Source organism: Thermobia domestica, chromosome 12 (genome assembly GCF_964235325.1).
Source record: "Thermobia domestica chromosome 12, izTheDome1.hap1.1, whole genome shotgun sequence".
NCBI lineage: Eukaryota > Metazoa > Arthropoda > Insecta > Zygentoma > Lepismatidae > Thermobia > Thermobia domestica.
Window position 1 is genome coordinate 103,464,318 of NC_137465.1, and position 72,089 is coordinate 103,536,406.

A 72,089-nucleotide genomic window follows, 5' to 3' on the forward strand; every position below is an offset into this window, starting at 1 on the left:
GCGCTTCAGCATGGAGTAGAGACATCCAGACTCGCCGTCGCCGAAAACTTTAAGACCCAAGCGTCCACAGGCAAAGTAATGCTGACGGTAATCTGGAACAAAGACGGGGTGATATGCACTGATTTCCTGGCACGAGAGGCCACAATCAATGCGGCCTACTACAGCAACTTCCTCCGGACCCAAGTCAAAGAGATTTTGAAAAGAAACTGGCTACATAAGGAGAAGAATTGTGTCATCATCCTACATGACAACACGCGCTCACATACGGCTACGACAACTGTTTCAGCTATCACCAACCTTGATTGGGAGATTCAAGACCATCCCACAGTATAGCCCCAATCTGTCGCCTTGCGACTTCCATCTTTTTGGCTCCCTCAAGGAGCACTTCGGAGAACAAAAATTCCACACCGGTGTGCACTGAAATGGCTGAAAGATCTTTGCCACAGGGATACAGGCACTACCACACCAATGAAACAAGTGTGTGCGTGTACCTGGAAAAAGAACAGTAATTGATTTGCATGTTGTCTTCTCTATGTAACAGAAAAAAGAAAAGAAATGAAATATTCCAGTTTTACGTCCCACGGTTATGCCGGTTAGGCTGAAGGAGACGGTGATGATGAGAAATGAATGAAATAGTGGGATGAATAAAGTGGGAGGAAACGGGAGAACCCCGAGAAAACCCACACACACGGTGTTTGTCCACCACAAAGTCCACTTAACGCGAGCTGGTATCGAAGGATGGAAAACTACAAAGGAAATGTAACAGTTTAGGTATTGTTAATGAGGCCTGGAGGAGATAGAAAGCTGAGTGCACAGATATCTTAGATAGGCGAGTGAAAAAGAAATCTAATTTAGATATATTGCCAAGTAACAAGATGCATCGAGGTGTTTAGTGCTGCACCTAAAAGGCAGACTCTGTCGGATAATATAAGTTAAATTCCAGATGTTGAAAAGGGTGTTAGCCTATTCGTTTGAGACTACCAGGAAACTGACTTCACACTTGCAGAAATTGTGGTCTAATCCAATCTCACGAGATTGAATACTAATCTTTGTTAAAGCTTCGATTACATCGTCCTTGTCTCCAGCTATATTCTCATCGTCGAGATACCAAATGTTTAACTCAATATTGATATTGCTGACAATAGATTGAAGTGTTAATGCAAATAAAGCAGGTCCTAGGGGGTCGCCTTGTTGAACACCTCGCTGAGAAAGGATGATGTCTTCATTAAAAAATGGGTGACTAGGCTGTGAATAGCACTGATGGATGAAGGCGTATATATAAGGGAAGTGCGTTTTGACAGCTGTAAGCATAGAATTTCTGTTAATTTCGTTGAATGCATTCCGGAAATCAAGTTTCAAGAAAATTTCCTCTTGGATATGAGGATGAGAATAATATAGTCGGGAGACATGAGCTGCAACCTCTGAGCCATGTGGAATGAACACTCCCAAATGATGTGGTCACAAGAAGGTAAATAATGGTTCCCCAATTCTTTGACATATTATTTTAGTTGATAGCCGTCCCCAAACGTCACCGACAGCGATGGGGCGTCTATCACCATATTTCTTCCTCGGTGTTATAAGCGACGCCCCAAAAAATATTGGCCCGATTTCTGTACGTTTCCAGTGAGGATTATGTGAAAAAAATTACTGATAGTGCTCAAAAGACTATCTCTAGAATCAATGTCCTGGCATAGTAAAAAATACTTGAGATGGAAAGGCGTAAACTGTCCATACCTCCTGCGGAAGGAAAGAATCAGAGAGATCTTTGTACTTCTTCGGCAGAAAATCTAGGGACAGCTGGAGCGTTTTCAATGAGTACAGATGTGAAAGTGTGACTGTGTGTAGGGTGTTTGTTGCATAAAGCATCTAGCACTCTACCATTCGGAGACGCCAAAGGTCATCAGATATGAGGAATCTGACTGCTCCATGGACATCACCGTCGAAAAGTTTGTTCTCAATAAACTTGAAGTTAAAGGTGATTGGATCTCTCGCTCGGCGAGATTGATAGGGTCGTTGGTGGCGATAAAGGACATCGCAGCAACAATTAGTCAAACTTAAAATTCACCCAAGGAAACTCTAAATGTCATGGCCTTGCCAGGAAGAGAAATTGGAATATTTAAAATGTAAGAATAATGCTGATGTTTCATTATGTTTAAATAACCCTTACATATTTTTAATTAATAGTTTCTGATAACTGAAAGAAAGTAGGATTCTTACAAGAAGTTAATTCCTTATCAGAAATTCAGTAGCTTATATTTAGGTATATTTACGTCAATCCGCACTTAATAAATACCCGGCTTGGTCCGGTGAAACTAAATAAGAAATTTTGTACGTTTCCTTCTCGTTCTTATGCTTTTTAGACCAATATTCAGCTAAATTTCTCAATCGCATGCGTGTTTAACTTAACAACTATCTTCATTTGCTAAATTGTCGCAGCCTGACGTATCTACATTACATTTTCTTTATAATCCAGTGCATAATCCTACATGAATGCAAAGTATAATTTCGAACCCTAAGCTCATCCGAGCTTAACATTTTAAAATTTTTCATAAATTATAAAACTTTATTCTACTATGAAATTATTTTAAACACGATAGTGCAGTATTACAAAAACGCTATCATAACATGGATTTGTATACATATAAAGTAAACCTTTAAAAAACATGACTTCACTCTGGTCTTTTGCATGAATTAGCAAGGAAGGAAAAAGCAAAGTGATAAAAAAAAATGGTTAGCTGTAAAATACAATTATAAAACCCAGGATCAATGGTTCGAACTTCCCCAACAACCAATGAGTTTTTTTTATTTTCTTTTTACTTTTTTAAAGAAAAAGTATGGTAAAGGAACAGGGTTCTAAAGGTTGATGGTATGTCAGAAAAAATAAAAATGTTTCACAATACCCTAATCTACATCAAGAAACATATGCTATATGTAAAAAAGGCAAGAAACTTTACTATCTACAGCAGTACAACTTTATCTACAGCAGGAACAAACTATTTTGACTACTTTCTAAGTTTCATCGTTCAAAGTTGTAATGAGCGAAGCGATAGCAAGGTGCTGTAGATAGAGTCATTAACTGACGAATGAGAAAACACGCTAAATCTCAAAGAATGTCTGCAAAAGATGAAGAAAAACTTCTTTCTTGTTTATGACTACTTTCTATTGTGAAACGTTGTAGCTATTTTGCTTCATGAAGTTACATTTTTAAATATTTTATTTATCTGAAAGTGTATTATATGAAACTTACGCGTAGAAAATATATTTAAATAAAAACTTATCATTCTACTAAAAGTAATAATGGAAAAGAATGATATTTTAAACGATTGATACATATTTGGGTTTGACTTATATATATATATATATATATATATATATATAGAGAGAGAGAGAGAGAGAGAGAGAGAGAGAGGATAAATGACAATTTTAACAAGCACTTGTGTCCCTAAAGCTTTATAATGAAACTAGCTAAAATGATCATTCTTTGCACGGGGAGAATGAATTTATGGAAAATATTTGAACTCATTTTCCCATTGAGATACACATTTCAATGAAACTGTAATTGTAAAAGTCTAGAAGATTCTCTATTTTTGGTGTATATTTCGAGCACCATTGGGATACTTCCTTAATCAATGTGACATGAGAAAAATCTTGAAGCAGGAGTTCATAATCCAAGATTCACTCCAAAGGATAAACCGTTTATCGTGATGCGCTCACAAACAAAAAACAATGTATGTCAATGTGGAGAAAAATATAGAAATTGCATCTTTTACTTAATCGGAATTTAGGGAAATGCTGGTTCGAGTGTCCGCTTAGTTGAAATGAAGAATACATATACATATTTCATCTTTCTCACTTGAGAAGCTCATGATATACTCCATTTACCTCATTAATTTTGAAACTCATACCCCTTTCAGATAGCCCTTTAATCAAAGTAATGATTGAAACCTAGCTCGAGGTGGATACTAAGTATGTTAAAAAAATATTTTGAAAGTTTTCAGCCGTTTTAAAATTAATTTCAGTTTTCCCGTGATGCGACCAGAAATAACAGACAACATTGCTTTCAGTAGGGAAGGGAAAATAATAGAAACTTTATCTTTCCTCTTAAAAAGGAATTTTAACAAATACGCTGGGGCCAGGCGTCCGCTTATTTTTAATGATGAGATTTAAGGCGAGTTTCATCTTCTTATCTTCATTGATTTATGTTATACTCTATTTTGAGTAAAACACTCGAATGTTCTTTCCACCTCTATCTCTCTTAGTATATACATTTAAAAATTACTTGCTTATTTATTGATCTCGTAATAAAATTAGTTTTTTGTCCAAGTATCACGTTTTTACTTATACTAGGAGGAAGCGTTTTTCGGTGATTATTCCTCGATGGTACATCGGATTTTTGATTTCGACCTATGTTGTCACTCAGCACGACATACTCTATCAGCGTGCTAAGTTTGGTTGAGATCGGCCAAACGGTCTAGGAGGAGTTTGCGGACAACCAAACGGCTAACCCGAGTATAAGAGCTTCGCTTCGCTCAGCTCAACTAGGAATGCAATGGATGTACCCGATTGCAATGAAATGAGCTGAGCGAGCTTAAACTACGTAATCATTCCTGGCCATTATGCAATAATAAATGCCATTTTTAATTGTTGACAAAAAAATCGCGTGAAAACTTTTCCCCCATGTTAAGTCTATGCAAGCGTTTTTCGGTGATTATTCCTCGATGGTACATCGGATTTTTGATTTCGACCTATGTTGTCACTCAGCATGACATACTCTATCAGCGTGCTAAGTTTTCTTGAGATCGGCCAAACGGTCTAGGAGGAAGCGTTCTTCGGTGATTATTCCTCGATGGTACATCGGATTTTTGATTTCGACCTATGTTGTCACTCAACACGACATACTCTATCAGCGTGCTAAGTTTGGCTGAGATCGGCCAAACGGTCTAGGAGGAAGCGTTTTTCGGTCATTATTCCTCGATGGTACATCGGATTTTTGATTTCGACCTATGTTGTCACTCAGCACGACATACTCTATCAGCGTGCTAAGTTTGGTTGAGATCGGCCAAACGGTCTAGGAGGAGTTCGCGGACAACCAAACGGCTAACCCGAGTATAAGAGCTTCGCTTCGCTCAGCTCAATTAACATGACCTGAATTTTCACTGAATCACTTTCATTCTTCCATATAATCGTACATCCCTTATCCTTTCAATAAGCGGAATTTTCGAAAATGTTGAAATAATTGCGTGTTCCTTTTAGTTTTACTTAAGAGTTTATATAATGAATTTCACACCTCCAACTTAAGTAAACGAATTCTTGCATTAAGCATTTTCTGAATAAATAATGGGAAATCTTAGTATTATAGAAATGGGGGCAATTGCTACAATATCTTAGTTTCCCATTTAGTAGTCATCAAACAGCCAAAGCGATTAAACATTTTAATTAAGTGTATAAAGTTAATTTTAAGCATAACACTTGAATTGGTTTAAGCTTTCATCACTTTGGTCTGATTGAAACGCGTATCCTATTCGGTTAAGGGGCTTGTATATTGCACAAATAATATTTCCAAAACTTGCGTCTTCTCTTCGGAAGAACTTCAACTAGTTTGTGTCTGGCTTTTAAAGATTTAATCAGTCAATATTTAAAAAAAAAATGTTTATCCTATTTCATAATTTTTAGAATATATTGAAGGATGTTTCGACTTTTTATTACGAACCAACATGCACAATTTTTGGAAACGAAATATCCGAAGTTTAATAATGGATCACGATGGTTTAGCGAGAGGTCACCTTTTATACTCAGATTTGTCACTTTGATCTATTTTTAGACTTGGTTTTTAGATTAATTGCAACAGTTCACGTCTCTTTCCTCAATCTTACGTGCTCTAAGACAGATGGGTTGATTAGTTAAGAGTTTAGCATCTCCTTCAGCACCGGCACTATATGAGACATAAAGGTACAGCTAAAGTGGGATTCCGAACCAAATGAGCTCCCACCGCGAATCGAACCCAGGTCTTCCCAAAACAGCTCTAAGACTGGGAGTATACATCGATATTTCCTACATAATCGTGGTAACAATTATTTTTTTAAGTTCATTATAAATTTGTCGTTGTCTTCCTTAACACAAATCCGTAACGCATGAAATGTTACTTTCCTTTTGAATCTTATACGAGTGTTTCCGAATGGAATATACATTTCCAAGATACATATTGTCTTTCCACTTGGTAACAATGCTTGATTATTGATCGTAATCTGATTAAATAGTGGACAGAGTATAACTAATATTTCCCTTCCTCTTCTATTTATGGTTTCACACACGGACCAGTATTCCATTGGAATAATGCGTATCATAATTTCCTTTAAACAAATATCTTCACTTCACAGTTAAAACAAAGATAAAACACACATTTCAAAGAACGCCTGAGGCAATATTATTATTCTCTCGCCCTATAGTGTTCAGTGAAGATTCACTGAATAAGTGATAAAGGAGAGGTCATTGAGTCAACAGTTTCACACCTAAATAAGATACACACTTTTCATATTTTTAAGAAAGAAAGAAAATATGATTGAAATTATATTTAGAGATGTATGTAAGCTAGCTGACTTGTAGTGAAGAACGAAACTCACTATAGGAAATATTTATGTGCTATATTCCTGCGATAAAATTTAAACATTCATGTGATTTTTGGCTGTGTGTTTTGGCTGTTTTGGAACTGGTTCATGGTTGCTAACCAATGATAACGGTGCCCTGGAGCTTCGTACAGGATTCACTTCTCATTACTTGTCAACAAGGCCTGGCATATCTTCTGTCAAATTGCAGTTGCATTTGGGTCTAGTTTCAACTCGTACAGCATACACGTTCTTATGACGCTCTGTAGAGGTACCATGTTCATTCTATCCTTACGCAAGTTCGCGGAAAATTAAACTGCCACAACCAGATAGTATGATGGATATACCCATACCAACAGCTGACCTTCGCCTTATCCATTTGCATTCAACTCACGGTGAGGACCAATTGAACACAGACCTCCATGAAAAGGGACAGAACTTGTTGGTTACCTTTATATAACAGTTTTATGCTTATTTTGCTTCTTACACTACTGTATTATGTGTTCCGTAGACTAATTTGTGAAAGTATATATACTATTTTGTTTTCTCGTCAAGATTTATATCACTAAAATTTTCATAAAAACAATCAAGTGCTTACGTGAACTGATTTTCCATACTTTCCATTACTACAAGAGGCAAAATATATTATCCTGCAAACAAACCTAAGGATTATTAAAATTCCTGTCCTAAGGAAGAGAAGGGCAAAATACAGTGTCTCATGAGTTCCTCGTGTTAGGAAGATATAACTTGGTATATAAAGTTCTTTAATTGAGTCAAGATATATTTTGAAAACATCTCTTTCCTAAATTAGTCAACCGGGTTTCTAGAGCATCCGACCTGGGTTCAATGGAAAACCTATTGGCAGAAGTTACTAGAACTCTACAGGAAACTGGCCTGACAATCCACCAAGAAGACTTGAGAGCTATGTGAGCTAATTCTTAATGTGTGCGAAGAAGTGGCACAGGACATCGACATGTCGCCAGCTCAGTTAACTCCGTAACAAGGCGAATAAGAGCCGTAATAGAATCTAATGAGAAATACACAAGATACCAATTTTGAATAAAGTAACGACTAACACATAAAGCATTGTCTCAAGTCTCTTTATAGAGTTGCCTAATTACATCCACTTCTGCTGTAACTTGACTTCAATATGAGACTTATAATTTCCCAGCGTAGTTCCACTTCATAGAGTAAATGTGCCAGTAGTCGGCCATTTAAGGAGATTCTCAACTTTGTTAAAGTATAAAAAATTCATTTTTTTCTAATAACTTTTACTGTACATGCTATTACAAGGAGCAGAGTTTAAATTTTACGTTTGTGTAGCTCACATAAGAAATCTTTTATAAATAAATACACAGGTAAAAGAAAATACCAGAAACTCTAAAATAACCAGTAGTCAGCCTATGAAAACCAAATTTCAGCCATTACTTTAACCAGTGCTTAGCCACACTATAGAATTGACTTTTTTTTTAATGGAATTTAAGAGACCGATTCCCCAGTTACCAAATTAAGGGACAATTATGTTGCACTTAGAGTTCCTACAGAGAAAAACTACGTGGAAAATGTACTGCGATATAGAAAAAAAAAGACTTCTTGTACTTACCATAAACTAAGAAAAATGTGCCTCGGCCTAGACTGGCCTATTTAAAACTAATATATAGGCCTATTTTTATTTACATTGATATTTATATTTAGCTATGACATTAATCCTTTAATATGAAGTTCATTAAGCACATTCAGGACACACAAACAGTTATTTAGTAGCTTCTCCGTACGACAATTCAGCCATCACCAAGTGCATTTCAAGTGGCACCAGTGATCACAAAAATCACACCCAATATATTTAAGTGTGTCGCCCTCAATGTCACTTATGAATTCTTCTTAGGACTTACACTTTACACGACTTTCAACAACTTCTTGCATCTCGTCTTCCGAACTACTACTGCTATTTGGCTTTGTCAGTGTTTTTTTTCCTGTTTGACTTTTGCAGATTTTCCTTTCTTTTTTATTCTCTTCCTTTTTTGTTTTAGACGTTCCTGTTCTAGTTTTCTTTTCATTCTTTAACATCTGATAATTTCTCCACTCTTGGGGGGCACATTTTTGATAGTTTTGCTTTTGATTGGAGCTGGCCAGAAAAGATACTGATCGAAGACAGATGGTATGGAAATGTTTGACGAAGGTTCTCTTTGAATTTCTTCTGAGATCATATGAAGTTATTTATGGCACTACCGATTGTAGAAACTGAAGCAGACCTTTCACCTTGCGTCGTTTCAGCATAAGATGCCACAACGGATGTGTTGGTTTCCTGGTTTGAAAATCTTTGAGTTTTACGTCCCACGGTTATGCCGGTTAGGCTAAAAGGGACGGTGATTATGAGAAATGAATGAAATGGTGGAATGAAGAAAGTAGGAGGAAACGGGGGAACCCCGAGAAAACCCACGCACACGGTGTTTGTCCACCACAAAGTTCACTTGGCGGGAGCAGGGTTTAGTTTCCTGGTTTGAGTCAGACGTAACATCTATTTCTGATATCGCAGATGTATTTGTAGGGTCTGGAATCCAATTGCGAAAATCTGGTATGTTCTAGGACTAATATTATCGAACATCTTCCTAGCAAGTATTGATGTAGCAGATCGATCCTCTTCGGACAGAAGAGTAGTCCTATCTGTGTTCATTAGTGTAGAACAATGAGACTCTTTGGACACAGTATTCTCAACGCACCTGGTTGCAAAATCATTTGACACTGAGTCTATTCCAGTAGATGTCTGGACTGGTTGAAAGAAACGCTGAATCACGCGTTCATAAAGTGTTAGACATATTTTCCTCACGGTCAGCAATCCTTTTAATTTCTTGAAGAAGACTTTCAACATTATTTGCTTTTCCATGAAGATTCGATTTCAAATATTCAATAACTTTCACAGCTGCCAGGTAGTCCTCTTTGGTTAAAATGCTTGAAATGACTCTCTATGACTCTTTGGTTTCCGTTGTCTCTCTTCAAGATAGACTAACACGCATCTGTGCGTGAATTTACTTATAAAAAGATAAACCGCGTTTTTAATTAGGTTTTGGTAGACAGCAAGTGGGTTACTATGAGAAAGTGTAGCTAGGCTATGAGGTACTGAATGAGAAGCATGAGTTAGAATATAAATATTTATGATTACTCTGTATTGTTTTTGCAATTAGGCAACTCTAGGAACGGAACAGATAATAATAATAATAATAATAATAATAATAATAATAATAATAATAATAATAATAATAATAATAATAATAATAATAATAATAATAATAATAATAGTTAAAGAACAGTTGCAACCTTGGAATTAAAAACATGCAGAAACGTGACATTGTACGGAGTAATTTAAATTATCAAATCAACCAGATATTGATATCCCTGATTTCCTCATAGTTACCTTAGATTAAAAGACTAACCTAGGCCTATGATCAAGGTTAAAAAAAATACTCATTACCTGTCCTTTAAATTTTAGAGAGAGAATTCAGACCAGCCATAAATTCGTAATCTTTTTTCCCTAGTTCCAGGAAAATATAAGAATTGAAATGGCTGGTATTATAACTGTATTATGTTTGCATGATGCAATTAGTGACTTCATAATAGCTACTTTTTTCATTAAATCGTTAGGAAAGTCTTCTACGCATTAGTTAAGTGTCTCAGTTGTAGAAATGTGCATTTAAATTGAATGAATGATAGGTGGCTGACTACTGGAATGTATGTATCTAGTAGTCGTCCGTTGAAAGTAATGGGGGCTGACCAGTGGAAAATTAAGTCAAGGGTCATTTCCAGTAGGCAGCCCCTAATGACTGATTATCGGGAAACGTTATCAAAAATGCAATCTGTAGTCAGCCCCCCTTGTTTCTACGATAGCTTACGACACTTCATATTGTGAAAACGAAAACCATAAAATGTAACCAATAAAATGTTATTTCCTATTTCAAGGAAAGCAAACTTATTTTTTTGCCTTCAGTCCACTACCTCTTGCATGTCTTTCGCGGGGTATTACTATCACTACTTTTCATTACACAATGAAGCTGACACTTTTTGTCAGAAATAAAACAATTATAAGTTCAGAAAATTGTTATAGGAACAACTAAAAACACCTTTCCTATAGTACATCATAGAACATATACAAGGTGATTCTTTTAAAACTCATGGATTTCATTTGGTTCTAGAATTTCTAACTGAAGTCCTATTTTCATGCGGTTTGTGGCAAATGATCAAGGAACGTTGGGAGATTTATGGAACTATGCTTACTGGTTTAAATTCGTTTGGGGTATTATCGGACACACCTCTAGAAAAACAGCAAATATTAGCCACTGTACCGAATTGGAATTAGGTGAGGTGAGGTGCGGTATGGAGATTTGAGTTTCTTCGTTAGATAGCAACCTCGCGACGGTCAATAAGAAACAGGAAACTGGGCCGTTGTATTGAGAATTATGCTGTGCTACTGTATCAATATGACCAGGACACAGTTACAATAATGTATTCTTTGGAGCAACGTGATTTTATCGTTAAAAAGTTTTTGGAGAACGGGATCTGTTGTTGCTACGCAAAGGGCATTTACACGCAACTTTGCCTCACGTTCTGCCCCAGACAGGAACATAATATGGTCCTTAGTGAATAAATTGCAGGAAACAGAATCGCTTCTGAATAAGACAGGAAAGGATCGGACCCCGCTGGCGGATGTTGTGAGAGATGTCAGTTACCGACTCTAAGTCACCCAAGATATCTCTATTCAACATGTGATTTATGTGTGCTACCACTAACACTTAATTTGTATTCTCACTAACTTAATTTGTATTCTTCAATTTCGCTTCAAATATCCAATATCTCATTTGAACTGTAACGTACAATGGCGAATATTTGCTGTTTTTCTTGCGGCCTGCTCGATATTACCCCGGATGAATTTAAACCAGTAAACATAGTCCCATAAATATCCCACTCTTCCTTGATGATTTGCAACAAACCTCATGAAAATCGGGCTTGAGTTAGAAATTCTAGAGCCAAATGAAATCCGTGAGTTTTGAAAGAATCACTCTGTATATACATATGTAAGATGCAAAAATATATTGATCAAAAAAGTCTTAGTGGAAAGAGCAATATAAAGCAGGATGGTTTTATCAGATAATAGTTGTACAAATAGTTGACTTCTCCTCCAAGCAGACACTTTAGTTTGTTTGCCTTAAGTTAAGGTAAACAAGTACTGCAACCCTATTGTCTCCTTATTGACTTCTCCTCCAATCAGGCGTAGATACTTTAGTTGAGACATTTACTTTTACACCTTTGAGTAACAAATAAACTGTCATTTTTCAAGAATTTAGATTTAAATATTTATTTATAAAATGCGCATAAAATCGTCAGAACATTTTTGAAAAACCTACAATTTTCAAATTTACCCGTTGTTAAGGGCATCACTCTGGATAATCCCCATGTAAAGGGTTCTCTCATGTTCAGAGCTGGATGGTCGTCGTTAAGTAGTTACTTAAAGTCATCACAAGGAAAATACTCTCAAATTTCCAGCACATGAGAGATGGGTGGAGGACATTCTGAGACTTGTAATACATTTATCTAATGCGATTAAAATATTAACAAGGTTATAATTAGGATTTATACGAATAGAAACTATGCAATTAAGCCAAAATGATTTATGAAAATTAATCAAACTTTTTTTTTTTTTTTTTTAGAAATTAATATCCTCCTCCCACGTGAGTTCAAAGTTTATAGTCGCCTTGCCCCTTGGACGACTTTCTCTGGTATGGCCATTATAACACTTCCTCCTGCCATCTTGTTGCCAGACAATCTTTACCATCAGATAAAATTTTAAATGAGGACTGGGAAAGAGTGTTCACAGCCTCTTCTGGACCCGGCCAAGCGGCACACCTGAAAGAGATCAGCAAACATGCAAATGTACTCACCTCTGCCTCCAGGATGGTTGCAAGCATCTAAAAGATCATAGCTCCAAGATCGGATTATCACATGACAGATTTATTTCACTACTTCACTAGCACTATACACTTTTTGTACACAGACACAATTAATATAAAACTATATATATATATAGAATCGATCGATTCAATGTAGGGAATTTAAATTTTCGGTAAAGTCCATTCTTTCTCTTTTTGTTTATTTAGGGGAATATCTCTATAAGATTTGTCCTTTTTTTTCACTCCTCACTATGAGTATTCCTCTTCCTTTTCTTTTTTCTCCAAATCTTATCCTTTCCAATTCTGGGATAGTCTTCTCATATCTTCTTCTGCTTCCGTTAGTGTTCCGACCGCTCTCCAGTCGATGGGTGGTGAATATGTTCTGTTCCTCCACAACAAGGCTTCTGACAAAGTCCTTCTTGCCTTGATTTAGGAATTTGGGATTCTGGAACTTGGTCACCGAGATAGGCTTTATGACAGAAGTAAAGAACTTTTGTGATCCATACGTTGTCTACTTTACACTGTCTCTCAAGGAAAAATTTTTCTGATGCAGGTCAATTGGGCATTAGTTTTTTTTTTACGATTCCACATTTTCTTTATTAGCGTAGCTAATAACTTCTAACATTATTTATTTATTTATTCATTTATAGATAATTATGTACGCATAGTTTTCACTGAACACACACGACTTTGTTCGGTAGCACAGTTACTCGCACTATCACTCAACACAAATCCAAAATTATTTTATACTTTTTTTTTTAAACTTCCACAAGTAATATCTCTTTGTTCAATTTCAACGAGCCTTCACAACTATCTCAATTAATCTCTGGACCAGGGTCCATTAATTGTCCATGCCTGCATCACAACTTAACAATAAACTGATCACCGTTTCCGAAAGAAGAAAACTCTATTGAAGTTGACGAACTTGCGGTTAACCACGAACTAACTGTCCTCTCCCTATGGTTCTCTATTTTTCTTCCGCCGGTTGCCTCTCAATAGTTGTAGACTCCCTCTACCTTCATTGTTTTTGGGGTTGTTGACCTGATCCCCTTTGTGATGTGCCACCCGCGTTGAGCCGGCGACATTTTGACAAATTTTGTAAATAATTAAAAATTTACTTATTGTCACTCTACTTTCTGTATCTATACGTACACTGAGAGTTTATCCACACACTCCCAGTATGTCTTTTATACCAAACATTATTCTAATTACTTCGAATCATAGTTTTTTTTCAACTTGTTTATTTTTTATTATAGGGCGTGGATACAGTTAGGACAAGTAGGAGCAAAAACCTTTTGCCTCTGATGGGTGACGCCTCTGGTGGCCGAATTCAAAAACTGCGCTCAGGTGGCGGGTTGAGAAAGAATTCGTCTGCACTATTGTTTACATTATCAAAATATGAATAAATTGAGATTAAACCTTTATATAGGACAAACAATAACCCTAAATACAACATGATACATAATTGTTTTACATATTTTTAAAAATTTGTGGAGCTGTCATCCTTTCAGATGCTAGATAAAAAAAAATCCGTCTTGGTGGTGAGTTGTCTGCTAGCTCCCCCCTCCAGACATACCACTCGACACCCTCCAGGAGTGGCTGAGAAAAATCTTTTTGAGTGAATTGGAAGCATGTGGGAAACAAAATACGATGCAGGGTCGCGTAAAACATTGTTCTTAACTGGTATCGGAATTTCCAAGAACATTTTAATATTAAATATTACATATTAATAATATACGCTTTAAATCTGGTACTCCTGACATAAATACTATGTTTTCTTTCTTTTTTTCGGTCAGACTCGCTTACTAGTCTAACGGTTTTCCTCAGAGGTGTGAAAATACAGGTCAAATTGGATTTTTCACACTTATTGTCACAAAAATTTAGCATTAAAGTGTGTACCCGCAAACAATAGAGTTGAGTTTGGAAGTAACAATAGTTGCTAGTCAATGCTTCTAACTTCATTTTATTTCTCTGATTTCTGTTCCTTATAGAATATACTTTATAAACCTGCTTCTTTTTGGACATGCCCCTTACTTTAGGTTAGCAACTATGTTAGCTCAAAGGTTATTGAACTCTTAGCTTCTCGAATTTTCCTGTTGTGTGATGCTAAAGTTGAAATTTTGTGAAGCTGAGTGCTTTTTAGACAGATATTTTTTTTTTAGTAGTACGTTTAAACTATAATATGAATATCATTTTGTATATAAATACTTCCATTTATACCTATTTATATCTGAATTAATCCTAATATGATTAAAATTACTACTTAATCTGGCTTTCAAATTAAATTAAATTATATATGTAAATTACTATATTTACATTTTGATATGTAAAACAGTTGGTGGGGCTGGCAGGTTACAATCCCCCCTTTACGGAATTTTAGGATTTTTTGTAGATAATATTCTATAATTCCGTACCTAGTCAATTTATTTTCTCTTTTGATACTATAATATACATATATGTATGTACCTATATCTACGATTCCTTTTTTTTTTAAATGCTCTTACATGCACTTTAATATCACCTAAAAAAACAACATGCAAATGTAGAAAAATTGCAAGGAAATGTCTTTATATAGTTCATTACCATCCTATAGATATTACTACACTTAACTAGAAAGGCGGTCCTAATTTAATATGCTCAATAACTTCTTTGCAAACTTTACTCGAAATTTACTCATGCAATAGAAATACTACCAAGTTGAAATTACAAAAAGAATAAAATAAGAGTTTTATACATGTGAGGATCTATATGCGATAATATTACATTTTGCATAATTAACTTGCTATATTTACACTTTCTCCTGAGTAGTTTCCTGCCCTTCTACTCCCTTCTCTCCTTCGTCTGATTCTCGAAGATGATATTTCTTCAAGTGGAATGCATTTCTTTTTATGACTTCTTTTCCTGTGTTCAAATCTTTTAATGTGTAGACGTTCGTGTTGGTCTTGTTGCATACCTGCCAGGGACCAGAATAGAGAACCATGAGTTTTTTGGACACCCCTGAGAGTGCATCTGATTTGGGAAAGACGCGCACTAGTACGAGGTCTCCAATTTCGTACTGTACAGTGTGGTGGTGTTTGTCGTAATATTCTTTCCTGGCTTTGGCTTTCTTTTCCAAATTTTTTTAAGCTATGTCTATGTAATATTGTATACTAGCTGATTTTTCAACTTCCGGTACTTCGAAAAGTTTGGCGACATCTCTCGTCTGTGACACACCCAAATGTACTTCATACGGTGATAAGTTAGTAGTTAGGTGTTTGGCCGTGTTCAAACAGCGTTAAACTTTGCTTAAATGTTCTGGCCATGTTCTTTGGTTGTCATGGCAGAGTTTTCGTAAGACACGAACAGTGCTTTTGACAGCAGTCTCGGCCATTTCACCTTGTGGGTAATAGGCCGTACTCATGACGTGTTTAAGGCCTAATTTCTTCATCTCTTCTTCCCAGAGGCCCGATTTGAACTGTGACCCACGGTCCGTAAGTACTATCTCTGCATTCGGACAGAGTTTTAAGAAGTCTTTTAACTTTTGTATGGCGATCTGTGTGGTGGCCCGCTTACAAGGATACAATCCTACAAGCTTAGAAAAAACATCCAGGAATACTAAAATATATTGAAAACCACCCTTTCCTCTTACGAGGGGCCCACAGAAGTCCACACAAATGAAGGTCCCACTTTGGTGTGGTATGACTGGGTTTAGTGGCCCACTTAAGTAGCAGTTTGGTGGATTGATGACTTGACATAAATGACATGACCCACAATATTTTCTAATGTTTTGCCTCATTTTCGGCCAGAAATAGCATTCTGACAACTGTGGCACTAATTTGCTTGCTGACATATGACCATTTTGCTTATGATAGTAACTCAAGAGGGGTTTTACCATCACGGCAGGTACACAGATTCTCACTCCCATGCTGTCTCTTTTGCAAAGTCGGCCATTCAATATTTCATATTTATGGTTCTTTCCAGAGATTTTTGGAGAGTTTTCATGGTTCTCAATCTTTTTCTTTAGTGGTCCAAAGAAATAATCTGAGGTTTGGAGTTCAGGCAACATAGTTATGAGGCTTCGTAATTCGCATGGTATTTCTTCTAAGATTCCCATAAGAGATTCTTTCAGTGTGGGTTTCGCGTCGATTTCGAAATTGGAATTTTCGCCGGGTGGGTACCTCGAATGAAAATCAGCCATATTTTCTTTTGATGGGACGTATTCAAACGTGAAATTCAGGTTTGCCAACGATAATGCCCACCGAACCAATCTCTGACTCGTGAGTCGGCATAACAATATGAATTTCAGACTTTGGTGGTCCGAGCGAATTCGGAACTTTCTTCCTACCAAATATTGTTTGAACTTGGTTACGCCCTCTATTAGTGCAGCCATTTCCTTTTCGGTCGTGGTGTAGTTCTTCTGAGGACCTGAGAAAACTCGAGAGGACATTCCAATGATCCGTTTGTCCCCCTGGTCATCTATTTGATACACTAAACTTGAACACGCTCGGTCACTGGCATCGACTTCCAGAATTACTTCTTTATCCGGAAGTGGTTTCTTAAGAACTACTTCCTCCTGGAAAATTTCCTTAATTTTATCTAGCGCTACTTGGTGTTCACTTGTCCATTTAAATTTCACATTTTTCTTCATTAACTGAAAAAGTGGGAACAGGACATCTGAGTACTTGTTGCTGAAACACCGGTAGTAACTTAAGTATCCAATTAAACTCCTTACTTCCTTAACATTCCGGGGTGCTCGAAATTCCATTACTTTTTGAAATTTTTCTTTGTCTTTTCCTATTCCTTCCTGTGAAAGTTCGTACCCAAGAATTTTAATTTTAGCTCTTGCGAATTCACATTTTCGCAAACTCAGTGTTACTCCTCCTTCCTTTAATAATGTTAAGACCTTGTCTAAATGGTTTATATGCTCCTCAAAACTAGGGCTAGATATTACCAGGTCGTCGACATAACTATTACAGAAGGGTCTCACTTGATCCCCCAGAATATTATCAAGCGCTCTTATGCAGGATGACAAACTAGTTTTTGTGCCGAAAGGCAATTTCTTAAAACAATACGAAATACCCTCATATACAAAGCCTAAGAACTTTTGATCTTCTTCTCTCACGTTCACATGAATGAAAAATTCCACTATGTCTAGTTTTGTATAATATTTCATGCCACTTAACGTCTTTAACAGGTCTATGGGTGGGATCGGTTGATCGGTCTCTCCCCGAATCACTGTGTTCAGTTTTCTAGCGTCCAAACAAAGCCGGACTTTACCGTTCGGTTTTAATACAGCTATATTCAGATTTCTTTTTAGTAATCACATCAAACGCGATCCATCGGTTGAGTTCATTTTTAATGAGATTTTGAAATTTGGTGGGAAAAGCATACATTTTCGATCTAAAAGGGCTGTAGTCGGTGACCTCTATTGTATGTTCATAATTCTTAATAGTACCAGGCCTTTCGTCAAACATATCTCGATGTTTCATTAATAAGTTTACTAACTCATTCTTCTGCCTAATGTCCAATTCTTCATACTGATTAACATGTTCCTTTATCTCGCTGGCTGTGGCTTTAGTTTCTACTTGAAGCCAGTCTGCAGGGGATAGAACTACATTCTCTAATTCGGTAGGGGTGGGGTACTTCCTCTTATCCATCCTATGCAAGGGATTTTTTCCCTAAACTCACACAATTCTACCTGACGAAAAGTGATGGACACTTCCGGTCCACACCTACTTTCACCGTAACTTTTACTTAAATCCCCGCAATGAAGCATTTCTTCTAAGCTTCTCAACACTAAGTCTGTCTCATTAATCTCGGTGTCTCGAAAATTAATTTGTACTTCGTGTGGCTTCTGAAGAATTAGCAGACTCTTTGAATAATCTAAAATTGCGCCAGTTTCAGAAAAGAACTGAGAACCTAAAATTAAATCACGATTCAGCCCGCGTACTATAATACCCACTGTATTAAAGGTTTTCCCACTAATGACAATTTGTAACATCGTCTGCCCCTGGACTTCTGCAACCCGTTTTCCAAATGCAGAGGTAACCTTCATATTACTTACTCTTAAAAAAGCTGGTGTGGGGTGAGATGATTTCACCGTTTCCCACAATTCTAAGCTCAAAGCAGAAATGGAACTGCCAGAATCGAGTAACGCATTTATAGGACGTGCAAAAATACTTACTTGAATTTCTGGTAAGGTGATAATATTATTTTTCACTACAGGATCATCTTTTGTTTCTAATAATTGATCAAAAATTGCATTAGCTTGTTGAAATTTTAGTTTGTCTAGAGGGACCCTTTTTCCATTCTTTAACATTAATGTGAGTGTATCTGTATCTGGAAGGGTGTTGAAATGTTTTGTTTTTACAATATTTTCACAAATATTACAATTTTCTATTTCCCTCTTTTCACGATATTCTACTACTTTGACCTGGGTTTCTTTCTCTTCTTCTTCTGCAGAATTACTATTACTACTATTATTACAAATTAGCACACACTGGGTAGAATTTGTCAGTGGAATACAAGATGCGGTACTCAAGATATTTGTATCAGAACTTCCCTCAGTGTGTGCAACAAATCCTCATGGCACATGTGAGGTACGTTCTCTTGTATTTGTATTGTTTGCCTGAGTGTTACTATTTCTCTCCGCGGGTGAGGGGTCATTCAACTCTAGAACTTGAATCTGCTCATTGTCGTTGTAATCGTGGTGGTTGTTATTCCTTCTAAAACGATTCCCCCCTTGACCTACATAAGCACCTCGCTGTGGCCTTGTACTCTGCCGCCTGTAGGTGTTGTTTTCATTATTGTTTTGGGGTGAATCACCGTTCCTGTTTCGTGAACGGTTCCCAGGGCCACTTCCCATATTTGTATTTGAGTTGCGTCTCGCATTCCTTCTATTGTTCCGAAGATATGGGTCTTGTGTGTTATTTCCCGTTCTTCCTCCCCGTCTCACTGCATTTGAATGTCTTTGCTCATTTGAGACTTCCATCACATTGATGCTTCTTCTTTGCGGGAAATTTTCTGGTACTCGGTTCGTGGCCTGAATTTCTTTTACAATCTCCAATAGATTAGCTATCGACTGCGGTTTAGAGGCGATAATTATTCGATAGGCCCATAACGGAAGCTGGCGTGGGATCACCTTAAGCAAAGTTTCTTCATCTAATGGGGGTGAAAGAATCGAGTTTTGGTGTAAAATTTCTAGTAAATATTCACACATGCTCTTGTGTAATTTTACATCATACCGACTGGTAAGGATATTAGCACGCAGGGTTGCCAGTCGCTCTCGGCTCAAGTAATTGGACCTAAATGCCTCAACAAACTCCGAGTAGGAAGAAATTTTTGGTTTCATTACCTTATACCAATGACTAGCGGACCCCTTCAATGTTCTGGGAATGAAAGATAAGCGTGATTCGTTACATACACCAGTCACTTCAAAATAATTATCTAGGTCAGTCAAAAAGTTGAAAGTTTGTGTCTCATCTTCCATTCCATTGTAAACTGGTAAATTCAGATCACGGTGAATGAAAGAATTCATAGCAGAGGTTAACTGAGCCATTTGGCTATCAGTCCGTGTGATCTGTGAAGCGGGTTGCGGACTCACAGGCGGAGGAAAAGCGTCATGAGGAGCAGTGGGTGTACACGAAGAAATTTCATGAATTACTGGTAATTGTAATTCTCCGGTCTGTCTACTCTCTTGATTGTTTACTACGCCGATTTTTGTATTTATCATTTCTTCTGTTTCTTTTCTTAATGTTTCCTTTAAACGCTTCATGGAATCATCTAATTCATGAATTTCTCTCCTAACTTCCTCTCTTCATCCAGCCTGTTCTACAACTACTTCCTGTATTCTTTCTGCTACTTCTACCCTTGTTTGGTCTACCTGACCCTGTATATTTTCTTGTTTCTCTTCTAAACTTACTAATTTGACACTAAGATCTGTTCTAGTCTGTTCGATTGAATCTTCGGTCGCCTCTAACTTTTGGTTCATATCTCCTAACGATTGGTTCAATTGTCTGACGGTGGTTTCTAAATTTTCTTGGAATTCTTGTTTTGAATTTTCTAATGCCTCACCTAGTCTATTTTCAAGAGCTCTCTGCGCATTCTCTAAATCTTTACGCGTGTTTTGAATTTCTAAATTTGTTTTATCAATTTTACTAGACAATAATTCTTGAGATTTTAGCATCCGCGACTCAAATTCTTTACACAAGAAATTCTGCATTTCTGTCTGTGATTTTTGTAATTCTAAGTGCGCGTTTACCATACGAGATTCAAATTCCTTTTGAGAGTTCTGCATTTCTTTCAAGAATGCTAACACCTGACTGTACCCTCCATTTTGTTCATCTCCCGGTTTGGAAGTGGGATTACTCGTGTTACTCTCAATCTCTTCATTATTACCTCCCTTACTAACATTATTTTCTTGGTTATCCTCCCTATCTCCTAAACTTCCTTCTAATTCTGGACTTCGCGGTTGCGCGTGTTGAAAATGTAGCAGATTCTGATCCATTTTCCGTAATTGGCTACGTGTGATAACCATAAATTTGCTAATATCTCTAAAATTGAAATTATCTCTAAATATTATAAATTCTCTAAATTTAAAATTCTAAAATTTAATGCCCCCCTTGAACTCTATTTAAGACACAAATTGAAAACACAAATTAAACACATATGTAACAATAAGATTTCGTTTTAACACACACCATTTTGAACTTTTCAAAAGGATACTAAAATGTTCTTGGAAATTTTGGGGAACACAAAATATTTCATATATCCGCGAAATTTTACAAGATAACTTTTTATCTGATGATAAATTTCCCAGCAGCCTAAAGCTAGTATGGGAATAGCCCCACGCTGGGCGCCAAATTGTTAAGGGCATCACTCTGGATAATCCCCATGTAAAGGGCTCTCTCATGTTCAGAGCTGGATGGTCGTCGTTAAGTAGTTACTTAAAGTCATCACAAGGAAAATACTCCCAAATTTCCAGCACATGAGAGATGGGTGGAGGACATTCTGAGACTTGTAATACATTTATCTAATGCGATTAAAATATTAACAAGGTTATAATTAGGATTTATACGAATAGAAACTATGCAATTAAGCCAAAATGATTTATGAAAATTAATCAAACTTTTTTTTTTTTTTTTAGAAATTAATATCCTCCTCCCACGTGAGTTCAAAGTTTATAGTCGCCTTGCCCCTTGGACGACTTTCTCTGGTATGGCCATTATAACACTTCCTCCTGCCATCTTGTTGCCAGAGAATCTTTACCATCAGATAAAATTTTAAATGAGGACTGGGAAAGAGTGTTCACAGCCTCTTCTAGACCCGGCCAAGCGGCACACCTGAAAGAGATCAGCAAACATGCAAATGTACTCACCTCTGCCTCCAGGATGGTTGCAAGCATCTAAAAGATCATAGCTCCAAGATCGGATTATCACATGACAGATTTATTTCACTACTTCACTAGCACTATACACTTTTTGTACACAGACACAATTAATATAAAACTATATATATATATAGAATCGATCGATTCAATGTAGGGAATTTAAATTTTCGGTAAAGTCCATTCTTTCTCTTTTTGTTTATTTAGGGGAATATCTCTATAAGATTTGTCCTTTTTTTTTCACTCCTCACTATGAGTATTCCTCTTCCTTTTCTTTTTTCTCCAAATCTTATCCTTTCCAATTCTGGGATAGTCTTCTCATATCTTCTTCTGCTTCCGTTAGTGTTCCGACCGCTCTCCAGTCGATGGGTGGTGAATATGTTCTGTTCCTCCACAACAAGGCTTCTGACAAAGTCCTTCTTGCCTTGATTTAGGAATTTGGGATTCTGGAACTTGGTCACCGAGATAGGCTTTATGACAGAAGTAAAGAACTTTTGTGATCCATACGTTGTCTACTTTACACTGTCTCTCAAGGAAAAATTTTTCTGATGCAGGTCAATTGGGCATTAGTTTTTTTTTTACGATTCCACATTTTCTTTATTAGCGTAGCTAATAACTTTTAACATTATTTATTTATTTATTCATTTATAGATAATTATGTACGCATAGTTTTCACTGAACACACACGACTTTGTTCGGTAGCACAGTTACTCGCACTATCACTCAACACAAATCCAAAATTATTTTATACTTTTTTTTTTAAACTTCCACAAGTAATATCTCTTTGTTCAATTTCAACGAGCCTTCACAACTATCTCAATTAATCTCTGGACCAGGGTCCATTAATTGTCCATGCCTGCATCACAACTTAACAATAAACTGATCACCGTTTCCGAAAGAAGAAAACTCTATTGAAGTTGACGAACTTGCGGTTAACCACGAACTAACTGTCCTCTCCCTATGGTTCTCTATTTTTCTTCCGCCGGTTGCCTCTCAATAGTTGTAGACTCCCTCTACCTTCATTGTTTTTGGGGTTGTTGACCTGATCCCCTTTGTGATGTGCCACCCGCGTTGAGCCGGCGACATTTTGACAAATTTTGTAAATAATTAAAAATTTACTTATTGTCACTCTACTTTCTGTATCTATACGTACACTGAGAGTTTATCCACACACTCCCAGTATGTCTTTTATACCAAACATTATTCTAATTACTTCGAATCATAGTTTTTTTTCAACTTGTTTATTTTTTATTATAGGGCGTGGATACAGTTAGGACAAGTAGGAGCAAAAACCTTTTGCCTCTGATGGGTGACGCCTCTGGTGGCCGAATTCAAAAACTGCGCTCAGGTGGCGGGTTGAGAAAGAATTCGTCTGCACTATTGTTTACATTATCAAAATATGAATAAATTGAGATTAAACCTTTATATAGGACAAACAATAACCCTAAATACAACATGATACATAATTGTTTTACATATTTTTAAAAATTTGTGGAGCTGTCATCCTTTCAGATGCTAGATAAAAAAAAAATCCGTCTTGGTGGTGAGTTGTCTGCTAGCTCCCCCCTCCAGACATACCACTCGACACCCTCCAGGAGTGGCTGAGAAAAATCTTTTTGAGTGAATTGGAAGCATGTGGGAAACAAAATACGATGCAGGGTCGCGTAAAACATTGTTCTTAACTGGTATCGGAATTTCCAAGAACATTTTAATATTAAATATTACATATTAATAATATACGCTTTAAATCTGGTACTCCTGACATAAATACTATGTTTTCTTTCTTTTTTTCGGTCAGACTCGCTTACTAGTCTAACGGTTTTCCTCAGAGGTGTGAAAATACAGGTCAAATTGGATTTTTCACACTTATTGTCACAAAAATTTAGCATTAAAGTGTGTACCCGCAAACAATAGAGTTGAGTTTGGAAGTAACAATAGTTGCTAGTCAATGCTTCTAACTTCATTTTATTTCTCTGATTTCTGTTCCTTATAGAATATACTTTATAAACCTGCTTCTTTTTGGACATGCCCCTTACTTTAGGTTAGCAACTATGTTAGCTCAAAGGTTATTGAACTCTTAGCTTCTCGAATTTTCCTGTTGTGTGATGCTAAAGTTGAAATTTTGTGAAGCTGAGTGCTTTTTAGACAGATATATTTTTTTTTTAGTAGTACGTTTAAACTATAATATGAATATCATTTTGTATATAAATACTTCCATTTATACCTATTTATATCTGAATTAATTCTAATATGATTAAAATTACTACTTAATCTGGCTTTCAAATTAAATTAAATTATATATGTAAATTACTATATTTACATTTTGATATGTAAAACAGTTGGTGGGGCTGGCAGGTTACACCGTCCAGTAACCTACATTTTTTTTGGGGGGGGAAGTAGAAAATTCTAGGAGACATCCTCCAACGAATCTTTCTTTACACCTAACATTCCCCACACCGAGTTTTCCGTACACCGAATTTTCTGTACACCGAATTTTCCTACACCGAGTTTTCTTACACCGAAATTTCCTACACCGAATTTTCCTGCTCCCAATAGCCAGTACTTTCTTTCTTTCTTTCTTTCTTTCTTCTTTTCTTTCTTTCTTTTTTTTTTTTTTTTTTTTACAATAATATAGTTTTAATTTAACTTCGAAGTAAAGATTCTTCCTTTTTTTATTATTATTAACAAAATGCTCACTTTGCTCACTTGCATCACCAGACCTCAAATGATCATTTTTCTTTTCTGCTACGAGAAGTAGAGGCCAGAACAAATTAGGTTGACTACTGAAGCTCTGATTTAGGTTTTAGTTGACTATTTGTTTGATAACAGGTTACCGCATGCTTATTTAATTGCTTGTTACTGAAAAATGGCTGACTACTAGAGACGGCTGAATTTAGAAACACTCACCATATAATGATTATTTGCTAGTACTAGGTTCAATGTTTCTCGTAGGCAAGTGGTTAGAGTTCTGCTTTTAAAGCAATAAATTTAGGTTCGATCCGTGATGGGGTGCTTTTTTGGTTTTAGTAACGAGTAACATTTGTTCCAAAATCATTCACTTATTGTGTGGAATATTTGAAGTTACGAGTCAATGTTGCTTAGACGAAATATCCTCTTCAGACCCAAGCTCATAGTGTTTGATCAAATCACATGATATTACATATATTTGAAAATTTGGGTCTCTTGAAGTGAGAAAATGTTCTAAAAAAATTACCCCCACCATGTTGTCATTTATGGCATGTATCATATATGATACATCGGGACTCAAGGAGGACAACTCACATAATATATTAGCAATAATATTTAGATATATATTTATTTTGAAATTTCAATTTTCTAATGTTAGTATAATAACGAGACTTATTTCTATTGCCTATTAAATACTATTCTATATTAAATGCCATTATTGGCTTTGTTTTGCTATTTGTTGCATACAATTAAGCTTTCAAATATAAGCTGGATAGTATTCTTACGTATATTTTTCTACATACACACAAATTTCTTTCAAATATTTTTAAAACACTAAATTGCACAGATATTATGTTCGTACGTACAGTTCTTTAGTTTATGTGGGCCTTTGGGACAATTCCGGCCGTTTGTGAAGGATAGGTATACATTGCATTGAGGTAACGAACAAATGTCAAGAAGGAACAACCTTTCATTCGGCATATTGATCGTGTTCTCTGTTCATTTTGGGTATTTTCACTCATGTGAAGAGCATTTGCAGGTCCAGAAGCCTCGCATGGAACTGCCTGAACACTTCTATGTCTTTTCAGACAAGGAACATCATCATAGATATTTTCAGAAGTGGTTTCTATATCAATTTGACTTGAGTTGTACATTAAGTGTCCCGCAATCGTGAGTTTAAAATCAAAATACAATAGAATGTTCTCCTTTGGCCATTTATTATCTTCAGCATTTCGCCGGTATTCAATCCAGGCAGATGTGATTGTGAAGTCGAAAAAATGGTGAATTACTTGTACTGTTCACTTTTTAGTTCTACTTCTCGTGGCATACTTACTAAGAATAATAAACAATGTGCAACTGCAAACTTTATTCTAAGGAGGGCATTTTCCAAAAGAGAAACGTCGGTAAATGCGAAAAAATTAGATTATATTTTACACATTTTTGTTCAAACCGCATATTTACCCATACTTTCTTTAATCCGAAGGGGGAATTTACCCCTCCGATTTCCCCTTTACCTGAACCAATCTGAGTAATTGCTAATAACTCCTGCTCAGTGGTCGAAGTGAGACGGTATGCGGTGGTATGCTATACTGCCTCTGGTTTTTCAGTAATGAGGACATACCGTCTCTGGTTTTTCAATGATCAAGAAAATATTGATGTTGAGTCAAAATCATAATAAAACATACCGCGTCTGCTCTTTTTCCACTTCGAACACTGCCCCTGCTGACAGTTTTTAAAGAGAAAAAGGTGAGATATTAGCAAAGAAAAGATAAATACAATGAACGTAAGTTACGTGTTGAAAGTAAGCCTAGTGACCTTTTGTATCAAAGTTGATACATTAAATTTAAGTTAAAATAGAATGGTCTTAAAATATGTTTTAGTTATTAATCAAGAGAAACATAAAAACTGGTTCTTGGAATTAAATTTTATTCACTGAAGTGATTGAAAACAATAAAATTAAAATTACCTTCCTTTCTCCGCTTCATTGTGTTGAACCCGCAAAATAGGCAAATTCAGCACGGTGCTGTCACCTAGTAAATGCACCAAAAACAAAGACAAAAATAATCTGAGTAGCAACGCTTTTTCTTTTAACGAGGAAATTTCTTTCATTTCATTCTTCTTCACGAGAAGCGTCCAAAAAAACTTAAACAGGTTGTATCATATATGATACGAGGGGTCTGAGGAGGATATTGAAAACCATACCATCCACTTGATATAACAAGAACAAAGAAGCTAGATTAGCATAAATATATTTTCACTGACATATTTATCTAAAACTGAAAGAATGTTTTATCTAGGAAACTCCTCCTGGTGTAATCGAAAATATATAAATTATAAAATATATCACTGCTATTAAATGTCGCCCTATATATAAGTATTTCCTCAACTAAATTGTAACTCTCTATAATGTATATCACTGACCAGAAAGTAATATAGAAAGATTAGCTGAAATCTCTGTTCTTTGCTCTATAGAGCAACAAATTCATACAAAATATTTGAAAGTTATAATTGAACTCTTTTCTTCCTCTTAGAGTATGTATTTGAATTGAAATGAAATTATAAAAGCTGAACTCGGCCCAAGTCTAACTAACATCCTCCCATAATTAATCTGAAACAGTTCAAACACTTTTCCATGATAGTGAAGAGAGACACGTCGATATCATTTTTATATATTAGTAAAATTATTATAGAAATTGTCTCTGTCTCCCCTCCCTCTTAGGAGAGGAATTTTCTGAAACACTTGGCACGTCCAACTATTTAAAGACTTCATATTTCAAGTTTTAAATCTCTCGCTCGTAAAGATACTCTATTTTGCCATACATTTTGAAACCCTTTCTTCCCCTTAGGATACGCAAATTTTTGAATAAAAATTCATTTTATCAATTATGTGCAAATTCTCATTGCTTATCATTAATTAACCTAAAACACACCTGTTGCAGTAGTTTTACTAGAACAGCGTTGCTAGGGGCCGCGTTTCTGTTAAAAAAAAAAAAAAAATACGGACTTGCATTAACTAGCCATTTTACATGGCAACACTGCATCAACCTTGTCACAGTTTCGCAGCAATGGATAAATGTTGATGCATACTGTACATATACAGAGGAATTCACCCGCAGGAAATCAGTGTTCTGCAACTGAATATTGATTTTCTTCATTTTGCACATTTTTTTATTTTACACTTACGGTAATTTCTTTCGTTACTACATAAAAACGTTGCACGTTCCAGCATTGGTCATAATCTCGAAAATATCTACATAGAACATGCTTACATTTGTTTCAAGTCTCAGCTCTTTATCATTCTTAGATCAAAAATATACGCAATCAAACTTTGGGTTGCGCAACTTTACGGACGCGCTGTACTTTGTATACTGTTAGTAAATAGATGATCGATCGATCCAGAGCACAGTAAAACTAGTTACGCCACTGGGGGAGGATATTTTCTATAATTTCTTTCTTCACGTTAAAAGTAATGTCTATTGTTTGTGATATTATCAAGAGGAAACGTTTAAACAATTCCGAATGATTGTTTTAACGTAATACCCACCTCGAGCTGTATATTTATCATGTTACTTTGACGGAAGGGGATATTCTAAGGGAGTAGAGGTATAGAAAATTTAGGTATAAAATACAGTATCTCACAAGACCATTAAGTTAGAATAAAAATATTCGCTATATAAACTTCTCATTAAAAATAAGCTCTTTTGAAATTTTTCGTTTAATGGGGTTGGGAGAAATGTCCACGTTTTTTCGTTCATCGAAATCGATATTGTCTGTTTTTTCTGTGATCACACTAAATGAATTACCATTCAGCCGTTTTAAATGAATTTTGGAACACAGTAGTACCTCAAGCTAGGATTTTATCATGGCATATTGATTAAAGGGCGCTTCTTAAGAGAATAGAGAACTTTAAAAGTTACCCTAAATTAACGTTTTATGGTTTTTATCATTAAATTTTCATAGAAATTTGTATCTAAACAGGGAACCGTGACTCAAATATTACTCTCCAGATATTACTTTACCCGAGCAAAGAATGGATATTTCACCTAGTTTGGTACTTTTACACTGTTAAAAATAATTTCTTAAATTTGAGAAACCGTTTCTTACCTGTGCACCCAGACAATGTTTTCTTGGAAATGAGATTTGGCAATTCTCGTTCATAAGGAAAGTAACAATATATTTTCTCATTTCACTTTATACAACCTCCACTACTTTTTCATTTCTCATTAATGAGAATTTCCAACTGTTGTTTCTAAGAAAAGGTATTCTCGGTGCACAGATAAGAAACGGTTTCTCAGATTTAAGAAACTATTTTTAACAATGTACCATTAGCATTAGCAACAATTTAAACTTTCCACTTTGAGGTCACTTTTCGCGGGATAGACCATTTAAAAATTGCTTTATTGGATTCATCGTTCGCAAATTATCACAGAAAGTGCAATTGTATCTAAGAGTGGGCATTTAAATCTGAGTTGCCTGAAATGAGAGTACAACTAAGTAAAAAAAAAAAAAAAAAAAAAAAACTTCAGGCAGTTTTGGATATTGACATTTACAATTGTAATAGTAGCAATAGGACTTACTACTTTGCTTTCGAGAGACAGTCGAATTTTACACTTTTTTCCTTTACGTTGGCCTACTTCACTTTGATTTCAGATTTTGAAATTTCGCTCCATTTTCCACTGAAAAGTATCTGTAATTCAACAAAGAAATGATTGTATATGATAATTAAATTGAAATTAATCGTAATATGGCCTATGACAAACACTTTACCATTTTATATTGTGAAAGTCAGATCCACCGTTATTGTATTAACCGTAGAAACTCAAACTCAGATTAGTGATAATATCACAACTTTATTTTATTACAAATGTAAACTCTTTAGTAGAAAGGAGGGCGTGGATCATGGGTCAGAGTTGATGACGATGGGTTTTAGTGGATGGTGGGTCATGGTGGGTGGTGGATCAGTGGGTCATGGATCAAACTTTCATTAACTCACGCCATCTCTGAATCTGTGACCAAAGGATGGCACATAAGAGTTCACTTATTCTTTTGTAGCTCATCATAACATTCATATAACACACGTTTTGTTGTTACCAGATTTCAACAAAATTAAAAGGAAGGAAATGTTTTCCTGTATATGTATCTAACTTAGTAAATTTCTTCTGCATGTAGAATTAAGCGACTTGATGGAATTTAATGAATGAAGTGTGCCGATCGATTTCAGAAGTGATATTGAATATTCTCCATCATGAAAATGGTGGACGTTAAAGTCATTAAGGACAAATCTAGTATACAGGGATGTAGTCTAAATCTAATATACAGGAAGTTAATGAACTATACCGACCAAATGTAAGAGGTGATTTAAATAAATAAATAAAAAAAACAAGTTTATATAAACCTGCTAGGAAAAGAATTAGTCTCAGAAGCGACAGTCCTATTAGGGGCGCGGACAAAATCCAAGCGGATAACATCCAAGAGGACAAAATCCAAGCGGACAAAATCCAAGAGGACAAAATCCAAGCTAAATTCTGACAAGGCGGACAAAATCCAAGCGGATAAAATCCAAGGAACAGTATCATGTTCACAGCTGTGATATGTTCCTGTGAACACCCTAATTAAATTGTATGTTTGTTTCTTTCTTCAATTGTCATGTATTCTAAAGTTTTATCTGCAATTCTTCAATTTATTGAAATAACATTTCATTTACTTTTAAAGAACTGAAAATCCAATAAAACATGTAAGATTGTCACAGTAAGAGTGCAGATGAGCTTTAATTACTTATCCATCCATATGAAAGTATGTAAAAAGGATGTGTGTACAAATACATTATAAAAGTATGTGTTTTCTTCTCAATATATATACAGTATAATACATTTAAGACCTCAGCATATTATTGTGAGACCAATCATTGGAGTATTTTAATTCAATTCTTATGAGGTGGCATACAGAAGTCTTGATTTGTTTGTTGGTAGTGTTTTATGTATATTTCGAAACAAATAATTATGAAATATGAAGTGTGTATTTTTAATAATGTAATAATGTGTCTGAATTAAATAATGTAAAAGTGTTATCTAGAAAATCGAAATGTGAAAATGTGTCTAGACAAACTAAATGAAAATGTATATATTATTGGTTATTTTGACAATTGTAACTGAAGTAGATACTTTGAGGGTAGAGAAGTATTTTTTATATCTTTTAAATTTTATTTTTACTTTAATTCTCAATAAATATACTAGAATTAAGTAAGTAGTGTACTCTTTTTAAGACTGGGCTGCTTTGTTGTTATTTGTTATCTCTGATATTAGCCAGTGCTTTCATTTTCTGGTTAATTTATGTGAGTATACTCTTTTTAGTCAAAATATTTCAGTTAACCCTAAATTGGATTCACCTGGGCATGTCCTAGCAGTGACCAGACTATTTTATGAGTAATTAAAGCTCATCTGCTCTCTTACTGTGTCAATCTTACATATTTTATTGGATTTTCAGTTCTTTAAATGTAAATGAAATATTATTTCAATAAATTGAAGAATTACAGATATAACTTTAGAATGAATTACAATTGAAGAAAGAAACAAACATACAATTTAATTAGGGTGTTCACAGGCACATACCACAGCTACGCACATGATACTGCTCCTTGGATTTTATCCGCTTGGATTTTGTCCGCCTTACCAGAATTTAGCTTGGATTTTGTCCTCTTGGATTTTGTCCGCTTGGATTTTGTCCTCTTGGATTTTGTCCGCTTGGATTTTGTCCTACACTCGTCCTATTAGCGACAGGAACTGTTATCTGTCCTATGAGCGACCGGTTCATCTACATTGAGATGATGGAAGATGATATGATTCCATCTCGTAAAATATGTTTGCCTGTAGCGCCCGAACAACCTTGGTATGAAATATGTACGTGCCAGTGGTACTGTTCGTCAAATATATTACTCTTCTACTGTGAGTGCAAATAAAACTTATTTTAATTTTGAGTTAGATTTGACATAAAACATATCAAATAACTTAACGAGACAACAGGGATATTTCCATGAAAAGTATATTCCTCTGTAACTATTGAAAATCCAGTTGTAATATCCCCTTTCTTCAAAAGCTCTGTTTTTTGCACTTAATTTGATTCAAATCTACTTACTCACTAGGTCCAGTAATATATTTTATTTTGAAAAACTTAAACGTGTAACAGTTTCGCCGTGAATAAAATAAATAAATAAATAATGTCAATGACAAAAGACAGCTTTTGAGATCCCTTACATCTGATTGGCTATTCTCAACCAATCCCATCAATTACAACACAGTTCACTCTAAACAATCCAAAAGGTAAACAAACTCTTTAAACTACCTTCTTCCCTATTGTAAGCTACTAAAACGTAAACTAATTGCTTAATTTGCCTTCCTCCCTTGTTTTGACTTATACATAAAAGCTTGTAGTGTAGCAATCTGAAATGGTACCTTATAACTAGGCGAACTGTTAAGTCCTGCGAGAGATTTGTAACTTTTGTAATAATTTCTTCGAATACACTATGTTTTTAGATTTCTTTGATATCCTTAAGTGGTTAACACCCTCTTTTCATGGGCGCCCGATGGGAAGGCAGGTGTTGCCCCCCTGGCTCACAAAAATGTATAGGCAATACAGCAAACCACATATATTAAATATCAGATATACCAGACGTGATACAGCAATCATGGAGATGCCCTTCCCTAGAAAATTTTCTTCCGGCGCCCCTACCTCTTTCTGATTTCTTTCTTATGCCATAAACATATCCAATCTAAACTTATGCTCCGTATAATTTTAACATAAAATTTTTAATTATATTGGAATCATAGACAAAGGCGGAGCTACTCTAAATAATTAGTTAGTTTTCTCCTTGATAGGGTCAATGTATTCATAGAAATTAATTCAAAAATATAATATTGGAAAAACGTATAAAAGATTGTTAATGTAATGAGAGCATTTTCACGTATTAAATTCAGGTAGAGCGAAATTTTTCATAGTACATTTAGTTAGGTTCTAAATCACATTAGCATGAAACAAGTTAAAGAAGAGAGAACCTTATCTTCTTCCATTATCTTAGTATGAACAAATCGGTGACTCGTAGGGCAGTTAACAGATCGAATCGGTCGCTCATAGGAAAGTTAACAGTTCCTGTCGCTAATAGGACTGTCGCAAGTGGGAAGACACCCTAGGAAAAAGTGCATAGTTTCAGAGCTATATTCATCCAAAAATGGGAACACATAAATTACAACGCACGTTTTTCTGAATACAAGAAACTGTGGAACTCCTAATACTTCTACTTTTTCATCGACGCAGTTTGTGTTTACTGCTGCCAAGACTTACCTTTACTCTGGATATTATAATACCCATTAGGGAATCCGTTGCGTACCGTGTGTACATTGAGATAAGCATTTCTAGACCGATGACGTATGTGTGACTTCCTTTACGCTCGTATGCACCTTGACTCCAAGGTTCCCCTTCTTCGATATAACGCTTGTTGCAATCTATGTGCCCCACGCTTTTAGACGGACTTACTTCTGAAACAATGCACGTTTCTCTGCAGATGTACTGTATATGAATTTCTTTTTTTCTTATTTTGATGTGAGGAACCACTTCTTAGAGTTTAGTTCATTAGAAGAGAAAGTGATCTTGTTCCTTATCTAATCATAGACAAACGGCTAAACCGTTTGAAATGAAATTTTGGATATATTTATCAACTACCTCGAGCTGTGTTTTTATCATATTACCTTACTAAACTGCATATCCTAAGAGGGGAGCAGGAGTGATAACACTGTTCAACAAATTTTGATCGAAAGTATGTAAATTCTTTGAAATTGCGATTTTTACATTCATTTAAGCATAATATGAAAGGAAATGATAATAGAAAAATTTTCTTAGCTCAGGTTGTAAAAAAAAAAACGCCTTGTACAACAGTAGCTGTATATATACAAATGTATTAATATTTATAGAACATTTAAGCAAAATCCTTGTAAAAACCTACATTTCACTTTGTTTTATCTATTTCACTGTGATGTGATAAGCTGGGGAGTTAAGAAGTACCCTAACCTATAGCTTTCTATAGGGTATACCCTTGTACTTCCTTTTTCAAAATTGCGCAAATACCAGTTTCACAGCGATACAGAAAATAAAGTAACCGTGGTCAAGTTAAACATTAACAATTCCGTAATAAAAATCAGTATTAACATCAAAACATGGAAAATATGTACAAACACCTTTTTGTGCAAGAACTACACTGCAATGTAGACAGAAGTTTCAAGTGATCCCTTGTACAGGATTATGTTTATTTTATTTTGAGCGTCTTCGCTTGGCTTGCCTTTTGTAGGTTACATCTGGGGCATCCCTTGCAATAGTCCAACAGTAGTGGGCCAATATGTTAGAACTCCACTTTCCCTCATATCTCTTCTCCATGGCTGCAATATCTTGATGGAAACGCTCCCCATGTTCGTCACTTACTGCTCCACAATCTTCGGGAAAGAAGTCTAGATGTGAATGAAGAAAGTGGAGTTTCAGAGACATATTGCAACCAAGATTTTCGTAGCACGATAACAACTTTGCTACCAGTTGTTTGTAATTTTTTGCTCGGTGTCTTCCCAAGAACTGTGAACAAACACTCTTCAAGCTTTCCCACGCAGCTTTCTCCTCACCTTGGAGAATTTCGTCGAACTTGTGATCTTTGAATAGTGAAAACACCCTCTTTAACTTTGGCATCACTTAATCGAGGGAATTGTCCTCTTAGGTACTTATAGGCCTCATCCTCTTGGTTCATGCTCTTAACAAAACTTTTCATAAGACCTAATTTAATATATAGAGGGGGAAGCAAAATTCGATTACGATCTACCAGTGGTTCATGCTGCACATTTTTCACTCCCACCTGAAGAGTTTCTCTGGTACTCCAATGACTTTTGCGGTAATGAGATCCACGATCTCTACTGTCCCATTCACATATAAAGCAACAATACTTTGTATACCCTAACTGCATACCTAGCAACAGTGCTATTACTTTAAGGTCGCCACAAATGAGCCACTGAAAATCGTAATATTTAATGGCTTGAAGTAAACGTTTCAAGTTTTCATAAGATTCCTTCATATGAACTGCGTAACCTACAGGAATTGAAGGAAGTTCATTTCCAATATGTAAAAGCACTGCCTTTAAACTCACCTTGGACGAATCTATAAAGAGCCTCCACTCCGTAGGTTCGTAATTAATTTTAAGTGCCCTCATGATACCATTTACATCTGTACATGCCACAAGTGTGTCTTCCATAGTAAAAAATGAAGTGAACATCTTCTCCCTATTCCGATACACTGAAATATTTACTTTTTCCTGCAATAAATTCCATTGCTTTAAGCGTGACGCTAAAATTTCGGCTTTGCTTTTCGAGAGGCCCAAGTCTCTAATTAGATCACTTAGTTCCTCTTGAGTAAGTCTATGTGGTTCACATGGAGGTTCTTCTACAACAAACGTAGGGTCCTTCGAAGTACTTGATTCAGGAGCTTCAACTTCTTGATCATCATCAGAAAAAAGATCGTATTCTTTAGGTGGGTCAGGAACAGGTAGTCCTTCTCCATGTGGAACAGGGCGCATTGCAGAAGGAATGTTAGGATAGATCAAGGCCCGCTTCTTTTTCGTGGAAATTCCCTTGTTGACGGAAGGAACCATACAAAAATAACAGTCTCTGCTGTGGTCGCTTGGCTCCCTCAAAATCATGGGCACTGCAAAAGGCATTGAGCGCCCCTTCCCATTAATCCAATTTCTTAGTTTGCTGGCACAAGTGTTACACACAATGTGGGGTGCCCAAGATTTATCTTGGTCTCCAATTTTACAACCAAAGTAATATTGATAGGCTTTTCTTATTAGTGGTGTTATAGTCTGCTTTTGTGAGGAAAATGTCACTTCCCCACACACGTAGCAGAAGCTATCCGCACTGTTTACACAATTTCGCGGCATTTTTGTTTATTGAAATCCTCAAAATGTCACTTGAAATAGTTCCGACAACTATTTAAAAATATACATTCGAAATACCAGTATTTTTGGGTACTTGTAGTTGTATTTTTATGTCCTGCACTACACAAACGTCACACCCAAAACGCTGATAACTGCACTAAACCTGTCTTTTCTAACAATAGCAGAACACTACTGAGATAAGGAACACAATGAAACCAAGCGTTCATATAGTTTCTCCAGTGTTGCCGGATCAGTGTAACATTTTACCCCAAACGAAGCGAATATATTTATTTTTAAAGCGTTATTATTAGACATGCCTGTAAAACGAAAAGTAGAGCTAATATTCGAAAGTAACTTTCAAATTTGTGATCAGCACAACAAAATCAATAAGAATTAGCTGCTTTTGTTCAATTTACATTTTCGTTGTTGAACAGTGTAATTTATGAGAAAAAATTAATATCTCAAAATCCTGTAAACTTAATAACTTAAAACTCGGTACATGAACTTCTCATTAAAGATAAACGAAACATTGTCCCAGTGTTTAAGAAAATTTCCGTTTTATGGGTGAATGGGGCATACTCTGCATAAATAGAAATTAAATTCAAGATTATTTAAATTCGTCGGCTAACTCCCCATAGACCGCTGCACCAAATTTGATAATTTTGATACATGAGTGGACTGTAAACTAACTTAGAACTCTATCATATCATCGGCATTGGGGTTAGAAAGGATAGGGAATGAAAAGGAGTGACATGTAAAAATAATGAGAAACGACCTTCATAAGTATCTAATTAATGGTTTTAGAGATTACTGTGATGAATAGTGACATTCTTAATGTCATTAAAGTCCAAATTTATCTTTCATCGACATGGTTGGTGAATGGTGATGAATTTTGGCTACACTTATCAACTACCTCAAACTGGCTTTTTGTCATGGTACTTTGACTAAAATGTGTATCCTAAGAGGGGATTAGGGGCTATAATTTATGCAAAAATTAGGTATCTCGCGAGTACATCAAGTTAAAGAGATATAAGCTCGATAAATAAACTGCTCATTAGAAGTAAGGGGACGTGTCTCAAAGTTATTGAACATTTCATAGGAAGAGAGCCAAGGGCACATTTCCTATAATTTCTCTTTCCACATTGAAATCAATGTTGCCTGTTGTTTGTGGTAATTAGAGTAGGTTCAAAATTTGGGCCTAAAATATAGAATCTCACTAACATGACAATTTAGAAAGATGAAACTCCGTATAGAATCCTTATTAAAAATTAGGGCACATCTATCTCTGTTTTCGAAAATTTTCGTTTTAATTGAAGAGGTGTAAAAATCTATAGACCCATATATATATTTTTTGGCACATTAAAATCGACATGGCCTGTTTCTTTGCGATTGCAGCTCAGGAAAATGGCTGACCCACTTGAAATGAGTCTTTCAACATAGCACCTACCTCAAGCTGGGTTTTTATTATGGTAATTTATTGAATGGTACATCTTAAGGGAATAGGTGTACCTTATATCGAAAATGGAGCATCCCATGGGTGTTTATAATTAAATTTTCATTGAAATATATGTACAGTATAAAGAGGGATGGGATCAAATATTTTCTATAAACTATTTTCCTGGAAAGAAAGGGCATTTCAGGTAGTCTAATCTATAAAAATTAAACTTATCTTGTGTGTGATCGAATCACAGAATAGGCTGAACCGTTTGAAATGGATACGAGGGGGACCGCAAAATAACCAGAATTTCCTGATAAAATACATGGACTTTATTTTTTATTTTTATTTTTATTTATTTATTTTTGAATGCAACTTTTTTCAAATACAACTTTAAGCACTCTCAAAGTACTCAAGAGTAGTACTAATGCACTTATCCAAACATTCATTCCATTGTTGAAAGCACCTTGCAAACTCGGCCTTTTTGATACCTGCTAATGCCGTCGTGACATTGCATTTGACTTCGTCGACATCGGCAAGATGCTTGCCTTTCAAGTTTCTTTTATCCGAAGGAACAGGAAAAGTTCGCGGGAGCCAAATCTGGCAAATAAAGTGCGTGTGTCATTGTAGTCGCTTGTGTTGAGGCCAAAAACCGGCAAATACTGAGTGCCTTGTGCAGTGATCCGTTTACTCTTCGGTGAGAAATCTGGGCTCAAAGTTAGCAGCCACTCGTCACAATCCCAAATCATTGTGCAAATTGCGCTGAATTGAGCTCCATGATAATCCAGATAAATCAATTGTTTCGCGTCGATCTTTCTTGATGAAATCATGGATTTTGACTATGTTGTCCTAGGTTTGCGCATTTGAAGGATGGTTGGAACGGGCTGATCTTCAATAGTCATTCTCACCCTTTTAATCCTAGCAAACCATTCGTACACTTGTGTTTTACTGAGATCATGTTTTCTGTGAGCTGTTTGCATCACCACAACAGTTTCTGTGGCGTTCTTGCCGAGTAAAAAAATAAAACTTCACAGCCTCATGTTGTTCGTGAGAATATGCCATTTCTTCGTGTTACGAGTGCACTAAAGACAAACACACACAAAACTGCCAGAGGAACACACACGCGGTTGACACCACTTGGCATATCCTACTTACTGACTCAGGAGAGGTCCTCCCACAGCGCTCTAGCGGCGCAACCTCGTACTCGATACGCAGGAGTACGATTTCAGTTATTTTTTATTCCCCTCATATAGTGCAGTCAAATTACCAAAAAGTAAGGAACAAATTAGTAACAAGCTGAAAATTGGTACAGGTGTTGGACATTATATTCTAAATAACATACTAAAAGTGCCCTGAAATCCGAAGTGACCTACACCGCCATATTGGAAAAGGGCTGCTGGAAGTATCAAATGAACAATACCAAGATAAAAATTGCAATATCTTCTTTATGGTTGAACACAAAGAGATGAACTTAGTGTGTTTTATAGAACATAGATAACACAATAATTTTATAGAGAAACATTTTTTTTATAAAACTCATACTTTTAGAAATATTTAGCTCTAAATTCTAAAATTCCGAAAACTACCGCCAAACTGATTTAAAATTTTTATTGAACTTAGGAAGTAATTATTAACAAATTAAAATTTGACATAGATGTTGGTAAAGATTATTCAAATAACATACTAAAATCCCACTTCTTCTTCTTTTGCCATATTGGAAAATGTCCAAATGTCCGAAGTAATTGAAAGACAACATTTTGTTAAGTAAAATACAAAATCGGGACCGGGCTAAATATTTGAGAAACTGTAAATGCAGTCGATCCAAACTCAATTGAGATCAATGTTGATGGGTGAGGGGAAACATAATGACGTGTTTAAGGTTATCGTCCACCATCTTGGAATCAACTTGTTTATTTTAAATGGCAACATGGTCGTGTGGCATATTAAAGTACATCCTCGTTCGAAGAGAAACCGAATGGTAAGGTTATTTTTCCAAACCCTGCAACGGTTTTGAAGTTGATAATAGATTTAGGATATGTTATGTGAGAAATGCTGTGAAATGTGCTTTTGCGAAGGATATTAGTGGTAAAAGAAAGGATATTAGTAGTTTCGTATTGAAGGATAAAGATTAAGTAAAAAGAAAGAAAACAAGCTTTGTAACATCACACATTACGTATTCTTTAATAACCAGGAAGAGAGAGAGAGTTAACACAAATAACACAATTACAATCACATGGGATATTCAGCATGCCCACCGTTCTGTTCTATCCACATCCTTAACGGTGCGACCCAGTGTTTGTGCACTCTGCGAAGCATAATTGTTGATATTTGTTCATAGGCCGTAATGATTCTCCTTTTCAGGTAGCCAATGTCATTAATTTTACACTGGTAGACAATAGCTTTAAAGTGTCTCCAAAGATAGAAATTCAACGGAGTTAATTCGGGGGACCTTGCTGTCCATACCAATCTATCCAGCAAGTAGGAGAGTGTTCATTGAGGCATCGATTACACTATGACCATAATGCGGCGGTGCCTGAAAAGGAGAATCATTTTGGCCTGTGAACAAATATCAACAATTATGCTTCGCAGAGTGCACAAACACTGGATCGCACGATTAAGAATGTGCATAGAACAGAACAGTGGGCATGTTGAACATGTCATGTGATTGTATTTGTCGTATATGTGCTAGTTCTCTCTTTTCCTAGTTATTAAAAAATATGTAATGTGAGATGTTACAAAGCTTGTTTTTTACTTCATTCTTCAATTCGAACTTCGCACTGCACATTTCACAGCATTTCTCACATAACATATCCTAAATCTATTATCAACTTCAAAACCGTTGCAGGGTTTGGAAAAATAACTCTACCGTTGGGATTCTCTTCGAATGAGGATGTTGTTTAATATGTCGCACGACCATGTGGCCATTTAAAATAGAAAAGTTGATTTCAAGATGGCGGACGACAACCTTAAACACGTCATAATGTTTTCCCTCTCCCACCAACATTGATCTCAATTGAGTTTGGATCGACTGCATTTACAGTTTCTCAAATATTTAGCCCGGTCCCAATTTTGTATTTTACTTAACAAAATATTATCTTTCAATTACTTCGGACATTTGGACCTTTTCCAATATGGCAAACGAAGAAGTTGTTGGATTTTAGTATGTCATTTGAATAATCTTTACCAAAATCTATGTCAAATTTTAATTTGTTAATAATTACTTCCTAAGTTAAAAAAATTAATTTGATGGTAGTTTTCGGAATTTTAGTGTATTTTCTATATTCTATAAAACGACACTAAGTTTATCGCTTTATGGTCAACCATAACGAAGATATTGCTATTTTTATCTGGGTATTGTTCATTTGATACTTCCAGCGGCCATTTTCCAATATGGCGGCGAAGGTCACTTCGGATTTCAGGGGACTTTTAGTATGTTATTTAGAATATAATTTCCAACACCTGTACCAATTTTCAGCTTGTTACTAATTTGTTCCTTTTTTCATTAAAATTTGAGCTTCATTTACTGTACGAACTACTTGAAAATGGTTATCACTCACATTTAACTAAGTTTTTATCATGTTACTGTGATTAAAATATGTATCGTAAGAGGGAAGCGGAGTTCATAATTTATTCGAAAAATTGAGCATTTCATGAACCCGTCAAGTTAAAAAACTATAACTCGGTACATAAACTCCTTATTTAAAAAAAGCAAGCACGATTCCCAGCGTTTTTCAAAATTCTCGTTTTAGGAGAAAAAGATGACATTTTACACATATAACGATTTTGCCTGATGTTTTTGATCCTATCATGAGAAAATCGACGAATAGTTTGAAATAAATTTTAGAACAAAGTTAGTACCTAACTCGAGCTATGATTTTATCATGCATTTTGATTCGAGGGCGTGTACTAAGGAGAGTATGATTAGCAAACTTTGTGCAAAAATCAATTATTTAACGAACTCCTTCGAACTAAAGTTAGAAACAAGAATAAACATAAGAGGACACGTGTTTAAGCAGTTTTAAAGGAGGAGAGGAGAGAATTTTCTTTTTTCTTGCCACATTGAAAGAAAGGGTCTATCCGGTTTGCCATAAGGACCAGACTCTCCCGTGATCAGGCCAAAAGTCTAGTTGCTTCCTAAATCGAGTCTGGATATTCCAAATCCAGATGTAAGATATTTCAAGCACGTAATCTCCGCGTTTAGCGCCTTGGGTAATTCGAAGAAGGGGCATATACTTTTCATTATTATTTATTTTACTCAAACAACTTGCTTTTGACAATGTGTCATCCATATTTACCTTACGTGCTATACATCTTTCGTTTTTAAGCTCTTCATTATGTCTTTGCACTGAGCTTTCTATTAGCCATCTCATTATAGTTTATGAGATATGTGGACGAATTCATTTTTGTACGACTATTTTCCATCCATTTTAGGACAATTTGCTTCTGTAATATAGAATCTACCTAGCCTCTTCTACATTTGAGCTAAATTTCAGCCGTCTCTCTTTTATGGTTTTCGAGATAAGTGGAGGAATTATTTTTCATTGATTTTCCATTGACATTAATGTTAAATTTTTGTACTTTTTTTTCCTTTTTGAGTATGTTCCATCCATTTTAGAACAATTTGCTTTTGAAACATAGAAACATAGTCTCTTATACATTTGAGCTGAATTTTAACCATCTCCCTCTTTTGGATTTTGAGATTGGCTTTTCATTGATTTTCCACTGACATTAATGTTAATATTTCGTCCGTTTTTTGACTCTGTTCCATTCATTTTAGAACAGTTTGGTTTTCTAATATAGAATGTACACTTGTGTCCAAAATTGTTGTCGCATGTCTTTAGAAATTACATAAATAGAAATAACTCTCTTTCTTGTGATAGAAAATGTCACATTTCTTCTTTGAAATAAGCACAAAAACAAAACACATATTTCCAAAAAATATTTCAATAAAAAATTAAGAAATAAGCAAGGTATAATTAAAAAAAGAAATCTCCGAAACTTTCATCGAAAAATTCTAAGTTCCATTTTCGTAAACGTGGCAAACGCGCAGCGAAATTTACAAAGAGGGAGGGAATTTTATGCTTTGTTAGAAATACAACGTAAATCTGTCATAAGGTTAGTTACTATACATGTGGCACAGCTCTAACAATCATTGCTATTAAGCATTTTACATTTAAACAAACGACTAAATAGAAATAAGCTACAAAATGTGCGAAGCGATCAGGCATTTTGTGTTAGTGGTTTCGGTACATACGTCTAGCAAGCTGCCATCCGTACCGTGCCTTTGTAGAGTAGTCGGTTAAAGCTTCTTCTTTACATACTTTATTTTTCCACGATCATCACTTCGAATCCCATACCCTATAGTAACTTTTTTTTTTTTTTAAGAAAAGCTTGATTCTGTGAATTCCTTAAGGAACAATGTTTTGTTCTAATAATGCTCCTTAGTATTATCCTCTTCATTCTAGTTTATTTGAATATTTCCAAATAATTTAGAATTATGTCTTTAAAAACATTAAAACTCAAGAATTTTATAAAAAGCGGAAGCTTCATTTATAATCGTTTTCATAACCGAAATGAGAAACTTACAAATAGTGGAATTTTAATTAACACATGACTAAACTTTCATAAAACAGTAATTAAATAAAACATTTACTCCGTATAGTTTCTGCAAGTAATATGCAGGTAATAGGCAGAAAAATGAACGTAAACTATTAGATGTCGATTAAAAATTAGTAGGGATAGTTCTAAAGCCAAGTAGAAAATTCTCTCTGCTTCATGAAAATAATGAACATTTTATAAAAATAATGGTATTTTTGCTATATCGAAAATGTGTTTAGTAAATTAATAAATAAAATACAATTATATAATTCAATCACTCTTACTGGATAGCTTGAAGAGAAACTGTTCGGCCGCGACCCTTCGGTTTTCTTCATAGCACACGAAAGGACACGAAGTTGATCCGAACCAAGGGAAAAGGTGTAGAAAAAAGTAATGGCACTCAGGGCGGGATAGGTATTGCCTGTCACATAAGAAAATGCATGTTCTCCGCAGGATAGTATCTGTTGCTTCTTGACGCGATGGAAAATACGGGAAAATCGGTTCAGTTAATGTAATTGACCATTAAAACTTTTAAAAGCTGTGGATGCTGGTAAATTAACAAAATATATTACGTTTGCAGATGCAATTTACACAACAAATAACACGAATAGTGTGAGAAGCAGGGAAAGCAGAGAAACTGTTATATGGTAAGACAACAGAAACAAAAATCACAAACTGGATATTTAAAATGTATAGCAAAAAAAAAAAAAAAAAGCACCTGAGTATGTGGCGTAGTAGATAACGTTCTAATCTACCAATCAGTTGATCCATGTTCCAGTCTTCGTCAAGTGCATGGGAGTCTTTGGCGGGGGGTTGAGGGGGACGCGTCCACCTCAATATTTTGAAGTACAAAATATTCAATATTTTATTCTAATTTATTTACTAACGACAGAATAACATATAAATAATAATTACACTATTTGGAATATAATATTCTGGCTATGAAAGGATTATAACAGACTTGATATACCTCAGGGGTCAGGTAATCAGGTAATCAGAAAGCTAACAAATGGAATCGAAGATAATAAGCAGGTTGGGCTTGGTAGTACCATTTAAATCACTTTCCTTGATGCCCCCCCCCCCAAATTTTACATGCCAGAGACGCCAGTGGTCAAGTGTGTTTTTTTTTTCTCGCCGAAGAAACAGCCATTACTTGTAATACTTACATTTTTTCTTTTCGTCAAAGGAACAGCCATTACTTGTAGTACTAGAGTTTTATACAGGGTGTTAATGAACTATACCGACAAACTCTATGAGGTGATTCCTTACATCAAAATAAGAGAAAAAGTTCATATGGACCTGTGGGGAAAAGTGCATAGTTTCAGAGCTAGGGCTGTCCAAAATCGCGAAAAAGCAAAACTTCAATATGTCCTCTTTCGAATTCCAGAAATTGTAGATGGTGATCCTTATCAGGTAAAAGAAGTCACACATACGCAATCCAGAAATGCATATTTCATTAATTTTCAGTGGGTGTACAAAGTATTCCATACAGGGCAAAATTCCCAGACATTCAATCAACCGAATTTTGAGATTTGACTGACTTTATGATTGGTCCAACGTAGGCAAAGATAAGCCCTGATAGCAGTGAACACAGAAACCTTTAGCGCGATGTCGAAAGTGTTAAGGATCGTCAGCAACACGGTTTCTCGTATCGGGAAAACGCATGTTGTAATGTTTTCTTTCACGCTTATAAGTGAAGAGAACGTGAAATATACAGTGAGGAAATCCATCGAATCACACATTAAACACAAAAAACATGGAGCTGCCGGTTCTTAACACTTCCGACTTCCCTCCGAAGCAGTGGATGTCCATTATTGTTAAGGCTTATATTCTGCCTACTTTGGACCCTTCTTGACATCAGCGTATATCTGAAAACTCTATTGAGAGCATATCTGAGAATTGCACCCTGTAGTTTTTTTTTTTTTTTTTTTTATCATTTTGCTTTGACGGTAGATTTTAGGGAAGGGGGAGAGCAGGAGGGGAAATATATGGAAATGAATAAAACTTAGTAACTTTTGAACTACTCGAGAGATCTCGATCAAACTTTCAACATAGATTAGGTTCGGGCCTGGGATGTTATTGCCATTTCACGTTTACGATGCAACGTAAGGGATGGGCAGGGGTAGATATATGTTAAAAAATGAAAATAAAAGTGACTGTCTTTGTGACTTCATCACGCTTAAACACCCTACCGATTTTAATCAAATTTTCAACATAGACGAGGTTCAGACCTGGGGTAGTTTTATCATATCAATTTGACGGTAGAACAAAGAGTTAGGGGGAGGGGAGGGGAGAGATGTATGAAAATGAATAAAACAACTCTTGAACCACCCAACTGATCTCTATCAAATTTTCAAGATAGATGACGTTCGGTCCTTCGGTAATTTTTATAATCTAATTTTGACGGTGCAAGGTGGGGAGGGGGAGATATGTAAAAAAATAAAAATAAAACTGGCTGTCTTTGTGACTTTATTAATCTTGAACCACCCAACCAATATCGATCAAATTTTCAACATAGATGCGATTTGCGCCTGGGATGGTATTTACTGGTATCTATTTAGTTTGACAATAAAAATTAGGGGAGGGGAAGGAAGAAGTTAAAAATTAAGTGAAACTTAACTCTTGAACCAAACGATCAATCTCGGTCGAATTTTTAAGCATAGATGAAGTTAGGGTCAGAGATTTTTTTTATCATTTCACTTTGACAGTAGAACTTAAGGGAGGGAAGGGGATACCTAAAGTAAATAGAACTTAATAACACTTGAACCACCGGACCGATCTCGATGAAGTTTCCAACCTAAATGAAGTTCTAACCTAAGATGGTTTTTGTCATATCACTTTGACGGTGTCACTTTAGGGAGGAGGAGGGGAGACATTTAAAATGATCGAAAATGACCGATATTAGTCATCTATAGCTTTTGAGCTAGCTGAGATTAACAGTGACACTACCGATGCTGTTTAAATCCAAATTCAGCCCCACAGTTTGAGAGAGGGAGGAGGGGGAGATATATAAATACGATATAAAATGACCGATATTAGTGGCGAATCTATAGATTTCCAGGTTGGTGAGATGAACGGTGTTACTTCCGATCCCGTGCCCCGCAACATGGGGAGAGAAGGGGGATATATAAAAACCATCGAAAATGACCAATATAAAAGAGCGCTTTAGTAATAGTAAAACGTGACTGACTAGCGGAACTATGTTTTCTTAATTTACCCCAGCGAAGCAGATAATTGTGCTAGTGTATTCTAAAACTCAAAAATAGAATTTACAATTCGTTTAAAAATATAGGCTGGAGCAGTCTTTAAAGGTTAGGTACCAACTAGTGAAATAGCCATTTATAGAACGAAAAGAATATGTTTATGGAAATATTATTTGCGAAATATTCAAACCTGTTTCCCAATAGAATAGCATATCAAGCGAAGTGAAATGAAAAAAAATCCAAGTGAATCCAACTGCTATCTTCTAGATTTAATTTAAACAGCTAAAATGCTTACTCACTTTGGCCAGTTTATGAACACAAAATGGGAAATTAAAAAATTGTAGCAGTTGCCTTACTTTCTTTCCTAGAGTTGGAATTTCCAAAAACGATGGATCACGTGGTCACAGATTTGTAAGGAGGAGTTTAAATGCCGAGTTTCATCTCCTTATGATGAGACATTCATCAGAAAGTCGTTTTTGGAGTATATTTTTAATATTTCCTTTCCTCGCTTAGAACATGTATTGTATGAAAGTAACATGAGAAAAGCCCGGCCAGAGTTAACTAACATGGGAAAACCAGAGTTTGGTAAATGAATTTCGGGGCCATCCTTCGCGAGGCAGTAGTGCACATTTAAAATGTTAATATAACAAACTGGAGGAGCGCAATAGTCAGAAATAGTGGAGGAAAGGCGTCCTAAAGATTCTAACTCAGCGCATGTATGACACGACGTATAAAGTTCTCAAGTGACGGCGTGGCAGAGTTAGGATGATCCACGGCTCCCGTGCAAAGAGTCCTGGGTTCGATTCCTGCTCGAGTGAATTTTATTTGTTTTTTGCTTTAACCAATAAAGTAACCATTTTTAACTACAAGTAAAATATTAATTCATCATATGTTTATAATACATAAAACAATAGAATTGTTCAAATCAGTTGTAAAATCTTTGAATATTCTATGTTAACTAGCAATAGAATGTAACCTATTCCGCGTAGTATATTGATGCCACGGGTTGTATTATGAAAAAACATGAAATTTTTGAGTTTTACGTCCCACGTTTATGCCGGCTAGGCTAAAGGAGACGGTGAAGATGAGAAATTAATGAAATGGTGGAATGAAAAAAGTGGTAGGAAACGGGAGAACTTCGACGAAACCCACGCACATGATGTTTGTCCAGCACAAAGTTCACTTGGCGGGAGCAGGGTTTGAACCCAAACCCCATGCACCAGAGGTGAATGCTCAACCATTGAGTCACCGCGGCCCGGAGTTATATTATGGTTAGCAGAGTCGTTGTGTAAAAAATGTTCTTGACGCTTCGTGTCGTATCTGTAAACAGTGTGCGAATTGACCGGACATTTGCAAGGGAGGATGGATTGTACTTCAGACGACAATAGCATGGCAAAGTATGACAGTTGTAGCCAGGGGCGTCATTTAGGGAGAGCAGGAGGGGCAATTACCCCTCAAGAGTTTGAGGAATAAATATCCTTTAATCGATTGTCTACTAATACACTAGAACTAAACGTAAAAGCCTTATGTCGGTGGTGCTCTTGTCCCCTCAATTGAAGTCTGAAATGACGCCGCTGATTACAGCATACATCCAGTATTACCAAAGGGAATTTCTCCCTCATTACCCTTGTAATTCGCACAACGTTCACAAATATAGACACGAAGCGACAAGAACATTTTTTGCACAACGACTGTGCTAACCATAATATAATGCGTGATATCAATATACAACACGGAATAGGGTACAATTAATTGCTAGTTAACACAGAACATTGAAAGATTTTACAACTGATTTGAATATTTCTATTGTTTTATGCATTATAAGCATATGGTGAATTAATATTTTATGGCTACTTTATTGGTTAAAGCAAAAAACAAAAAAGTTGAATCGAGCGAGGATGCCCGGAACCATTTGCACGGGGTCATAGATGCTCCTAACTCTGCCACGTCGTCACTTGATAACTTTACGCGTGGTATCATATGCGAGAGTCGGAATCTTTAAGACGCGTTTTCTCCACTATTTCTGGCTATTGTGCTCTCCCAGTTTGTAATATATACACTTAAATATGCACTCCTACCTCGCGAAGGATGAACCTGAAATTCATTTACCAAAGTCTGCTTTCCCCTTATTAGTCTTGTGAGATACTGTTTTTTAAGCATAAATTTTTCCACCCTCTTTCTCTATGGACTTTAGACGAAAGTAACATAATAAAGCCTTCGTTCGAAAAGGTTGATAATTATGTTTAAAAACTAATTTGAAACGGTTGTAATGTTTTTTGTGATGATGCAATAGATAACAAAATAATATGAATAAAACAATTGAAGAAATCCCCTCTACTACTTCTTAAAGTTGGAATTTTTGAAAATGTTAGGATATATGTCTCTTTATTTATAATAAGACATTTGTATCGAGTTTCACGGCCGTTTGAGAGGCTCTGAGGTATTTTATTATTGGCATAATTTTTAAATCCTTAATCACCTTTAATATACGCGCGTTAATTAAAGTATAAAATACAGAACATTGTTAAAAATTACCTATCTTAACATTTTTGTTTTATTGGATCAAAAGATTCAATATATTTTAGGCAAAATTTTCTTGTACGCCTTATACCTGGAGAACTACATATAGTGTAGCCAAACTCATACTATCATCCAACTCAGTATCATTTGCTTATTTCGAAAAAAAAAAAAACGAAAACTCGATTTAGGGGCCGCTCATAAATGTTGTGACCCCTGAAAAAAAATCTAATATATTTCATTCAATCAAAATTTTTCTTCTACACCTTTATCTGGAGTTCTACATATAGTGTAGCCAAACCCAAACTATCACATAACTCAGTGTAATGTGCTTATTCTGTCGAAAATACGAACACTTGATTTAGGGACCATTCAAAAATTTTGTGCCCTTGATTAAGAAACTAATTATTGGCCAAGATCGCAATCTTTTGATTCATTTTTTGGATCATTCCTAAAATTCTTCTTTTATTTTTTTCGTTTCGGTTTCGATAGTCAAGGTTGATTTCATTTACGCAATATACTAGTTGAAATGCCGGTTCTTGTCACGGGAAGATGACATGTATGGAACATATTTGAAAGGTATATTTGGGGACTCTTCCTCCTTTAGGACGCCCCTATGAATTAAAGTGAGATGATAAAAACTCAGGTAGACGCAAGTCACAAATTCATTTTAAACGATGTAACCTTTTTAAAATTTGGTTATTTTATGAACAGACTATGGGAAACTAGAATAATATGGAAATTGATATCCTCATACTTATAAATCGAAATGTTCAAAAGCGCTGGGACTCATACCAGCTTAGATTTAATAAGGAACTTATATACTGACGTGAGTTTCATCTGCTAAACTTGAGTGATTTCCAAGATATATTGTTGGCATACATTTTGAATATCTCTAATCTTTTAGCAAACATATTTTAATGAAGGTAACATGATAATAGCTAGACATAGTTAGCACTGTCTTCCACTTCAATGTTTTATTCATTTATTTATTTATTTTACTTTAATAAGGACGAACACATATACTAAGGAGGGAAACATGATCTGAAGTATACATAAAAATAGAGTATCTTACGAGATCTTTAAGTTAAGAATATGAAAGTCACCGTATATATTCCTAATTTAAAATATATAGGCACTCGTTCTAGTATTTTGAACAATTCCGTTTTCACGTAAGGAAGGAGCAATTTCTACCATGACTTTTTTCGCATTCGAATACAATACAGTCTCATCATGATAGGAAAATTTCTTAAGTGTTTAAATTGAAGTTATAAACAGTTAACTCGACATTGCTTTTGTCATGTCCATTTCATTAAAATTCTCTGGGGGGATAGTCGGTTTAAAAATTATGCAATATATATATATATATATATATATATATATATAGTATATCACGAATATGGACTGATTTGGAATATGGAATCTGGTAAATAAACTCCTTATTAAAACTCGATGGACACAAGATCCAAAGTTTCCGAAAATTTCGCTTTTAGGATGAAGCGCAACTATTCTTCTATGTTTTCTCAATAAACAGTATAAAATTGCATCGATATTTTCTGTTTCACCACGAAAAACGACTCAGCCATTTGAAATGAATTTGTGCACATAGCAAGCACTTGAGTCGAGCTTAGTTTTCATCAGTTCACTTCAATTCAAATACGCATTCTGAGAGGAGAAAGAAGGTCCAAACAACCTTCAAAATATTTTTCAAATAAAACTACTCTTCCCGTACAATGAACGGACATCTTTGCTATTAAAGAAATAAATGTAGAAATTTTACGTTTTTCTCTGAAGCAATCAGATGCAGGTTAAAACACAAGCACGAAATGCACCCTTGATATATAGATTACAGCCTACTATTTCCTAGCGATGGCCAAAATTTTTCGCGATCCGGAATCCAGAAAATTTATTTTCCGGAATCGGTAAGTTTACTTTCCGGATTTCAGAAAAATTTCGATGTCGGAACAATTCCGGAATCTAGAAATATTCCGGACTTCGGAAAAAATACGAAATTTTTCCGACATCGGAATTTTACTGAAATCCGGATTTTTCCGAATTCCGAATTTTTTCCAAAATCGGAATTTTCCGAAATCTAGAATGTTTCCGATTTTACTTTTCGGATTCCGAGAAGTAAAAATTCTGGAATTGGCCATCGCTATTTCCTATTTCAGTTGTACTTATTTTACCGGTAAATTGTATACATACATTAAATAGGATTTATTGTTACGAAGAAAATTAAAAATGAATGAAATCGGGTCTATATGTGATTTAAAGTGGTTCAGGTATATATAATTTAAAGGAATGTTGCGTTCACTTGCGGCTAAGGGGTATCCTTGTGAAAGGAATGGGGGCACTTTGGATTCGATTCAGGCCGGTAGCCAGCCCAAAAATGTAAAGGGGGGTGAAGTTAGGGGAGGCCCGATCCAACCATATTATAGTTCATCACCATATTATAGTTCATTTGCAAGCCTACCGTGAAACTTTTAGGGGACAGCTAAAATTTAGGGGGGCCGGCCCCCCTAGACCCCCTGGATACGGGCCTGATTCGATTATCGGTGAATGTGCATTTGTTCAAATTAAACGCTAGTCTGTAAGTCTACGTCTTATATAACCTCGGTGCTGGAAGAAGTATTCTAGATGTCATTAAATGAAACTGAAGTATATATATATACACTGTTACTAGTTCTGAAGCTAAGTGTGTTGGGTTATTGAAACGCCTGGAGAATACAAGTTACATTATGCACATTCAAAGGTAAAGCTGAAAGAAAACGCCTCTGGCTGTGTTTCGTGTGATACTGTAGGGCTATTAAGTAAGGACTCAATTCACACTACCAAATATCTGATATGACAACCAATCAAAATTCGATAAAAGGGATTTCGTGTCTAGTAAATGCCACGTAATACATGGGATTTCTTTTAGATAGACATTCCCTTACATTTGAGTGGTAGACGTCATGGAAGAAGCAAGAATTCGTTTCATAACGCTTCTTGACGAAGGTTACAGCGCTAAGCAAGCCGCGGAGCATGTAGGCATTCACCCTAGAACTGGTCAGCGGTGGGCACATAGATATCGTGTTACCGGGGAAACAATTCGTCGTCGTGGTAATGGGAGACGCCGAGTTACCACAAATGAGCAAGACCGTCGTCTGGTTGAACAAGCCAAGGAAACTCCCCATTCAAATTCGCGTCAACTGCGACAAGCCGCTGACTTTCCTGGATGACGTCAAACAGCTATTAGGCGACTCAGGGAGGCTAATCTATTCGCTCGGCGTGCAGCCATTAAGGAATTTCTTTCTGCGGAACACATCAGACGACGACGTCAATTTGCAGAGGAAAATATGCATCGGAACTGGACAAATGTCATTTTCAGCGATGAATGTATATTTTCTTCTGCAAATGATGGACCAGTCTGTGTCTTTCGTGAGAGAGGTTCCAGGTTCGATCCTCGATACATATGGCACAAGCGTTCCAGCGGACGCATATCAGTGGCTGTCTGGGGCTGGATATCTGCAGATGGATTTGGGTATCTTCACAGGATTGATGGGCGTCTTACAGGTGCGCAGTATTTCATCTTGGAGAATATTATGCTGCCATCTGTTCGCGAACGTTATCCTGAGGGAGCAATCCACTTTCAACACGACCGGTCACCTGTCCATATGTCACGAGTTGTCCAAGAGTGGCTGGCAGAGCAAAATGATGTAGAGGTAATCAATTGGCCTCCACGCGGAGCAGATCTTAACCCAATAGAAAATGTCTGGGCAGAGGTAAAGAGATGTTTGCGGGAGAAATGGGCTAATGAAGTTCCTAGAACTTCCAATGAGCTCTGGGATTCGATCGTTAATGCTTGGGAAGATCTTGGCTACGAATGGCACGGGCTATGTCCGTCGAATGATAGAACGAATGGGTCGTCGAATGTTAGCGGTTGTTGAAGCAGGTGGTCACTGGACATCATATTAAAAACGTGTTTAGTTTCAAACAGCCCTTTTAAGGGCTACATTTCATCCATAAAATGTTATGTGAATATGTGATTAAGCATGCAGAAAAAATTGTGATGCAATCATCGAAATATATTTTTAAAAAATAAAATGTGCTTTGAGTGGGATTCGATCTCGCAACCCTCACTACCTAAAGCCGAAATGCTACCTCTACTCTAGCCTCTCACTAGCTGTTACGCTTACCAATTCCTTGCACAATTGCTGCCAAGCCGCCAAAATTTCATACATAACATTCCTTCGTAATTAAAAATCATATACAAGAGAGATACCTAATTACTACCATTGTTTGGCATTATTAAGAAGACGTCTCTTGCATTGAAAACGTAGGGCTTTATTATTGACTGATGAAAAGGAAAATGCAATAGTCGAAAATCGTATTTTCTTTGCAAGTAATTTAAACAAATTCCTATTCATAACCAAACTTGAAATGAAGTTGGGTTGAGTTGACTTTAAGTTTAACGTCCCGTTCAGCAGCGAGGCTATATTAGACGTGGACCTACTAACTCACGTGGAATCCGAACCACATGAGCTCCCACCGGGAATCGAATCCGAGTCTCTACGCTATTAAAATAAAGTGGATTCATGTCTCTAAATTAGGATAAATTTCTTAAAGTACTTTTGAAGTTCTTAACTAGATTTTTGCGTGTTTCCAAAGCAAATTTGATAAACCTTACTGAATTTTGATTATTATCTTTTTTATACTTCTGAACCATACCTATTATTTGGTATCAAATATACAGAATGTTTCAAAACAACACCGATAACGTTTGGGAGGTGATTCCTGAACCAAAACAAGACAAAAAATATGGACCAACCTGGATTTACAAATGTTTCCTTTCGGAGTTATAGGCTGCCTTAAACATGAAAAAACAAAAATGAATTTTAAAGGTCCATAGGTCCAAAACTATGGGACCTACCGTAGTCGGGTCAAGACTTCACTTAGAAACTAATACGTGAGTTATCCAAAAATGCATGTTTCAGAATCTTAAGGTACTCACGCAACAATTTCTATAGAGGGAGTTTGGCTAAAGGCATATGATTTGAAGTACTCACCAACTACCTCTCTAAAAATTGTTGCGGAAGTACCGCAGGATTGTGAAAGTTGGATATTTGGAGAGAGCACATATAGTTCCTAAGTGAAGCCTTGACCCGACCACGGTGAGTGCCGTAGGTTTGGACCTATGGACCTTTGAAGTTCATTTTTCATATTTTTGGCATACTATAACTCCGAAAGGAAGCATTTGTGCACCCAGACTGGTCTATACTTTTTGTCCTATCTTGGTGTCATTAATCACATCCCAAATATTTTGTCGGTGTTGCTTTGAAACACCCTGTATAAAACCACTAACAAGAAGGATTGCACATGCTAATATTCAATCTTACCTGAATAACTGAATCTCTGAAATTAGGGAAATTATTTGATTATCAGTATACATACAATATGGTATTCACATTTATTTTAAACGTTCATTTAGAATAAATAATTTATATTTACTGTCTTCTTTGAGCTGTATAATGTTTTGTAAGAGTATGTTTTGACTTCACTCTTGTATTCAATGTGGGATCAAATTATGGTGATTGCGTTATGTGTTTTAATTATTTAAAAGATTTTAGATAAAGTTGATAACCCAAAAGATCCAGGTGCACTGAAACATTAACAAAAAATGAACAGAATATTTATCAATTCAGCCATGGCTATATATTAAAAATATGTATCCCTGCCTCCGCGTAATGGGATGGAGAATCTCTAGCCAAGAAGGCATATATGTAATTAAAACACGGAGACTCCTGATTTTGAAGCGCCAGTGCTAACTGCACACCTACATTCATTAGTTACCATTCATGTGATAAAGTTTTTGAAACAATTGTTTTTGTAAAATATTTATTATTTTCTGCGAGAGTTAATTTAATTATGTTCTCTCTTCAAAATAGTGTTAAATAATAAATAATAATTTAACAATAGAACAATGCTTAATCCTACACCCCTTAGCAGTTAATACACTCTAGAGCAGCCTAATCATTAGATAGCTAAGGACTCTCTTCCTATAACTTTTACAGTATAAACTCTCAAGCTGATATAACATCTATAACAAGAGTTATACATCATATTAAATTAGAAATAAGTGTGATTATAATAATTGCTTATTACGTCAGAAAAAAGTTTCTTTGATTAATATCATAGGTATTTTCGTGTACAGAAAAGAAATAAAGAATTACGCTAGGAAGCCAATTAACTCGTTAGACAAGAAACTTTGGTATTTTCGTCACTTAGAATATAGACGTCCTCAGATTTCTGAATTAAGAATTGCAATTAGGAATCCATCAAAGTATTTTGAATTTGTTTAAAATTGTCTCAATGCTCAACGAATTATATTTCAATTGAAAGTTTTGAATAAAAGTCTAAAGATGACACTGCTTTTTTACTTTCTTGTGCACTCCCCTTACGAACAATTTGTTCGGCATACCTTACATAGTACGGCAAAGTACTAGGTATCCCCTGTAATCCATAATGTGTAGGAAGTGTAGATTTGAAGTCATCCTTTGTCTGAACGAAATTCTATTCAGAAATATTTCGCTAAAACGTAAATTATGACTACCACCTCAGCAGATATGTCTACAAGATTAGAAACAAAAATCAGTAATCGGTGAAAGCACTGTTTCTTTCAGAATTAATGTTCCGGGGGGGGGGGCACACTCACAAGGAGAAGGCAGACTTTGGTAAGTAAACCTTGGGCTACTTTTTGCGAGTTGTTAGTGCACATTTAAAGAATTAATATTGCAAACTGGGAGAGCGCAATGGCCAAAAATAACGGAGAAAAACCGTCTTCAAGTTTTTTACTCGCTGCATGAATTGTACGACACACACATTTACCAAGTGTCGGCGTGGCAAAGTGAAAAAAAATCTTTGACTCATGCGTAAAGGGTTCCGGATTCAATTCCTGTTCGAGTCATATACTTTTTTTTTTTTGCTTCAACCAATAAAGTAGCCATTTGTAACTATAAGTAAAATATTAATTCATTATATGTTTATAATGAATAAAACAATAGAAATTTTCAAATCACTTGCAAAATCTTTCAATGTTCCATTTTAACTACGGTAGAAACAAAATTGAATCTATTCCGTAAATATTATTGTTACCGCAGTCGTTGTGTAAAAAATGTTCTTGACGCTTCATGTTTACATCTGTAGACAGTGTGCAAATTACAAGGGAAATGAGGAGGAAATCTCCTTTGGTTATAGCAACATCCAGTATTAGCAAAGGGGATTTCCCTCTCAACTCCTTTGTAATTCGTACATTGTCAACAGATGTAGACACGAAGCGTCAACAACATTTAATACACAATGACTGTCGTAACCAGTGGCGTATTTATTGGGGGCGCTTCCGGGCTTAAGCCCCCCCCCGAAATATTATTTACTATATTAAAGTAAATGAAATATCTTCGAGAATTTTCACATTTCCAGGACCAAAGTTGGCAAAGCTACCCCCCCCCCGAAATAAAATCGCAAATACACCACTGGTCGTAACCATAATATAACTCATGATATCAGCATGTTTACGGAATAGATTAAATTTTGTTTGCCAGTTAACATGGAACATTGAAAGATTTTACAAGTGATTTGAAAATTTCTATTATTTTATTCATTATAAACATACGATGAATTAATATTTTACCTATAGTTACAAATGCCTACTTTATTGGTTGAAAAAAAAAAGAGATGCGTGACTCGAACAGGAATTGAACCCGGTACACTTTACACATGAGTTACAGACTTTACACACTCTGCCACATCGTCAATTCGCGAGTAGAAAACTTTAAGACGGGTTTTCTTCGTTATTTTTGGCCATGGCGCTCTTCAGTTTGTAATATTAACTCTTTAAATGTGCACTACAACCTCCCCCCCCCCAAAAAAAATGGCTCCGAAGTTCACTTACCAAACTCTGCCTTCTCCTTGTCAGTATTACGGGGGTCACTGTCAGAGCTTGTCCGGAAGAAGCACTGGGTGAAAGATAACGTGTTAAGTATGAAGCGTTTAAGATCAATCCTTCAAACACTACTGAAGGGGGATTTCTAACTTAATTTCATACATATACCTTAAAATAAAAGATTTCGACTAAAATTGCCACTTTAAAAACTTCATTTCAGAGAATGACTATGAGAAACAATAAGGTCACTGTAAAATACATTATAAAACACACACACTCAAGACTCTATCTACCTTCAAATGACATTTCCAAAAGTTCAGACGCAACTAAATAGTTTTTTTAGACCTGAAAAAGTTAACCATTCTGAAGTTCATGCAAATATTTAATCTTTCTTCCGAAATAAACTCTTTCAAGTCACCTCCGACTGCACTGAGAAAAATCCATTATCCGGACAGCGGTATATTGTACAAATACAAGGATTCGTTATGTTTACTAAGGAAATCTGTACGGAGCGTACTTTATCCATATACTACATAGGTACTGCCTTTTACCCGCTTAGATATTACATCATGTCTCTGCAGGATGTCTGATATCTAACAATCTTCTGTATTTTACATACGTATACGTATGTTAAATACTTCAGCTATACGTTATATACGTCCATCTGTGTGTAAGATCCAGACCGCCTATAGACACTCTTTCTTTCGCCATGGCTGACGTCATTGAACTACCGTCTTTTGCTTGCGAAACGAGGTTGTTTACAAACGGAACAGAAGAGAGGAAGGAAACCTGGGAAGCCTGGGTAAGTACAATAGTTAACTATTACTTTAGTTAAATATTCCCATTAATTATATATTCTTTTAGTGTAACTTGCTTTAATATAGTACTAAGTAAGTAATGTAGTTTATGACTACAATTCTTACTATTGTAACTCGTAAATGATTGAGGAGAATGGAATGGGTGAATCTGAATTTTGAAAAAACTTTGAATATTAATGTTTTGAAACATATTATGTTTCAAGGTAGCAAAATGAATGTTATGTGTTTATTCATTCCATTTTATATGTGACGATTTATTACTTGGTGCAGATTTACTACAGGACTGCTTAACATAATTGCTAATAAACCGTTTTCAGCGCGGAAATTTCCTTGTGTAGTGAAGATTTAGGATTTAGATTTCTGGGCTTTCGGCATCAATGGCCTTGTTACCCCATATGAGGGATGACTTTCCTCGGCGAGTACACTATCCGGGGAAAGGAAGGGAAGAAAGGATTGGGGAAGGAAGAAAACGGCCTGGGACCTATATGTTAGGTACCACTCCGGCATTTGCCTGCTGTGAATGAGGAAAACCCAAGGAAACCTCATTCAGGATGGCTGGACTTAAAATCTTTTGATACTTTTTCGACCGAGTTCTCCCCCGGGATCGAACCCGGAACCGTTCGCACCGAAGGCGAGAGCGCTAGCGACTACCCTACGCGGGGCCACTTGTGTAGTCTAGAAAACTCATTTTTACTAGGATATTTGCAAATTTTTTTTTTTTTTTTTTTTTTTGGCTTTTAGTTTAACGCCCCATGATTGTACATCAATGTAAGAGAGAAGGTGACAATGAGATACATGATAATGGTGGAATCAAGAAAATGTAAGGAAACTGGAAAGTCTTAAGAATAACCACACCTACAGTGTTCACCAAAAGGCTATTTGTCGGGAGCAGGAATCGAACCAGGGACCTAACGCGTCAGAGGTAAGCGCTCTACTACAAAGCTTTCTTTTGTTTAAAGAACTTGTTTACATTGAAATATATATATTTTACGAAGATACTAACATATTTTACAGCCTCACTGAAATTAAAAAAAAAAAAAAGTAGTCAGGGAGAGTTTACTTGTCAGATTTTTATTTTTTAATTTAATTTATTTTTATTTTTATTTATTTTTGCTTTGTTATGTTCCCTAGTTAATTAATGTTTGGGTTACTGAAAATTAAAACCTTTTTAGTATTATTGTTATGTCATCACTTTGGAACCAAAAAAGTTAGATTTTTTTCTTGTGTTTTCATATAGGAAGTTGGTAAGTTTGTGCCTTAGCATTGGTTTGGTTTCTAGAACGTAATTGAAGGTCATGTTGAGTTGAGTCTTGGCGGGTTTAGAGTTCGTGAAGTGTCAGGCACTGCTTGTGCCCCTGTCTTCTGTCTGTGATGTTTCCTGGCTTTGGGCTGTGAGGTATTTATGTTGAGGAGTACCAACGCAGGCCGCGTGATATACAGGTAGCTTCAACAGCTACGAGTGCCAGATGTTCATCTTTCGTTCCGGCGTGACTAATGCAGTATAGTACTAGGTTCAAATTCTATGGGTGGTAAAAATGGTCGTGGTGTGGTATGTAGTGGAACCGCAAATTCGCCATTTCTTTTTGCGAATAAATATTCTTTTTTTTTTCATTTTTAAAACCTGCAACAGAATTCGTATTCATTTACTTCTTTAAAAATACAAATTCGTGTTGAGTGTTCTTTTTTTTCCTAGCTGGAAACCAGACATTCTGTCTGCCTTCACGAGTTCCCCCTGTCTGACCTGTAGGTCAACAGCAGTTAAGATAAACATTCTCCCCTTATGGTTCGATACAGAAGCTTGGTTCTTTTTCTATATTTATGTAGTCTTTTAACAAGTTAGATTATTATTATTATTATTATTATTATTAGTGGTAGAATACTGTTAAGGAAATCCATATAGATTGTGTATCTTTTTAAATGTCATTTTTGCTTCTAAAAGGAAGATTCTTTTTCGTTCTTCGAAGCATTAAATATATATATGTATGTCTTTGGTCTAAAACAAGTAAGATAAACTGTCGAAGGGTCTTGAGTTCATTATGTATAAAACCTTTTAAGTTTATTACTTGAAATCTTTTATGTTTAGTATATGTTTATAGTTTAAGATACTATTTGTACCATTCTCTGTAATATCTCGATGTAATATCATTCTTCCAGAGAAAGGGGCTCACACACCTAAACTCAAGGACTACACATCACACGCACACGCATGCGCACACACAAAATCTTATCTTTTGCCTGGCTCCGCCCAAGGCACCTTGTTCTAGCCAATCTAGATGTTAATGGCATGGCTCGTTCCAATAGTTAGTCGCTCCACCCCTCAGAGTGGAACTCTTCCGAGGTCATCTGCACCCGAAATCGTGTGCAAAGCCAATAATATTTCTTTTCAGGATACTGGTCCCCCTCGGGCTCCGCCCTAGGTACTTTTTAGATCTCCACGCATGCTCAACCTCTGACCTGACGGTCCTCGTGCAACGTTTGCTCACGTTACTATTTTGCACACAGACCGTAAATTGGTGCCGCTTGCACCTCCGACCGAGGCCCTTAAAAACGCATGTTTTGGCCTCTCTCGTCGGACAACGTCCCTCTCCTGAACCCCTCAGAGACGTGCAGGCTACGAGGAGTACGCAATTCGTTAGGTACGTCTCAGTTCAGGAACTTATCACGAAGAAGTCTCTAGTTGTCCATCCCTCTGCCTTCGACTTCTCTGCCTCTACGGAGGCCTGCCTACTCAATCTCTTGGTTACCTACCTCACTACCTTGGTTTACCCAGTACTTGGCAATCTGTTTCCGAAAGCTCGATGGCTCAGCCAGGGTTCTCCCATAATTGCTGGTCGGCTTAGGAAACTGACGGTCAAAGTACTACCCTACCTAATCCTCACAGTAACTTGGCAATCTGTTTCTGAAAGCAAGATGGCTCAGCCAGGGTTCTCCCATAATTGCTGGTCTGCTTAGGAAACTGACGGCTAAAGTTACTTCCTTTCGAACTTGGCAATCTACTTCCGCAAGTTTCGCTTCAGCCCGGACTCGCTCCAGAAACTGCTGGCAAGCTTAGGAAGTTGACGGCTAAAGTTCTGTCGCACCCCTATTTGATGTGTGTTTTGACAGACTCTAAGTTTATTGCTTAGCTGGCCTAAAACGCACCGGTAAATCAAATAGTTACTCCCTGTTTGATGTCTGTTCGCAGACCGGTAGATCAAACGGTAAACCCTTACACCTTCCTTGTTTGATGTCTGTTCGCAGACCGGTAGATCAAACGGTAACCTTAATTCCTTCTGGTAACCAACTTTGTTTGATGTCTGCCTAGCAGACCGGTAGATCAAACGGTAACCTTTACACCTACCCTGTTTGATGTCTGTTCGCAGACCGGTAGATCAAACGGTAACCTGTTCCTAACCTCTGGTAGCCTACCCTATTTGATGTCTGTTCGCAGACCGGTAGATCAAATAGTATACCTCTTACCTACCTACCCACTAGGACTGATTCGTGCCCTCCCAGTCTAGTGCAGTTTTGTTTTATTTTGTGAAAAGTGCTACAGTCAAGTTTGTTTGTTTATCAGTGATTTTTAGTGAGTTATTTTTACTACCTATTGGAACGTCGCCACGTAAGTTAAAACTCTTTTATATATAGACACAGTACTTACACTATCGCCCCGGCTCTGGTTCTTGTAATTTGCTTAGAGCCAATAAACTGCAGGCTTACTGCAAGGAACATATTTGTCGAGTTTTGTTTCAAGAGATATCCCAAAGGATTGTTGGTTATCAAACCTTAATCAGGATAACGATTCCATTGTTTCCATTAGAAGATAAGTCTTGGCCACGGCCAACGCTACCGTGTAATACTAAGATTCTTCAGACTGTTTTGTTAGCTGAGTTCCTGTTTCCAGTATAACTTTACCGCTCGAGTTATAGTTGGTGTTTTGCAGAAACTTTGGTTGACTAAATAGAAGTATTTTGGTAAATTACAAAACTCTCTTGTGTGGGTGCCGGTCTACGCAAACGCATACCGCCGGCCCGCCACATAATTTGGTGTCAGCTTTGTGGGATATCTTGAACAACTTAGGATATCTTGAACAATCTAGGATATCTTGAACAACTTAGGATATCTTGAACAACCCAGGATATCGTGAACTTTTTGCACAGCCTTAGGATATCAGGAATAATTGTGACATCGTAAACTTTGATACCAGTTTAAGTTATTTAAGTGAACTGTGTTTTGTGCATGTGCATTTTGCATGTGTGGTATTTATTGTGTGCTGAAAGTTTTTCCATCTGTTTAACTTTCATTCCATCCTCCTTGGCGGAAGCGAAAAAGGGAAAAGGACGCTTTTGTTGTTTGACTGGCCATCAATCAGCAAAACATCCTGCTCACTGTATCGTGACGCCAAACGCACATTAGTGATTTCAGTTCATTAGTGTTTAAATAAGTGCAGTGCATTTTAGTGTTGAAATTAGGCATTTAAAGCCCCATACAGGTGATAAACTCATCGTGAATTTAGATTTAGTTAGGTTAAGTGAGAAATTCCTCTCAGAAATCACTATTGCTCAAACCTTCGAGTTTTCGCAAATCTAAGAGGTTCATTCATTTATTTAACTTGTTGTTTCCACATAGAAACGTAATTTGAATTTTTTAATCATGGCAGAAGCTGACGGAAGTAACGTACAGCCAGAATATGTTAAAGTTTCTCAGGCAATTCAGGTTATTGCAGAACCATTTACAGGAGATCGTTCTAAGTTGAGGCAATTTATTGATAGTTGTGAAATTGCTCAAGGGTTAGTTAACCCCCGTGACAAACCTGTATTATTGAAGTTTATTAAGTCGAAAATTTTAGGAGAACCTAGAAATCGTATTTTAGTTAGATTGAACGTAGATACTTGGGAAGCAGTTAAGACAATTTTAGAAGAGAATTATGCTACACATAGATCTATTGATTATTATGCTTGTTTATTGTTTTCTGCCAGGCAAGGCAAAAATGAGGGTATTAGCTCATGGGCTAGCAAGTTAGATACAATTCGAGCTGATCTGAAAGCTGCTGCTTCGAAAATATGTCGTGAAACTGAAAGAGCTGGTGCTCATTCACTTATTGATCATTTGACAAAAGCATCTTTTGTCCAGGGAATTAGCGATCCCCGCATTCAAACAGTAATTCGTGGTAAAAGTACAGAAGATGATAGTTTCGCTCAATTAGTAGATTTCGCTCTAGTTGAAGAATCGCACATATTGTCTCAGAGACGAAAGCCATTAGATTCTAAGAATGAAGATAGGGCAAATTCTTCAAATCATAACCATAAGTCAGAGAAGAAAGGAAATAGGAAATTTTCCCAGAAAAAGCATTCTGAAAGTAAATCTAGAGATTCTCATAACTCTTCTCATTCGCGTAAGGATAGTAGAAATTTTAAGAAAAAGGTTCATTGTTTAGAAGATTGTGATCATTCAGTAGACTCGCATGAAGAACCGCATGATAAACATTGTAGTGAAAATAGTGACAAATTTGAGGATTCCAATTCTTGTTGTGCTTTACGTTGTACACACTCCTATCATTGTCGTGAAAAGCGTACCCATACTTGTGCGAAGAAGCGTATCCATGTTTGTACCCGAAAGAACACGAGTTCTCCGCGTTGTTCTCATCACCGCCAAACGCGCAGTCCTTCTCCGCGTAGTTCTCGTCGCCGTAAAACGCGAAGCCGTTCCCCGCGTTGCATTCAGCGTCGCCCAGCGCGAGATCCTTCTCCGCGCCATCCTCAGTGTCATCGCCCAGCGTGTACTCATTCTCCGCGTCGCACTCAGCGTCGCCGATCGCATAGTCATTCTCCGCGTCGCACTCAGCAACGCCCAGCGCGTAGTCCTTCGCCGCGTCGCCCAGTGTATGTGTGTCCTCAGCGCCGTACACCGCGCAAACCTTCTCCGCGACCAAAACCGAATAATGTCTCACCGCGTCGTCATCCCGCCTTTGACACGCATGATTGTGAATTGAAAGAGAAATGCCGTGCTGACCACAGCACCAAGCCAAAATCTTGTAGCAAGAATAAGTCTTTATGTTGTTTATCGAGACACAACTCCTCCAGAGTTAAATTAGAGAAACGTTTTGATAGTAATAGAAATCAGAATGATAATGTTAAGAAGATTTTCCTTTGTTCCACTGAACAAACGAGTGATAATTGTACGAAGGTGTCCCCACCTCAGAAACCTGATCGAAATTCTGTTAAGTCTGATACAATTGGACGTTACGCCCAATTATGCGAATGTTCCACTAAGAGTATAATCGATGAAAAGGGTAAAATTAAAGTACGAATGATGGATTTAAATAAGAATTACGAAATGTTATTAGATTCAGGCTCAGATCTATCGCTTATTAAGTATAGCCATTTACGTGAGTCAATGTTGAGAAAGATACATAGATGTGACTCCACTCCAGTGCATGGATTCAATAATTTTCATGCCCATACTTTAGGTACATTAGATCTTAGATTAGAAATAGGCAAGAATAGAGTGACTCATACTTTTCATGTAATGCGTAGTGACTTATTACCTCCTAATGTAGCCGGCATAATAGGCAGAGATTTTCTTCTTGAACATCATTGTGTAATTTCGTATGACGGACAAGCTGAATTGAAAATTGATGTAGGAACTAAAGTAAAGATCCCAGCACGTACTGAAAAGCTAATTGAAGTTAAGACTGAAAATAATGGGATAGGATTTTTGTCCAAACGTACTTTGGCAGACGGTGTATTCCTGCCAGACGCTATAGTTAAAGCATCCGATAACAAATGTGTTACTAGCATTTTGAATTTGACTGAAAATGAGGTAGACGTACAAATTCCTCCAATCTCTTTAGATTTTGAACCACTTCTTGATATGACAAAATCTCATAGTGTTTATGCATTGAGCAAATCTGACAATGCAAGTCAAACTAAAGGGTTAAAATCGCGTTTAGAATTACTTAGGCAGAATTTGCGATTAGACCATTTGAATCCAGAAGAGAAAGCGTTAATATTGTCTCATTGTGAAGAATATCATGATTTATTTTATTTAGAGGGACACAAACTCTCCTATACTGATGTGATTGAACATAGCATCCCCATTCATCCCGACAAACGAGGTACAGTCGTGACTCAGAAACCGTACCGTATTCCCGAGGTACATAAGGCAGAAGTACAAAATCAAATCGACAAGATGTTAGATGAAGGTATAATATCCCCAAGCAAGAGTCCTTGGAATTTTCCAATATTAATAGTGCCGAAAAAGATGGATGCATCAGGCAAACCTAAGATTCGTATATGTTTAGATTTTCGTAGGCTTAATCAGATTACTATTGGAGATAGCTTTCCTTTACCGAATATTACAGAAATACTAGATCAGTTAGGGCAATCGAAATACTTTACGACCTTGGATTTAGCCAGTTCGTACCAACAGATTAGAATTAAACCTGAAGACCGTAGTAAGACCGCCTTCAGTACACCATATGGTCATTACGAGTATAATCGCATGAGCTTTGGATTATGCGGTGCCCCCGCAACATTTCAGAGAATGATGAATATTGTTCTATCCGGATTGCAAGGATTAAAGTGTTTTTCGTATTTAGACGATTGTTGTATCTATAGTAGAGACTTAAAGGACCATATGTCAAGATTGAAACTTGTATTTGATAGGTTTCGAACCTACAACCTCAAACTTCAGCCTGATAAGTGTGAATTTCTTAGAAAAGAAGTAACATATTTAGGACATCAAATAACAGATCAAGGTCTGAAGCCAGACCCTCGCTTAATTGAGAAAGTGTTACATTTTCCGCATCCGAAAAATGTCAAGCAATTGCGTGGATTTTTAGGATTAAGTTCTTATTACCGTAGATTTATTGAAGGCTATAGCAATATAGCCAAACCTCTCACTCTTTTGTTAAAGAAAGATGTTCCATTCAAGTGGGAAACTAAACAAGAACTATCGTTCCAAACTTTGAAGGAAAAATTGACATCACCACCTCTCCTTCAATATCCTGACATGAGCCGTCCCTTTATTATTACCTGTGACGCCTCAGAAGTCGCAATTGGAGCTATCTTGTCTCAGGGCCAAATTGGCCAAGACAAACCAATCGCTTACGCTAGTCGTACACTTAATAATGCTGAAAGAAATTACTCCACAACCGAACGTGAATTACTTGCGATAGTTTGGGCTGCCAAACTATTCCGCCCATACATCTTTGGAAAGGAAACCACCTTTGTGACTGATCATAAACCTTTGCTTTGGGTGTTTAGTGTAAAAGATCCTAGTAGTAGACTTTTAAGATGGAGAATTAAGTTAGAAGAATACAATTATAAGATTGTTTATAAAGCAGGTGTCCGTAATACCAATGCTGATGCATTGAGTCGTATTGCATATTTAGACCCCGATTCAGAAGGTCAACCTTCTACCCTTGACGAAGAAACAAAGAGTAGGATTCTGAAAGAGTTTCACAACCTTCCTGCCGGTGGACACCAAGGTATTCATCGAACTATAGCTAAAATCAAAGCGTACTTAGAGTTGAACAATATCGATCCGAAATCTTGGAAAAGACTAAACACCGATGTCGAAGAATACATAAAGAAATGTGAGTCGTGTCAAAAGAACAAACTCACCCAACCTAATGTCAAACTTCCCATGGTTTTGACCACCACTCCCGAAGTAGTATTTGAGAAATGTGCTTTAGATCTTGTAGGGCCGTTTCCTGAGAGTTCTCTCGGAAACAAATACATCTTAACATGCCAAGATGAATTATCGAAATATTTAGTGACCATTCCCCTACAGCAACAAGATGCAGAAACCGTAGCTGAAGCATTTGTGACGAAATTTGTTTGTGTTTTCGGTATACCTCAAACCATTTTAACCGATCAAGGAACTAATTTTATGAGCGATACCTTTAAGAAAATGTGTCGCATGTTCCAGATTCAGAAACTACATACTAGTGCATTCCACCCTCAAGCTAACTTCGTTGAAAGAGTTCATAGATCTCTTGCTGAGTATCTGAGGCATTATGTGTCTGAAAACCAACTGGACTGGGACGTCTGGTTGCCATACGCTGCTTTTGCTTACAATACAACTCCACATTCAGTAACTAACTATACTCCACACGAGTTGATGTTTGGCCGGATGGCTAACATCCCTGGTATATTACAGAAACAAACTACCGACATTAATTACGCGTATGATGATTACATCAAAACCCTAAAGCAGAAGCTTCAGAACAGTTACGAGTTAGCTAGATCAAAACTGAAACAAGCTAAGGTTAAAAACAAAGAACAATATGACAAGACCGCCTCTCATAAAGAACAATTGTTTAAAGTAGGCGATCAAGTGTTACTTAAAGACGAATCTGTTAGAAGAGGACGATCCAAGAAATTGGGTTCACAGTGGATCGGTCCATACAAAGTAGTTAAAGTTAAAGGTGTTAATTGTACTATTGCTAATCGAAGAAAAACATTTGTAGTTCATGCTAATAGGTTAAAGTTATATTATTAGTAGACTATTAGTAGGTAGTGTAGTTTCCATTTTTGTTCGCAGCCATCATGAGACATCCTCTCTCCTTGTCTGCTTGCTTTATTATATATATATATAAAAACTTTTGGTTATATGTTCTGGGTATTCTCATCTAGAACTTTAATTAAGTGTAAACACCCGAAAACTCCACAAGGTTGAGCAAAACAAAAAAATATATACATGGTGAAAAACCAAAGAGGAATATTTAATTAACTTCATAAATTTAAATTGGTTGTTTGAAATCTAAAAATTCTCATTTTGGTATTTCAGATGTTAATTATCAATGACTCTTATTTAATTATTTACGATAATTAAATCAGACGTCATTTCATATGTTAATTATTATCAAATAGTCTTTTGAAAACTATCAATGACACTGTGTTGTCTATTAAACGTAGTCAATACTCGTAGTCAGACATATATGAATTTGCATGTCATACATTAATAAATACATCTATATCAATTGTTTTTATCAATCAGAAAAATTCTTGGTTATGTTATTAGTTTACCTTTCACTGATGGTTTAAGATTTAATATGTATAAATTAATTCCATTTCCAACTTTATACAGCCTCAAAATCCGTATTTGATTATTGAAGTATCTTACCATAATATTGTAAGATTGATGAACATATGTTTAATACTTGTAAGAAATTAACTTTAGATAAAAACTGTAAAGCTTATGATCCAAATTCCTTAATCAGTTCTCAGGAAATATATGTAAGTAACAGTACAAGTAAAGATTTGCTGCCACTACTAAATGATAGCATTGATTGTTGTATATTCTCAAACTCAAAGATTAATATTAAGAATATGGAATTTACTTTGCCATTAAATCATATCATACACAAAGTTACAGATTTACAATATGCCAGCCATCGTGTTGAGGATGTTGAAAAATTAATTAATGAACAAGAATGGCAAATAAGACAAAGTAATCATGTATTTTCTTATTCTATTTTAACTTATATAATCATGTTTACTATTTTGATATTTCTTTGTGTGTATTGTAGTTTTAAGTTTAATTGTTGTAGACATAGGAATAAATGGTGTAATTCAGACTGTATCAGAACCATATGTTTTAAGCCAACAATCATTGCAGGTGTACAATCAAATAGTCCAGCTCTTAATGCTACTTATCGAGCTGCTTCTGGTGAAATAACTTTTAACGAGGAATCACAAGATGATGATTCACCTCATCTCAATCAGAGAGTTACTAGGTCTAGGAACTATCGTTAAAATTTAATTTTGGAATTTTTTTTTTCAAATTTTGATTGTAGTTAGTACGAAAAATTTTTGCCTTACAGTTAAAATTTAAATTTTGCCTTCCAGTTAAAATTTTTCTTTCCCTAGGAGGAAGGACTGTAGTGGAACCGCAAATTCGCCATTTCTTTTTGCGAATAAATATTCTTTTTTTTTTCATTTTTAAAACCTGCAACAGAATTCGTATTCATTTACTTCTTTAAAAATACAAATTCGTGTTGAGTGTTCTTTTTTTTCCTAGCTGGAAACCAGACATTCTGTCTGCCTTCACGAGTTCCCCCTGTCTGACCTGTAGGTCAACAGCAGTTAAGATAAACATTCTCCCCTTATGGTTCGATACAGAAGCTTGGTTCTTTTTCTATATTTATGTAGTCTTTTAACAAGTTAGATTATTATTATTATTATTATTATTATTAGTGGTAGAATACTGTTAAGGAAATCCATATAGATTGTGTATCTTTTTAAATGTCATTTTTGCTTCTAAAAGGAAGATTCTTTTTCGTTCTTCGAAGCATTAAATATATATATGTATGTCTTTGGTCTAAAACAAGTAAGATAAACTGTCGAAGGGTCTTGAGTTCATTATGTATAAAACCTTTTAAGTTTATTACTTGAAATCTTTTATGTTTAGTATATGTTTATAGTTTAAGATACTATTTGTACCATTCTCTGTAATATCTCGATGTAATATCATTCTTCCAGAGAAAGGGGCTCACACACCTAAACTCAAGGACTACACATCACACGCACACGCATGCGCACACACAAAATCTTATCTTTTGCCTGGCTCCGCCCAAGGCACCTTGTTCTAGCCAATCTAGATGTTAATGGCATGGCTCGTTCCAATAGTTAGTCGCTCCACCCCTCAGAGTGGAACTCTTCCGAGGTCATCTGCACCCGAAATCGTGTGCAAAGCCAATAATATTTCTTTTCAGGATACTGGTCCCCCTCGGGCTCCGCCCTAGGTACTTTTTAGATCTCCACGCATGCTCAACCTCTGACCTGACGGTCCTCGTGCAACGTTTGCTCACGTTACTATTTTGCACACAGACCGTAAATTGGTGCCGCTTGCACCTCCGACCGAGGCCCTTAAAAACGCATGTTTTGGCCTCTCTCGTCGGACAACGTCCCTCTCCTGAACCCCTCAGAGACGTGCAGGCTACGAGGAGTACGCAATTCGTTAGGTACGTCTCAGTTCAGGAACTTATCACGAAGAAGTCTCTAGTTGTCCATCCCTCTGCCTTCGACTTCTCTGCCTCTACGGAGGCCTGCCTACTCAATCTCTTGGTTACCTACCTCACTACCTTGGTTTACCCAGTACTTGGCAATCTGTTTCCGAAAGCTCGATGGCTCAGCCAGGGTTCTCCCATAATTGCTGGTCGGCTTAGGAAACTGACGGTCAAAGTACTACCCTACCTAATCCTCACAGTAACTTGGCAATCTGTTTCTGAAAGCAAGATGGCTCAGCCAGGGTTCTCCCATAATTGCTGGTCTGCTTAGGAAACTGACGGCTAAAGTTACTTCCTTTCGAACTTGGCAATCTACTTCCGCAAGTTTCGCTTCAGCCCGGACTCGCTCCAGAAACTGCTGGCAAGCTTAGGAAGTTGACGGCTAAAGTTCTGTCGCACCCCTATTTGATGTGTGTTTTGACAGACTCTAAGTTTATTGCTTAGCTGGCCTAAAACGCACCGGTAAATCAAATAGTTACTCCCTGTTTGATGTCTGTTCGCAGACCGGTAGATCAAACGGTAAACCCTTACACCTTCCTTGTTTGATGTCTGTTCGCAGACCGGTAGATCAAACGGTAACCTTAATTCCTTCTGGTAACCAACTTTGTTTGATGTCTGCCTAGCAGACCGGTAGATCAAACGGTAACCTTTACACCTACCCTGTTTGATGTCTGTTCGCAGACCGGTAGATCAAACGGTAACCTGTTCCTAACCTCTGGTAGCCTACCCTATTTGATGTCTGTTCGCAGACCGGTAGATCAAATAGTATACCTCTTACCTACCTACCCACTAGGACTGATTCGTGCCCTCCCAGTCTAGTGCAGTTTTGTTTTATTTTGTGAAAAGTGCTACAGTCAAGTTTGTTTGTTTATCAGTGATTTTTAGTGAGTTATTTTTACTACCTATTGGAACGTCGCCACGTAAGTTAAAACTCTTTTATATATAGACACAGTACTTACACTATCGCCCCGGCTCTGGTTCTTGTAATTTGCTTAGAGCCAATAAACTGCAGGCTTACTGCAAGGAACATACTTGTCGAGTTTTGTTTCAAGAGATATCCCAAAGGATTGTTGGTTATCAAACCTTAATCAGGATAACGATTCCATTGTTTCCATTAGAAGATAAGTCTTGGACACGGCCAACGCTACCGTGTAATACTAACATTCTTCAGACTGTTTTGTTAGCTGAGTTCCTGTTTCCAGTATAACTTTACCGCTCGAGTTATAGTTGGTGTTTTGCAGAAACTTTGGTTGACTAAATAGAAGTATTTTGGTAAATTACAAAACTCTCTTGTGTGGGTGCCGGTCTACGCAAACGCATACCGCCGGCCCGCCACAGGTAAGAAATACAACGTAATTGTTATTAGTTTATTAGTGTTTCTTCATAGTATAGTTTCACTATTTCTAGAAGGAATTAAGTATTAACGAAGTAATAAATAAGCAAAAGCACACTTTGATTGGCGTTAACTATTTCTCATACTCCATTGAGAATGTTTTGATCCTCAGTTGCGCAAACATCCAGTGTGCGTTTTTTTGTTTGCTTACACTGCCTTATAGATGAGCTCCCTCGTGGCTAAGTGGTTAGTGAACACGCCTTTGGCGTGGGACACCCGGGTTCGATTCCCGGCCGGGGGCCGCGGTGGCTCAGTGGTAGAAGGTTCACCTCTGGTGCTTGGGGTCCCGGGTTCGATCCCAGCCCCGCCAAGTGAACCTTGTGGTGGACAAACACCGTGTGCGTGGGTTTTCTCGGGGTTCTCCCGTTTCCTCCCACTTTCTTCATTCCACTATTTAATTCATTACTCATCACCGTCTCCATTAGCCTAACCATCATAACCGTAGGACATAAAACTCAAAGATTTCATTTCATTTTTTCGATTCCCGGCCGGAGCTTATGTGGTTCGGATTCCACGTTAATCTGTAGGTCCACGTCTCATACAGCCTTGCTGCTGAAAGGAACGTTAAAATCAAATCAGCACTGTTTTACAGATGCAATTGTTCGATTCCGAGTTCGAATGAAGCTTTTTACGGGCAGGGGGCGACTTTTATATATACAATCCAAGGATTTTAGTTATTAGTCAGTGATGCAATATATAGACCTATATATATTACAAAATTGAAAGTGACTATGTTTGTGACTCTTAATCTCTTAAGAGCTGCGGTGGCTCAGTGGTAGAGCGTTCACCTCCGGTACTTGGGGTCCCGGGTTCGATCCCAGCCCCCGTCAAATGAACTTTGTGATGGACAAACACCTTGTGCGTGGGTTTCCTCGGGGTTCTCCCGTTTCCTTCCACTTTCTTCATTCCACCTTTCATTCATTGCTTATCATCAGCGTCTCCTTTAGCCTAACCGGCATAACTGTGGGACGTAAAACTCAAAGGTTTCATTTCATTTTCTCTTAATCTCTTTGGAATCTTGTACTTAGGTTCACAGCGGAAGCGACGAAATAACTCGACTCATCCATTGTAGCTCTCTTCGCAACCAGTTTCCAAAATGTTGGCAATAAGTTTGCGAAACGGGATATGACGACTCCAATTTTGGGTGAAAAGTCGCTATAAAAAATAATAGAGAAATTCATTGTCTATAAGCATTGTTTTAAAGTTGTAGATGTAAACTAAACAATATGTTCTACTCACTGGCGCAAATCCGTGGGGGGGGGATGACGGATACATGTCCCCTCCAATCTTGGAACTGAGGGGGACTTCTCCCCAATAATCCGATTTGAAATGTGTTTTTTGGGAGAAATTTGATTATTTTTGTCCGATTGCTACAAAGGAACGTGAGATAAAATAGATGTCCCCCAGAATAAGCCTCAAATCTGCAGCCTCCCAACGCTGAAAACAACTCTGATCCTCCACAACATTGTTTTTCAACTTCATAAGTATTTTGGACATCGTCAAAAAAAAGTATGGTAACGGTCTTACCCCCCCCCCTCCCAATGTTGAAGACAGATTTGCGCCGCTGGTTCTACTCACATCTTTGTAAATAGGGCGCAACCAATCCTTTAATTCAGGAATCATTTTTTTGTAAAAGAAAAAGTGCAGAATAATTAAAAG